Genomic DNA, 72089 nt, shown 5'->3' on the forward strand with positions numbered 1-72089 from the left:
AGGTGGGTGATTGTTGTACCAAGTACCATAGATGGCATAGCAGTGAGCCAGCTGTTTGGGGCTAACTGCTACAACTGTGGCCAGTCAGGTCACATGGCTCGGGATTATCACGCACCAAAGTGGGGTACGCCTTCTTCTAGTCAGAATCGGGGAGTAATCAGGTATCTCGGGGAACCCACCAGGCGAATACAGTCCATTGTCTGAAGGGGGGATTAAATTTCCATTTGTGACAACATTCCATGTCTTCCAGTCCATTGTCTAAAGGTAAATTCTCATTCGTTGCTTCCAAAAGGTGTAATTTAATCCACAAAAAATGGGTGGCCTGGTTGAGAATTGACCCTCACCAAAGGGAGCTACTCCTATTTGTACCATTTTGATTTTTATATAGCTACTTGTTAGGTTTTGCTATAACCGGTCTCTGATACTAATTGAAACCTAAGGTGTAGTCCTAAGAGGGAGGTGAATTGGGTTTATTTTAAAATTTCTTTGATCCTTCTTGAGAGCTCTTGCCTCTTTTTACAATCTCTTAAAGTTTTCTTGTATTTTTGTTAATTAGGCAATCCACACGATCTCCTATTTCCTCTAATCAATCCACAATCAACAAACACAATCAATTAATTTACTATTCAAACACAACAACAACACAACAAGAAATCAATTTGGAATATTTAGAGGCCCTATATATGAATGTACAATTCCTGTTGTTGGCTTTTGAATTTGAATATTACAACGACATCCAAATACTTTTTCAATATCAAAATTTAATTAGACCTTCAGCTAATAGGTTTTGGGTGTTAACCAATCAACGTACTTCCTTTCGGTTTCCGCAAAAGATCGATTAACCAACGTACACCCTTTCGATTTTCTCAAGCCCAAGAACAAATTAGGCTTCGGGTTTACTTAATTTCCAATACGCGTTTTCTTTATGATAAAAAGTATTAAAACATCCACGCAGGTTATATTGTTGCTGAAATTAAAAGAGAGTAAGGAAAAGAGAGTGACACCACCACTTTTACGAGGTTCGGCTTATACTCAGCCTACGTCCTCGCCTTAGGTCAACCACCTAAGGAATTTACTATATCTTGTTCCTTCTGGGTGGAACAAAAACCTTACACAATTTACCCTCTTTTTAGGAAGAGAAACTTCTCCAAACACCGACCTGTACTTGGTCCAATTATCCAACAAACCTTTGAACCATTCAAAGTACAAGAAGATAGAAGTAGATCCGCGTACAAAAAATACTCTCAAAATTCAGAGCAAGTTGTACATGTAGTGACTCGAAGAATAATATTATTTTAATAATAAAGAGGGAGGAAAATGGAAACAGGAACAGAAGGAGGTAGTACGTCGACGACATTGCATTTTGGAGATAATAATAATTTCAAGGAATTGCCAAGAAATTCGTCGACGAATACTTGTATTTGTCCACGAGTGCATAAGGGAATTCGTCGACGAATACAAGGTTTCGTCGACGAGAAAATACCGAGCATAGGATTTGGGCTGCTCTGAATTTTGTTGACAAATACAGGGTTTCGTCGACGAATTTAATGAAGGACTCGTCGAAGAAGTGACATGTCTCGTCGATGAATCTGGTCTTATAAATAGAGCAAACTCAGATTTTTATTCAAATTTCAGTCTCCTCTCTCTCTCTTTCTCTTTTCTCTCTCTCCTACGAACTCTCTCCCTTCTCTCTTTGATTCTGGCCCCGTTAGTCGCCAGATTGACGATCCGAAGCCACCGCAACGCTCCTTGCGAAATTCTCTGTAAGTCTGCCGGAGCGGATCATTGGTGAAACAAAGTTGGATTTCTTCCCAAATTTAGGGTAAGGCATTTTAATCCATTTTTGGTCTTATGATAGTTATAGGAAATGATGTAAGCAAAAAAATACTGATATTTTGTTCTGGCGAACGTTGTTTTCAGGGTGTTGTGTAGGAGGCCCTGCGGGTGTTAGACTAGTAAACCATAGGGGTTTTTCAGTAGTCGGGTAAGGGAAATATGCTATGCTAGGTATTTTAAAAATATTATGCAGTTTATTTAATTATGAAAATTATGTATTAAAGTATGGTGTGGCTTGAGCATATGAATATAGTACGGAGATATGTTTTACAAATTTCAGTATCATGATTTTACGGATTTCAGTACCATGATTTTATGAATTACAGTACCATGATTATACGAATCTCAGTACCATGATTATATGAATTTCAGTATTATGATTATGCAGTTTCAGTGTTATGATTATACAGTTCTTAGTATTATGACGTATGAATTAAAATTACAGTTTATGCAGCATCATGGTTATTACAGTTATTTTAGAATCATGGAAAATCAGATAGTGCTATATAGAGATATATTATATAATATCAGACCCTGTTGGACTATGCAGTTATAGAGCACGGTATCGTTGCTACAGATATTACGTTATGTTATAAGTGCAACCACCTATTTAGATAATTCGTGGTAGTAAGTTGATCACCTAGGCCCTTGACGTGGATAGGCTCCCCATCAAATATGGGTTGAGGTGGGCAGATCAGACCGATGGAGTATAGTGATTTATTCCTGGTTGACCAGCCAGGGTAAATCCCAACTATGGGCCACACAACCCTGTCATGAGGGGTTAAATTATAACACACAGTTATCCACAGGGAAAGTTTTCAATTACTATTACATATGTACAAATTTACAGAAACAAGGAACATACTTATGTACACTAGAAGTATTTTAAATAGTAACCTACAATACTGTTATGTTAAGTAACATGGAAATGGTGGTGTATTTTATTACTTGTACTATACTTACGTATCCAGTTATACATGATTATATGAAAACAGATTTTCATAATACCATAGGTCATTTGCCACACACTAGTGATAGCATATTTTGTCTTACTGAGCGTTGGCTCATTCCAGTGTTGAATCATTTTTCAGGTGATCCAGGTAGGCGAGCGGACCAGGCTCGTAGATAGAAGGGCTTCAGTAGTGCCCTGTCAGTAGAGAGTGAGTATATTTTGGGAATGTTTTTGTATAGCCCTCACCAATTGAGAATATTTTATGAACAGTGATATATGTAAAATATGGGAAACCCATTAGCACTCTGGTATTTCATATAGTTGTATATGGATATGTTTATTTGATTTATGTTTCTCGCTGCTTAGGTTAATGATTGAGTTTACTCTTAGAATGGTATCAGAGCATGTTATATGTCATGTAAAAAAAATAATAATAACATGGAAATTAAGCAGGTCGTTACAGTACAAATTAAGTTCTAAATTGTACTTCAAAAAACCAAAGCTATATAGAACACGTGAAGTTTTAAAGTTTTAGAAGTCACCAATGGTTCTAAAAAAAATTGAATGCAACTCGAAACTAAGCTTTTGATTTTTCAATCCACTAAAATCGTAGAATTTTTCTCGAGCAAAATGATGTGAGCAAAGAGAACTTAAGGAGAATTTCAACGCAGGGATAATTTCAGCGTATTGGCTGTTTGATTTTTTTTGGCTTGTCTTGCTTGTGTATTCTCTCTTTTTTTCATTGCCCAAAGGAGGTATTTATAGATTTTTCAAAAGAACAATTTCCTCATTTAATTAGGTAGCATTAAATTATTTAATTAATTTGAAATTCAAAATTTTTCCAAAGAACAATTTTCTCATTTAATTAGGTAGTATTAAATTATTGAATTAATTTTGAAATTCAAAATTTTTCCAAAGAACAATTTCCTCATTTAATTAGGTAGCGTTAAATTATTGAATTAAATTTGAAATTCAAAATTTTTCCAAAGAACAATTTCCTCATTTAATTAGGTAGCGTTAAATTATTGAATTAATTTTGAAATTCAAAATTTTTTCAAAGAACAATTTCCTCATTTAATTAGGTAGCGTTAAATTATTGAACTAATTTTGAAATTCAAAATATTTCCAAAGAATAATTTCCTCATTTAATTAGGTAGAGTTAAATTATCGAATTAATTTTGAAATTCAAAATTTTTCCAAAGAACAATTTCCTTTTTACTTCGAAAACTTTCTTCTTTTGAGACCTTTTATCAAAAATATATTTTAAGGTCTTTCAAAATATGTGTTTCTTAGTTTTTTTATTTATTTATAAGAGCTTCACATATCTAGATAGTTTTTAGCTTTGAAATACTTACAACAATCCTTCTAATTATGGTCTCCTTAATTACTAAGTCCTTCAACCTCCTTTAGCCTCTCGAGGTTCACTTTTGACTTTAAGATATGCTTTGCCTTTAACCTCTTCATTTGTCCTTCATTGACTTCAATATTCCGAGGAGCTTTCACTAGATTGACATTGAACTTCAGCTTATCAATCGTGCATGTCCTTTTACCTAACTCAAATCACTCAACATCATATGTTAAAGCATCATTCACTTTGTTATCATCAAAAGAAGATTGAAAAACCCAGTTTGGCCAACAAGATTTTCTGTAGCTACACCATCTGGGAATGTATCTTTCTATAGGAGGATGTTAGAAGATTGCCCGGTGGTAATTTAAGGGAAGTTACTGCTGGCGAATCTTGTAGTATACGACATGTCATGGTTTGATGTTATATTAGGAATGGATTGGTTATTTTCTAGTTATGTGTGATCGACTGTCGTAGGAAGGTGGTAGTGTTCAGACCTCCTAGGGTGTAGGAGTACGAGTTTATGGGATCGTGTGTGCGTTCGATGCCACAAATTCTATCAGCATTGTAGGTAAGGAGATTACTCTTGGACGGATGTCAGGGGTACTTGGCTTGTGTGAGGGAACCACCACGGGATGAGTTGAGGCTCGAGGATATTCGGGTAGTCAGCGAGTTCCCGGATGTGTTTCCAGATAATTTACCCAGTTTACCTTCAGATCGTGAGGTGGAGTTCGCGATAAAGTTGCTGCCTGGTAAGGCACCGATCTTTAAAGCTCCGTATCAGATGGCTCCAGAAGAACTTCAAGAGTTGAAGGAGCAGTCGCAGGAATTACTGGACAGGGGTTTTATTCGACCTAGTGTTTTACCGTGGGGAGCTCTAGTACTGTTTGTGAAGAAGAAGGACGGGTCGATGCACATGTGCATTGATTACTGTAAGATCAACAAGGTGACTGTGAAGAACTGTTACCCGTTACCTCGTATCGATGATCTCTTTGACTAGCTACAAGGGACTCGGGTCTTTTCAAAGATCGACCTATGGTCAAGCCGTCAGGGTATCATCAGGTGAGGGTTAGATCTGAGGATATAGTGAAAACTGCTTTCCGTACCAGATACGGCCACTACGAGTTTCTAGTCATGTTGTTTGGGTTGACGAATGCTCCAACAGTATTCATGGATCTTATGAACAGGGTTTTCCATGAGTATTTGGACCGGTTTGTGGTGGTGTTTATTGATGATATTCTGGTATACTCGAGGAGTACGGAAGGGCATAAGAACTATCTGAGGTTAGTATTACAAATTCTGCGAGACAAGAAGTTGTATGCTAAACTGAAGAAGTGTGAATTATGGTTGAATCAGGTGGCATTCTTAGGCCATGTAGTGTCTGGTGATGGTATATCAGTTGATCCTAGTAAGATCGAAGTTGTGGTCGACTGGGTAAGGCCGATGAGTGTGCAGGAGGTTCGGAGTTTTCTAGGACTGGCTGGTTATTATCATCGGTTCGTGGAAGGGTTGTCAAAGTTGTTTGGGCCTCTGAATCGATTGACCAGGAAGGGGGTAAAGTTTGAATGGACCAGTGATTGTGAGCAGTGTTTTCAAGAGTTGAAGCATCGACTGATTACTGCTCCAGTGTTAACTATTCCTTCTAAGGATATGGTGATTTTGTGATTTATAGCGACGCGTCTCTAAAAGGTTGGGTTGTGTGCTTATGTAGCAGGGTAAGGTAATAACTTATGCTTCTCAGCAACTGAAGGATTATAAGAAGAATTACCCTACGCATGATTTGGAGTTGGCTGTTATTGCATATGCACTGAAGATCTGGCGACACTATTTGTATGGTATGCAATGCAAGATTTTCACTGATCACAAAAGCCTCAAGTATTTTTTCACGTAGAAGGAGTTGAATATGAGGTAGAGACGGTGACTTGAGTTGTAACGACCCGGCCCTTTACACGGACTCAGGTGTCACTCACATACATCAAATACCTATACCTGTTCAAGATATGGAAACAACCCGCCCTAAACAGGGACATACGGGTGTAAAACATACATAATCATGATGTAAATGTCTTGGAAAAACATAAACATCCATTGAGATTACTACTAGCCTTATACCAGAGTTTCCTAATACATCCATAATTTACATACATTCGGACTTAGAGTAATCGTCATATTACAACCCTCCAAAAAGGACTTTCATCAAGTTTAGTACAAAAATTTAGATGCTTACGTAAGCTAACCAAAATAAACTCCCTAGTCCTTTTATCTACTAGGACCGACGCACGGATGGACCTGAAAACAAAGGTTGTAAGATAGGGTGAGACACCTCTCAGTAAGGAAGAAGGAGTTACAACAGTGTGTGACTGCATACATGCATATTTTCATTCAACATCTGGAATATAAATCAAATATTTTCAATACAGTAATGCATCAGGTATATCATTATTCATATTACAAAATTCCCACATCTGTCTTTCGACCATTTAATGATTTATCAGATGACCAACAGCAAAATATCCCTATAACCAGTTTTACCCCGTGGCTCGGGTTGTGCACTGGTACTCGTCCAATGCCCTGTTCGTGCAGACACTGTCGAGTACCTACATACGATCCGACTGCCTCCATTGGCCCAATATCAGCCAATGGTTTCACCCTGCTAGCCGACCATCTTGGTACCCACATCGTTTAGTACGTGTGGTTGCACGTGTACATCTAGCTACGATATCGTGCCGTATCATATAACAGTAGTTTATTTCAACTCTGCAAAGAAAGTATTTTTCAACCCTCCCGGGACTCTCAAGCTGTGGTTCCGTGTATCATAAATTCAATTTATACAAATATGATAAGATTTTATTTCCCATAATCTATATCAATAGTATAGAAATAATTCCAGCGGGTTCAAACCGGCATCTTTCCACCTGGTTTACCCCTCTTTGTTTACTGATGCGGCTCGGTTTATCACCAGCCTCTGTTTATCACATTGTCAGTATAACAAATTGGAATTTCATTCCCATATTCTATATCAGTAGTATAGAAAATACATTCATTTCCATTTCAACATATATCACACAAGTTTAATACAAAAACCCGCTAAATGATAGAAATTCAATATACATAGTTTAACTAAATAAATAAAGGAATCGAGTCTCTCCTACTATAGTATAAACACAAATAAAGATGTTTGTAAAATTTGGAGATCATACGTCGAAATCCTCGTTTTTACCAAAAATCGTAAAATCGTCAAACCGGCATTTCTATTCGGTAGAATTTCACAAATAAGCAGTTAAATCATACATAATAACGTAAACTAGCTTTTTAGCGGTTTAGTTTTCCAAAATAACTGTTGTAATCAAATTCCCCTTACCTTATATTCGAAATAAACTTCGTACGAAAACGGTCCAAAACGACAACTCGAGATCCTGAAAACCTAAAACCACAGAACATAACCTTACTATGTTTTCTACTGCTATCCAAATATCTAATCAAAATTAGGATCAGATTCCTACCTCGATTCTTGGGAAAACCCGAAACTCTCCGAAACGACAATCCGATCCACTAAAAGTGTAGAGTTTCCTCTTCTGATCCACGCAGTACCCTCCGTTTTTGGAAACGGATGATGAACGGCGAAGGATCTTAGAGAGAGAGAGAGAAAAAATGAGAGAGAGAGAGAGAGAGAGAGAGAGAGAGAGAGAGAATGAAAGAGAATAAGAGAATTTATAGAATAAATCCTTGAGAGAGGGAGAGAGAGAGAGAGAGAGAGAGAGAGAGAGAATGAGAGAATGAGAGAATGAGAGAGGATAAGAGAATTTATAGAATAAATCTTTACTTAGCCCTTAAGTAATCTAAATAAATATCTCCTCCAAGATATTTATATATAAATATCTCAAAATATCTTCTCCAAAATATCTTCTTCTTTTTTTTTTATTTTTTTTTTATTTTTATTTTTTTTTGTCGGGTTACTACATGAGTTGATTAAGGACTACGATTGCACCATTAATTATTACCCTAGAAAAGCTAATGTGGTAGTCGATGCGTTGAGTCGGAAGTCGAATCACGTGGCAGTATCTGCAGTTGTAGCTCAGCATCACATTAGACAAGATCTGAAGAGCTCAGGTATAGAGTTAGTGCGTGGTGATCATCAGGCTTTCTTTTCTAGTTTGGTGGTTCATCCGACTTTGTTTGAGTGTATAAAAGTCGCGCAGGCTAGTGATGCAAAGTTGACAGAGGTTGTGGAAAAGGTACATCAGGAATTGGCTTTAGAGTTCAACATCTCAGAGGGAGGTGTGTTGAGGTTGGGGACCAGGTTATCTATTCCGAACGACGATGAGATCAGAAGGACAATTCTGGAGGAAGCGCATCGTTCTTTATATATGGTACATCTGGGTAATACAAAGATGTATCGGAACTTGCGCGAGACCTTCTGGTGGAGTGGTATGAAGAGGCAGATTGCTCAGTTCATGGAGCAGTGTCTGACGTGTCGGTAGGTGAAAGCTGAACATCAGAAGTCGGCAGGGCCGTTACAGCCTTTAGCTATTCCAATATGGAAATAGGAGCATATTTCCATGGACTTTGTGACCGGATTGCCGCTAGTACTTTACGGGCAGAATGCTATTTGAGTGATTGTGGATTGGTTAACAAAATCTGCTCACTTTTTATCGATGAAGGTTAGCTACCCTTTGAGTAGGCTAGTAGACATATATGTGCATGAGATAGTTAGAATGCACGGGGTACCGGTGTTTATTGTATCAGATCGAAACCCGAGGTTTACTTCTCAATTCTGGACGAACTTGTAGGAAGCATTAGGAATGAAGCTTACTTTCAGTACAACGTTCCACCCCCAGACTGATGGACAGTCGGAGAGGACGATACAGATCTTGGAGGATATGTCGCAGGCCTGTGCGTTAGATTTCGGTGGTAGCTGGATATAGTTTATGCCACTAGTAGAGTTCGCTTATAACAACAGCTTCTAGCCTAGTATTGGGATGGCACTGTTTGAGGCTTTGTATGGTCGGAGGTGTCGATCTCCTCTGTATTGGAGTGAGGTTGGTGAACATCGGGTGTTAGGACCTGAACTTGTGCAGTAGACATTTGAGAAGGTAGGTTTGATCTGAGAAAGGATTAAATCACCTCAAAGTTGGTAGAAGAGTTACGGAGATGTTCACTGCTATGAGTTGGAGTTCGAGGTGGGGGGGGGGGGGTAAGGTATTTGTGAGGATCGCTCCGATGAAAGGGGTGATGAGATTTGGAAAGAAGGGCAAGCTAAGCCCGAGGTACATCGGACCATTCAAGATTCTTGAGCGAGTGGGTCTGGTAGCCTACAGGATTGCACTATCCCCAACACTCTCAAGGATCCACGATGTGTTTCACGTATCCATATTAAGGAGGTACATGTTGGATCCAGCGCATATTGTTAGTTACGAAGACTTGGAAATTGGGGATACTCTAGCATACGAGGAGGTACCTATTCAGATTCTGGACCGTAAAGTTCAGAAGTTATGTACCAAGGACATATCTTTGGTGAAGGTATTTTGGCGAAATCACGAGGTTAAGGAAGCTTCTTGGGAATTGGAAGTAGAAATACGTCGGAAGTATCCACAATTGTTCTGAGTTATGTACATTACCCTACTTTGTATTGGAATAAGTGGTTGGTCTTGAGGAGTGTGTGTATTTGTGAACTCCTGAGACGATTTATGTTTGTAACCGCGGTATTCCTCCGCCATAAGTGAGGGTATGTATATGTTGTGACAGGGCTGCATTATAGTAGTCGCTGGTTTTCTTCCTAAAGTTGGGTATGTGTTTGACTATATGAATGAGTTTATGAGTGAGAGATTGCAAATTTTGAGGACAAATTTTTTGTAAGGAGAGGAGGTTGTAAGGACCCGAATCATGATAGAAGGAATTAATTAATTAAGAGAGGGGTAAATTGGTAATTAAGCAAGCTTCGTCGACGAAGTTAGAGTTCGTCGATGAAGACGAAGCTAGAGTTCGTCGATGAAGACAAAGCTAGAGTTCATCGATGAAGTCTTTGTAGTTCTCGGCAACAAAGTGCAGAGTCTTGTTGATAAGGAGTGGCTAGGTCAAAGGGTTATAAATAGATATTTTCATTACTTCTCAGCTAAGAAAACTCAAATTCTCTCTCTATCTCTCTAGAAACTCAACCTAATCTCTATCTTGCTAGATTTTTTCGCCATATGTAGCGGATATCGTAGATCCGAAGTTACCATGAGGATCGGGGAAGGATTCTCTACAAGTTCTACAAATTTTATTTTTGTTTCAGACATTCTGGGGTTTTGGCCCAAAATAGAGGTAAGACTCCATTTCAGTTCTGAATCAAGAGTCTTGTAGGTAATAGAGTTGTGAGCGAGTTTTGTGTTGTGGGTTATAGGTTTTGGAACTTGGTTCGCTGTTTAGGGGCCTTAGAGTTTGGGATTTGTCATTCGGGAAAAGGTAAGGGGATTCAGTTTATGTCGGTTATTTTTGAAATCAGACTCGGTAGAACTATGGTTCACAGTCCTGCGTGCTTTTTGGTTACTCATTTGGGGAAATCTAACGGGTAAAATTGTGAGTTTTTAGTGTAACAGTTTTTGAGAAAAATGGGGTACTAGGCTGCATTCCCTGGTTTTGTTGGAAAAATTTTGGTATACTGTGTTATGTATTGTGTTGGGGATGGTTGTGCCTTATTAAACTGTGTACGTTTGGAAAATCATGATTTATAGATTACTAAGTGGGTGTGGATTGTTTGGTTATATAAGCATGCATGGTTGTGTTTTTGATGAAATGCAATAGGAACTGGGTTCCAAGTTATTTTAGGTATTGAAAGAGTGTCTGGCTCTATATTCGAGGGCGTGAGCCTTACCAGTTGATCACCGAAGGGTGTGGATCCACTAGTTTGTATCGGTATGATGGCATGGGAGCCTGGGGTTCGCCATGTGCCGGGGACGTCGTGTATAGTGAGCCGACTATGGGCCGATGCCAGGTATCGCGAGCTGGCTTTGGGCCGAAGGGTGTGACGACACCGAGTTACTTGATCATGTGTGTATGCATGTATCCATTGTTTTGAAATTGTTTTTGGGAGTACACGAAATTGCATTTAATTGTGTATGTTTTGCTATCATTATAACACTCAAATGCCACACACCGATATAACCTGTATCCGCCCTTACTGAGAGGTGTCTCATCCCTGTTTTACGTACATATTTTTCAGGTCTTTCGAGTAACCGAAACTAGCATCCTAGTGTTAGGAGCATAGTGGTCGATGTACAACGAGAGGTATTTTGGTAAGTACTAGGACTGTATCGGGTTGACTTTTGTGGTTATAGTTGTCACCCGGGTTGTGTTGTATTTTTGTGAAGTTTTGACTCTGGTATGGTACAGATTGTGTATAGAAAGTTCCGCTATGTTTCTATTGTGTATGTGAATGTGTATAGGGTGCCTAAGAATCCCACGGGGTTGGACCCTCATTCATTATACTGTATCTTGATTTTGGTGATACAGGGACCGGTTATGTTACTTTTTCACCCTCGGGTCCAATTATTGGGTTCGGGGTGACAGATTACTTATTCTTCTCGTCAACTTAAAGAATACAAGGAGAACTACTCGACACATGATATGGAATTAGCAGCGGTAGTGTTTTGCATTAAAAATCTAGTGGCACTACTTGTACGGTGAAAGGTGCGAGATTTTTACTAACCATAAAAGTCGTAAGTACATTTTCACCCGGAAGGAGCTGAACATAAGGAAATGTAGATGGTTAGAGTTGATAAAGGACTACGACTATAGCATTAGCTATCATCCAGGAAAAGCAAATGTGGTAGCTGATGCTCTGAGTCGAAAGTCAGTTGATGCGTCAGTCTCGACAGTGGGAGTTCAACATCGGATCAGTATGGACCTGGAAAGGTTAGGCTTGGAAGTAGTGGAAGGAAATCACCACGTTGTTCTTGCTAGCTTGGTGGTACAGCCGACCTTACATGAGAGGATCAGAACAGCTCAGAAGGAGGACGAAGAGCTGGTAGAGGTTGTAGAAGGGGTACATAGTGGTTCAAAATCGGATTTCAATATCTTTGATGATGGGATATTGAGATTTCACAACAAGATTTTTGTATCGAATGACGCCAACATTAAACAGGTCTATTGACTTTTTGAATCCGATCTCCGTTTTGATACTAACAAACACAAGCGGTTCTTATGTGTGCTTTTAAGTGCGTGAACAGGCATAATTTAGGTCACACAAGATCAAGAGAATATGGAAGCCATGACACGACTCAAAGCTTATATCTGGGGTATTTCATAGAGTTAAAGAGTAAAGAGGAAAGAAGAAGACATTTGTGTTTTATTTGTATTGCATTTATTTTCATATCTTTGGTCTGTAATAATGCATGCATCTTCATAATATGGATTATATGCTCTAATGGCTGTAGTTTGGCCGTAGTTTGACCATAGGGAACCGAATGACCTTAGGGCTCCCTTCGGTCGACCTTCGGTGGACCAACGTCAAATTTTTAGGATTTTTTCTAAAAGGCCTTAGACTGACCTTAGGTCTTTAAATATTTCATAGAAATATGCCCTATAGGCTTAACATTAATCATCATATGAATAGGGTAAATTTTATAAGAGAAAAATGACCGAAAATGCCCAAATTGGCATGTTTGGTTGACCAAACTCAGTTATACCGAGCTCCTCGGTCGACCGAACTCCCACTAGATCAATAGGTTGACCTCTCGGTCGACCGATCAGATATATACAAGCAGTGTTGGTCGACCGAACCTCCTCTAGTCAATAAGTTGACCTCTCGATCGACCAACCAAATTTATATGGGCAATGCCCTAGTCGACCAAACCCCCACGTGGGAATTTCCAACCGCCCAATCGACCAAACTTTATAGTTCAAAATCACCTGGTCGACTGAACAACGCGGAAATGAAAAATCGCCTTTGGGACCCTTAGTCTGGTTAACCGAACTTTCAACTCAAATTTCGCCCAGTCGACCGAACTTGGCTCCACGATCGATCAAACCACAAAAGTGATCAACCGAAGCTCTTAGGTTGGAATTTTTTAAATGCATTGAAACGTCATTAAAATTTAATTAATCTTTTCCAAAATACCGAGTGTGTTCCCAACGGTCAAAATTTTCAGAAAATCTATAAATACCCCCTCATAACTCCACATTAGTAACTTTGATTAGCCTAATTTTTCTCTCAAATATTTTTACTAATCAAAGTTCCCCCACATACTCTTTTACTTGAAAAATCATTTTGGGGTCAAATCTTTTCATACTCTCCAAACTCTCTTTGACTCTTTTGTTGAAAACATTTTTTTTAAAAGAGTATTTTTATTGGGCTGATTATTTTTAAAAGTGTGGTTATTGCAAAAAGGTTTTAAGCATAAATCTTATCTTCTCCAAACAATATTATTGCAAATCTTCATTGGAGAAAATATTTGTTTTACATTCGATCTTTGAAGCTTTTATTGCATATTTCATATAATATCAAAGATCTTATATATTAGTTTTTGCAAAAATATTTTTAGAACAAACCCTTGATTCTTTGGTGCATTTGAAATATATTTTTAGGAGAATATTTTATCAGGGTTCAAATCTTTAAAGCATTTTATCGTATACATATTTCTTCAAAGATTAGAATATTTATTTAGAAAACTACCATTACTCTACTAAGCATAAATCATATCATAAAAGAGTGCATATATTTAGAGCTTTATTGTGTACATCTCTGTTTGTATTTTAGAAGCATGTTTTATGTACAAAAATGTGTACAAAAATGTTTTATTGTAATGGTTGGGTTCATCCCATTAATTGAATTGGGGAGTCTCAGCCCCGTAAGTGAGACCGGTTCGGTTTAGCCCGAAAATTGAATTGGGGAGTCTCAGCCTTGTAAATGAGACTAGTTCGGCTCAGCTCGGCTCAGCCTAGTAATTGAGTTGGGGTTTTCCTCGCCCTATAAGGAGAGGATGTAAAAGGCTTCTGCTCTGCCCGGTTAAGTGAGCAGGCATAGTAGAATCCTTAGGGGGTATGCCCAAGGCGGGGACATAGGCAGTATTGGCCGAACCTCGTTAACAAATCTGTGTGTTATTCTCTCTCTATCTTATTTAAATTCCTACACTTAAATTTCAGTATGTGTATGCTTGTTCATGTTTTGTTATAACCATCTTGCATGCACACAAAACTAATTTAAATTAGATATGCAGCACATGTATATGTATGCACACACTGATAACTTAATCGTTGTATGTACATGTTTTCAATATTGAATGGGATATGAACTGTAGTGAATCGGCGTAATTTTTTAATTAGTGAAAAATGTTTTAAAACCCAATTCACCCCCCACCCTCTTGGGATCACACCAATTCCAACAATTGGTATCAAAGCCTCGTTGCAAAAGGCTTAACTGCTTATGCTAAAGATCGCAACGGCTCATTGTCGGCGTATCCCTGTTTTGAGGGTAAGCCCTTTACAAATCCTCCACTATTTTCATTATGTAGATTTTACTGTATGAATATTGAAAATGCTTTTGTAAAATCAATCGATTGGAGGTTTTGGAAAAGGTTTCAGCAAAATTTTTCGTATCCCATTGGAAAATGATTTTAAAATGCATAGTTTTTCCCATATCTAAAAATATTTTGAAAAAGCATGACATTGCCTTGATGCATATCATTCTAGTGCCATGCATGTTTTTTTTTACTCTGCCTTAGTTACTAATGCTCTTATAAAGTTTATTCTTTTGAGTGCTAAGGTCCTTTGGGAAACCTAAGAGGTATAAGAAACTGAGAGAGAGATGAATACCACTCCGAGCTTAAATGATTAAGAAGGAGTAAAATGGAAAGGTATATATCTTCCTCCTTCTACTTTATTTGATGTTTGATTCACATGTTGTATGCTTCGTGTTTATTTTTATCATGTGAATTTTATGATAATTGCATACCATCTTATGAGGTGTATTTTAAAAGAATCTTTTTAATGCTCATAAGACTTTTGTAATTATTTCAAATGGGGTTATAACACTTTAAAAGCTTTAATAGTGTTTTGTGCTTAAAATTTAAAATTTTAATATACGCTATTATCACGTTGAGAACCCTAAGAAAATCTAGCCAAAATGTGAGCTTTAATGATCTTATCCAATCTAAGCTTAATATATGTACATATAATTATGATTGGTTAATATATGCTGATATTGGCTATTGCATGCTTATGTCATTATCATTTCTTAAATTAAACCTTATGAGCATGTTTAAATAAATCTCATTCAAATGGACAATATTCTTTTAATAATGCTATATATGCTTTAGTATGAATGTCTCATATATAGCATATCTTTGTCTTTCACATTGTATTGAGTTTTTAGGAAGATTTTATGCTATGTAATGTATAATCCTAAACTCATAATTAAGCTCAAACGATGAATCATTTTCAAATGATAAATTAAATTCAAGGAATTCATAAGCTTATCCTCATATTTGAAAAAAAAAACATTATTGTGCCAAATACAATTAGTTGAACATATAATTCTTTGGCTGCATAAATGAGGGGGAACGACAAAATTTAGAAAATTCATCTAATATATATTGTGCTTATACTTTTTGGATGATTTGTTGTTGAACTAAATGGAAATATCCATTTGTACTAAATGAATATATTTTCTGATGGATGGATATTTTTTAAAACTTGATCTGCTTTGAGCTGAATGCCACTGTTCATCACTTATATCTTCGTATGGATAGTTTATATTTTATTTGATATATTGATTGAATTTCCTGATTGCATGCTTAGTCTAGAATGCCTCCTGCATGGCGGATGTAGTTAATGAGAATTGCATGCTAGTAGTGGATATAGGTTCTCGTATGCTTAAACTAGATTATTATGAATTGTCTGCATGAATCTATTAGGTTTTTGGTACATAAAAATTGGGAAAATGTTAAATTTACATACGAAATGCTGCCAAAATTTTGATAGAATTTTTTCCATAGATGAAACCATGTATTAGGATAGATAATTCAATGCATGCTAAAATATTTTTGAAAGGATGAGTGAATTATAAAAGAATTTTATTTTTCATCCTTGGTCATAGGTGTATGCTAAACTGTCTATTGGTGCATGTTGAATGTTTAAATGTTATATGCTAAATTGAAGAACACGCACTGTAACGACCTGCTAATTTTTTTTTTTATAATATATATATATATACTGAAATTCACACTGCTCTGATACCTTCTAATTTAAATCTAACAACCAACCTAAGCAGCAGGAAGCTGATTATATAAAAACATATCCACACATATATTACAATACCAGAGTGTCAGAGAATTCCTCAAACTGTACATACGCAACTGTTCTACAAAAATACTCCCTACTGGATCTAGGGATATACAAAATAACTTCCCATAACACTCACCCTCAGAAAGGGTAGTACTGTAGCCCGCCTAGCTGGATCACCTAAAAAATATTAAATCACTAGGATGAGACGACGCTCAGTAAGACGAAATATGCTATTACTAGTGTGTGGCAAATGAGCTACATTTCTGTTAAAATTTGATTATAATATTGTGAATAACTGAATCTAAGAATACAGGTATAAATAAAATATAGCATAGCTTCTATCTACGTTGCTTAATATATCTGTCTTTATAAGTTTTCTATTCATATTATTTCTAATATACATAGGTACATCCTTTGTTTCTGTAAATTTGTATATACATATAATAACTAAGAAAACTTTCCTGGATGGATAACTATATGTCATGATTTAACCCCTCATGATTGGGTTTGCAGCCCATATGCGGGACCTAACTTGGCTGGCCGACCAGGGTAAGTCAGCTGAACTCCGACAGTCAGATCGGCCCCCTCAACCCTTATCTAAAGGGAAGCCTGTCCATAACATAGACACGATTGACTTCTGAATACCACATACTATCTGAGTAATGTGGTTGCACTATGAATTGAATATAACTACGGTACTGAGCTCTACAATCTGAATCTGGTCCATTAGGGTCTGATACTATATAAATGATTGATATTTCTAAATTACTATTTTACCATGATTTGAAATAACCATAACCCCGTAAAACTTATCTGAAAATTTGAATAATTGACTGAATATTTAGTTTCTGTATAACTGAAAAGCTGTCTAAATATCTAAGTATTTGGGTGTTATGGTTCTGAAATCATGATGTTTTGAAATTGCTAAAAATATATGTTTCTAAGTATACTATGTACTGAAAATTCATTATTCTATAAATATGTAAATATCATGATATTTTTGCTAAAAAAAACTGTAAACATGGTATTTGTAAATTGTATAAATATTGTACTGTTCTATTACCAACTCATGCCACACAAATAAATATTAAGGTTATCAGACTCTGGAAACTATATTTATGGTCCGAGTAATAATTTGATAAAAACATATAATTTGTACTAAAATCATACTAAGATTTCCTAATATAGCATATTTCCCTTACATGATTCCTGCTAAGATCCTTTACTGTGACTGGTCATACACCCGTAGAGTTCCCCACTCAACACCCTGAAAACAATATATCCCAGAATAAGATATCATTATTTCTTCGACTACTACATTTCCTACAACTGTTGGAAAGCCAAATTTTGAATAAAAGACCTTACCCTAAATCTGGGATGAAATTCAACTTAGTCCCACCAACGATCCGCTTAGGCAGATTTGGAGAGTACTTTTCCAGGAGCGTCATGGTGGCCTCAAATCGTTGATCCGGTGAGAAACTGGGCCGAAATTGAAGAGAGAAGAAGGAGAAATCGTAGAGGAGAGAGAGGGAAACTATTTTGCTGTTAATTTTGCGCAAAATCTGAGATTTGTATAATTTATACTCTGACCTTCGTTGACGAGCCACGTCACTTCGTCGACGATGTCAAGAAGGAGGTTCGTCAACGAATGCCTTCTCCTCGTGGACGAAATTCAGAATCTTGGAAAAACAACCTCTTGGTATCTTCTTATCGACGAAACGTGTCCTCGTCGACGAGATACTCATGTACCCTCATCGATGAATTCCCTGTATTCATCGACGAGGCCCTGATAAAATTTCTTTGGTTATTACATTCTCCCATTCTTATAAAATTTCATCCTCGAAATTACTATTCATATGATCTATCCTCCTTTAAAATAAACGGTCTACTTATTTTATTACTTGCCCTCACTTATGGTGGAGGAATACTGTGATTACATAAGTAGTTCTGGGAGATTACAATTATAAAAGAAAATTTTCCCCAAGACCAAAATACTACTTATCATATACTCTACATTACAATTACACTGAACTAAACAAAATAAAATTATTATCTTAACGTATACATCACTGCTGTAATTCACTAAATAAGTGGGGTATTTTTGTCTGATTTCATCTTCAAGCTCCAAAGAAGCTTCTTTTATCGCGTGATTCCTCCACAGGATTTTCACTAGTGGTATCTTTTTACTGCACACTTCTTGTTCTTTTCTATCTAAGATTTGCACTAAAGCTTCTTCATATGCAAGGACATCAATGAGTTCTAATTCTGCATAGCTGATAATATGGGAAGGATTTGGGATGTATTTTCTTAACATAGAAACATGAAATACATCATGAATTCTGAATAGAAATGGCAGTAAAGCTAATCGATAGGCAATTGACCCAATCTTCTCAAGTATCTCAAATGGACCAATAAACCTAGGGCTTAATTTACCCTTCTTCCCAAATCTCATGATTCTCTTTAGTGGTGCTATTTTCAGAAATACATGATCACCCACTTCAAATTTCAATTCCTGGCGACGAGTATCCGCATAACTTTTTTGCCGATTCTATGCTGTACTTATTCTATCTCGAATAAGTCAGACTTTATCATATGCCTGCTGTACTATTTGTGGCCCCAAAACTCGCCTCTCACCTAGCTCACTCCAATATAAAGGAGAACGACACCTCCTACCATAAAGTGCTTCATAATGAGCCATGCCTATGCTAGCTTGATAGTCATTATTGTAGGCAAATTCCACCAATGGCAAATATTGGGTCCAACTACCCCTAAAATCCAACACACACGCTCACAGCATATCCTCAAGTACCTGAATCGTTATCTCTGTCTAACCATTTATCTGAGGATGGAAAGCAGTGCTGAATGCTAACTGAGACCCCAGAACTTCCTGCAAACTCTTCCAAAACCGTGATGTGAAGCGTGGATCATGGTATGAGACTATAGATACTAGCACTCCATAGGGTCGAACAATCTTCTGAATGTAAATCTCTATTAATTTGTTCATAGGGTAGCTAACTTTAATAGGTAAAAAATGAGCTGTTTTCATCAACCTGTTAACAACCACCCAAATGACATTCTGACCATGTGGTGCCGGCAGTAGCCCATTAACAAAATCAATGGATATGTGGTCCCACTTCCACTCCGAAATGAAAAGTGGCTGCAATTGTCTTACCGGCCTCTAGTGCTCAGCCTTAACCTGCTGGCATGTCAAGCACTACTGCACAAATTCTGCAATCTCTCTCTTCATGCCGCTCCACGATAAATACTCTCGTAGATCCCTATACATTTTCGTAGTGCCAGGATGAACAGTGTATAGAGACCTGTGAGCCTCCTCTAGAATTGTTCTTCTAATGCTATCATCCGCAAGAACGCACAATCTAGTGCGAAATCTCAAAGTTCCGTCATCTAAAATGTTGAATTCCTCTCATTGACCATCCTGTATTTTGGCCATTACTTCCGCTAATTCTAGATCATCCCCCTAAGCGGCTTTAATCCTTTCATATAGTGTAGGCTGTACAACCAGGCTGGCAATAAACGCCCGATGATCATCTTCCACGAACTCCACACCAAGCCTTTCCAAGTCCATCTGAATTGGGTGCTGAATTTCTACTGCTAACTACGTTGTATCCTCTGATTTACGGCTTAGTGCATCAGCCATCACATTTACTTTACCTGGGTAGTAACTGATGGTGCAATCGTAATCCTTGATGAGTTCTAACCATCTTCTTTGCAGCATACTCAATTCTTTTTATATGAAGAAATACTTTAGACTCTTATAATTAGAAAATATTTCACATCTCTCACCGTATAAGTAATGCCTCCAAATCTTTAGTGCGTGCACCACTGCAGCCAATTCTAGATCGTGAGTAGGGTAGTTCTTTTCATATTCTTTCAACTACCTAGAAGCATACGCTATCACCCTACCATGCTGCAACAACACACAACCGAGCCCTTTCAAGATGCGTCATGGTAAATTACATAACCATCACCTCTTGATGGAATTGTCACTACTGGTGCAGTGACGAGCCGTTGCTTTAATTCCTGAAAACTCTACTCGCATTCTTCATCCCACAAAAATCTGGCATTTTTCCTGGTCAAACGTGTGAGAGATCCTAATAAGGCTGAAAACCCCTAAACAAATCGACGATAATAACCCGCCAGTCCCAAGAAACTTCCGACTTCCTATACATTCTTCGGCTTGGCCCAATTCACCACCACATCAATCTTGCTGGGATCCACTGAAATACCATCTATTTGAGATCACATGGCCCAAAAACACAACCTTCTCAAACCAGAACTCACACTTTCTAAACTTGGCATAGAACTTTTTCTCCCTGAGCGTCTGCAGTACCTGTCTCAAATGCACCTCATGATCTTCAAAACTACTCAAGTAAACCAGTATATCATCAATAAAAACTACTACAAATTGATCTAGATACTGGTGAAAGACTCTATTCATCAAGTCCATGAACACAGCTGGGGCATTCGTCAGACCAAATGGCATAATGAGGAATTCATAGTACCATACCTAGTCCTGAAGGTTGTCTTCGTAATGTCCCCTGCTTTTACCCTCACTTGATGATAACCTGATCTGAGGTCGATCTTGGAATACACTCGTGTATCTTGGAGCTGATCAAATAGATCGTCTATACGGGGTAGAGGATATCTGTTCTTAATAGTGACCTTGTTTATCTCCCTGTAATCAATACACATCCTCATAGACCCGTCTTTCTTCTTTACGAAAAGAAATAGAGCTCCCTACGGTGATACATTAGGTCGTATGAATCCTTTATCAAACAAGTCTTGCAACTAATCCTTTAATTCTCCTAATTCAACTAGAGCCATACGGTAAGGAATCTTAGAGATCGACGCTGTCCCTGGAGGTAAATCTATAGCAAAATCTACCTCGTGTTTGAAGGCAACCCACGTAGCTCCTCTAGAAAAACATCTAGAAATTCTCGTACTACTGGTGTACTATCAAGCTTCGATTCATTTTCTGACACTTTCTTTACAAAAGCCACAAACCCCTAACTTCCGTCCAGAAGCAATCTACTGGCCTGCATGGCCGACACTAGCTACGATGGAGCACATAAACGTGTACTAACGAACCTGAATTCCTACTCACCTGGGAGTCTGAAAATCATTTCTTTCTGATGACAATCAATACTGGCATGATTAACTGCCAACCAATCCATACCCAGTATTACATCAAACCCACACATATCTAATATGATCAGGTCAACTGATAGCACTCTCCCCTGAATTTCTATTGGATAACCTCTGAGTACCCTTTGACACCTTATCATCGACCCTAATGGTGTAGCTACTAACAATTATATATCTAATAAATGGGTCTCACTTCCAGATAATTTGACATAAGATGCAGATACAAAGGGATGAGTAGCACCTAAATCAAATAAAATAATAATTGGATATGATAGAATAGTAAAAGTACCTGTCACCACATCCGCAGTAGCCTCGACATCACCCGGCATCAAAGCATAAACCCTCACTGGAGCTACATTCCTATGCTAGCCTCCACGAGGCGCCTGATATCCTTCCTGATAGGGTCTGGGATCTAGAACCTGGTCTGACGGTCCTGGGCATGCACGTGCCATGTGGCCGGGTCTCTCACAACGATAGCAAACATCTCTCCCTACTCAACACTCCCCCAAATGTCATCTCCCGAACGTCTGACATACTGGGAAGGTTTGTGTAACGTCCTGCTTAACTTATCACATAATTAACATAAATAATAATAACATTAACCCGAACCTGTAGGTAGCGGGGATAGCCTGACATAAAACAGCGGAAACCTAAGCAGCAGTAAAAATAAATTTCATCCATCAAACCATTAATTACATAATACCAGAGTCTACTACATTCCCAAAATACAGTATTTGAATACAATCTCCAAAACATCAAAATAGACCTAGGATTTTACAACAAAAATCTCCTGATCCTAGATCAAAGCTTACCTTTCTAGTAAGGAAGCTCAACTCACTCAACGACGGCCACGACCCGTTGGTCTCTTAGGGTCTCCTGAAAAATTAATTAAGTTTGGGGTGAGACACATCTCAGTAAGGGAAAATAAACTAAATACAGCTGTGTTGCAACATGAACATTTAATACAATTATACATATACAGTACATTTCATATATTTGTAAACATTCATCATATCATACTGAATAATTATATATTTTCATATTTTCTAATAAATCATATCGTTCATAAAACGTTTGTTATAACTGATAATACTGAAAACATACCCAGGATGAATAGCTAACTGATGTCATGTATTACCCCCCATGACGGGTTGTGTAGCCCGAAGGCAAGACCCAACAATGGCTGACCGACTACTGCTGAGTCAAAAATGTCTGTAAGTACGATGGACCCGCCACACCCTGGTCCAGACTGTCAGGTGGACGTCTACAACTCTACACTGAAAGCCACATCGACTATCCATCTCCACCCCCTCGTGGGGTGGTTAGCACAAGTTTGAACATAGATATCTGATCTATATAGCTACAATATCGTGCTCCTGAACTGAACTAAACTAACATTTGGGTTTTGATAACATATAATACATGATAATGTAGCATCTTTCATAATTTCATAAATATGGTCTCGCGCCAAAATCATTTCATAAATACGGCTTTGTGCCGAACATTTCATAAATACGGTCTCGCGCCGAAATCATTTCATAAATACAGCCTCGTGTCGAACATTTCATAAATATGGCCTCGCGCCGAAATCATTTCAGGTACATATATTCTAAAAATAAATCAATTATCATGTATTTGTTCATAACATACTGTATCTTTTCATAATACTTGAAAACATGATTTACTCGTAAAATCTTCCATATCATAATACTTTTCATGAAAAATAACATTCATGCCACACAAAGCTGGATAAATCATACATTTCATTCTAAAATCATAATTCCCATACAATAGCAGTATTTTCCCAAATATGCATTTATTCCATAATATTCAAATATCGTACATATTTTTCAAAAAATCAATTTGCTCATAATAATAGTAATTTGCGTGAAAAATAACTATTTTAGTTTATTCCCTTACTTGACTACTGAAAAAAAACCCCTAAAAATCTTGGTCTAACACCCATAGGGTTTCCTGATCAATGCCCTAAAAACGACAACCCCAAGAATTAAACATCAGTATTTTTTCGTAAATATCATTTCCTACAACTATAGTAAGACCAAATTCGGCATAAAAAGTCTTACCTCAACTTAGGGATGATTTCCAACGGAGTTCCACCGACGATCCGCTCCAGCAGATTTGGAGAGAACTTCCCCAAGAGTGTCGTGGTGGCTTCAGATTGTCGAACAGGCGTAAATCTGGCTCGAAATCGAAGAAAGAAGGAAAGGGAACTGAAGGGAGGAGAGAGAGGGAGTTCCTGCACTAAATTTCATCAAAAATATGAGTTTTTCACTATTTATAGGGCTGAATTCGTCAACGAGCCACGTCATCTCGTCGATGAGTCCTTTAATAATTTTGTCGACTAAACTCACTCCTTGTCGACGAAATTCAGACTGCCCAAAACCTTTCTCGGTACTTCCTCATCGGTGAATCCCCTGTGTTCGTTGACAAGGCCATGATAATTTCTCTCGATTATTCCTTCCAAAGTGTAATGTCACTTTCGTTGACGAAGTCGACTTCCTCCTTCTGTTACTGTTTCCATTTCCCTTCCTCTTTATTATTTAAATCCCATTATTATTCGGGTTGTCACATTCAGTATGTCATTTCACCCGTATAAGGATGGACAGTCTAAGAGGACTATTGGATATGATATCTACCGTTTGTAGAATTTACGTATAATAACAACTACCAGGCTAGTATAGAGATGGCACTATATGAGGCATTGTATGGTCATCGGTGTCGATCTCCGTTGTATTGGGATCAAGTGGGCGAGTGGCAGATACTTGGACCGGAATTGAGTCAACAGGCCTCTACAAAGGTCGAGCTGATCAGAGAGAGAATTAGGGCAACTCAAAGTCAGTAGAAGAGTTATGTAGATACTCGCCGACAAGGGCTAAAGTTTGAGACATAAGATATGGTATTCTTGAATATTGCTTCGATGAAAGGAGTAATGAGGTTTAGGAAGAAGGGGAAATTAAGCCCTCGGTACATTGGGCCATTCGAGATCCTAGAAAGGGTAGGTCTGGTTGCTTATCGAGTGGCATTACCCCCAACACTATCCAGAGTTCACGACGTGTTTCACGTATCAGTGTTGAGGAAGTATGTGCTTGATCTTTCACATGCGTTGAGTTACGAACCTTTAGAGATCTGTGATGCATTAACATACGAGGAGGTTCTAGTATAGATATTAGATTAGAAGGTGCAGCAATAACGGACTAAGGAGATACTGTTAGTGAAGATATTATGGCGTAATCACACTGTGGTGGAAGCTTCATGGGAACTAAAGTTAGAGATACACCAGAAGTACCCTCAGTTATTCAGAGATAGTAAGAGTTATACATGTCAGTAAAATAAGTGGTTCAGATTATTTTAGATATGGTTTTCAAGAGAGTTTTGTATGTGTATTGTAAACTCTCGAAGTATCACATTGTAACCATGATATTCCTCCACCATATGTGAGGATATGTAATAAACTTGGGCCGGAGCCGCTATGTGGGTGGTTGTCGACTCTTCTGTAGAACTAAGTAATGAGGAGAGTTTATATTTAGAAATAGTTAATAAATTTTGAGGACGAAATTTTTATAAGGAGGGGAGATTGTAGAGACCCGAACTCGTAAAATAGGAAAAAGGGTAAAAAGGTAATTTTAGCAAGCTTCGTCGACGAAGCCAAGGTTCTCGTTGATGAAGGCCCTTATGAGGTTTGTCGCCGAAATTTAGAGCCTCAGTGACGAAGAGATCCCTACCGACAGAAAAAATATCGGGCAAGGGTTTGTCGACGAGGGAAGAGGTTCGTTGACGAAGGCACCATTTGTTGACGAGTTTGACCGGGTCAAGGGGTTTATAAATATCATTTTTGGTTGCTTAAGGGTAAAGAAACTCAAAACTCTCTCTCTCTCTCTCTCTCTTCTATTCCTTCGTTGTTCGTCACCCGAATCCACGATCCGACGTTACTACACGAATCAAGGGGAAAATCTCTATGATTATAGCGGATTGGATCTTCATTTTGAAGATTTTTGGGTTTATCCTGAAATCGAGGTAAGGGTCCGATTTAGTTTTTGATTCAGTAGATCTGTTGTAAATATAATTATGTTGAAGTGTTGTTTTATGGTTTTTAGGTTTTGAGAACTCAGTTCATTGTTTTGGAGCCTAGTAGTTCGTGTTTCTATATTCGGTAAAAAGGTAAGGGCATTTGTTTACATCAATATTTTTAAAAAACTAAATTGCTAAAAAGTTAGCTTATGTTTATATGCACGTATGGACTGCTTATTTGCAAAGTTTCACTGGGTAAAAATGTTGATTTTTACAATTTTACGGTTTTGGTAAAAATGAGAGTTTTGATGTATAATCTCCAAACTTTTCAAAACTTCTTTATTTGTTTTATTTTTAACGTAGGAGATGCTTGAACCCCTTATTTTCTATTTAAATGATATTTATCAAGTTATATGCTATATAACGGATTTTAACCAAACGAGTGTGACATATGATATGAAATGGAATATGTGAACCTGTTTAAATATGTATATGAACTATGGGAACTAGAGTTCCATTTTGCTATCTAAAAATGTGAAAAATAGGTGCTGGTTATATACCGAGCTTTATATGTGAAAATGGTTAAACAGAGAGGTTGTGTGTCGGTTTATACCATAGTATGATTGTTTGAGTTTGTGAAAATATTGAAACTGTAATTTGAAACAAGTTAATTTGGTTTTATTATAAATTGTATCTATGATATTTGAAACCACAGCTTGTTACTATCAGAGCCTTAAAAAGCTCACTGTTATATCAGAGCCTTAAAAAGCTCACCGTAATATGAGAGCCCTCAAAAGCTCATTGTTATAAGAGAGCCTTAAAAAGCTCAATGTTATATAAAGCCTTAAAAAGCTAAAGCGTAGTTTCTTTGCTTTATATTATGGATACAGTGCAACCATATGCATGATTTTCAGTGTGGGTATCGAGATAGTTGCTGGATTTGGAGTGTGTCACTGGTGAATAAATGGACCAGGTGGTACGAATCGAACTATAGTAAATCGCACAACCCGAAGCCAAGGGGCAGTGTTGGCATTTGTTATTATTGTTTCTAAGCTGGACAATGTTCTAAATATGCATATAATTGATTTAAAAACTAAAATTGGCAAAGTCACAGTATCCACTCCTTGTTTAGAGTTATGCGGTAAGAACATGCTGAGTCAAGTATCCAAGAGTCCGTAAGGTTATTCGACCCCGTTGAAACTGAAATAACATCACTATCACTACAAACTAAATCTCCTTTTTGAACCACATTCATTGATTTCAAAATCCCCTCATGCTTTTCAACATTCCCTTTCTTCCAATCCGAACACTCCAATTTAACATGCCCCTTTTTACCACATTTATAACACCGGATTTCCTTTTTCTTCTTGGATTGAGTGTGAGATTACTAACTTGACCCACTTTTGAACTTTCCTTTGCCACGCTCATTGTTACCTTTTACCACAAGTCCTTCTCCTTCATTTTATATTTTCAGCCTTTGATGAAAATTTGGTAAGGCACTTGTTACTTCTTCTAAATCAAGAGTTTCTTTTCCCCATGTAAGAGTGGTAACTAGATTTTTGTAGGTACAAGTCAATGGCAAGGAGTTTAGTAACATCAAAGTCTTATCATTTTCATCGAACTTAATATCAACTCTCATCAAATCACTTATGATTTGATTAAAGGCATTGATATGTTGATCTAAGTTTGATCCTTCAACCATCTTAAGTCAATAAAGACGTTGCTTAAGAAAAAGTTTGTTATTGAGTGATTTGAAAATATACCGACTTTCTAACTTTTGCCATATAGCCGCTAGAGAATCCTCCTCCATAACATGATAGAGCATTTCGTCGGCCAAACACAAGCATATTGTAGAAGCGGCCTTTGCTTGCAATTCTCTCCATGTTGCCTCATCCATTTCATCTGGTTGAACACCAAGTAAAGTCTTTCCCATTATTTGTTGCACAAGTACATCCTTAACTCTCCTCTGCCATAGACTGAAATTTCTAGTTCCATCGAATTTGACAATGTCAAATCTTGCAAAAGATGATCCTGATGCCATGACAACAATCGCTCTGATACCAATTCGTTGTACAATGATCGGATATAGGATGCACAGCGGAATAAGTAAATCAATAACAAGCAAATGAAACACAACCAGTAAATGAGAAACAACAAGAACAACAACACAAGAATTAACGTGGCTCGACAAAGCCTACATCCATGGAAGCAATTGACACAAGAATTTCACTAAGAAATGTCAAAGTACACAATACACTTCACAATGATCTTTCTCTTTTGTCAATACACGCCTAGAAGAACATAAATAAGACTCCCTCAGAGGTTTCCCTCTAAATTCCCAACCACCCCAACGTTCCAATTCAAAATTCAAATTATATCTCACAACCCAGATGAACTCGTCGATGAGAACAGGGCACTTGTCGACAAGTCAGAGAAGGCAACTCGTCGAATAGTATGACGATCACTAGTCGACGACTCCATTTTTCTACTCTCGGTATCTCAGAAACTCTAAACTTTTGGGCCTCTTGGTATCTACTCGTCGACGAGGACAGAACACTCGTTGACGAGTCCTTGTTATGCAGTATCCTTATGTTTTTCTTTCTCTATTTATGAAACCTCAAGTATAAGAGTCACACCATAAACAACACCAGATGCATAATGTCACAAGATCACATCGGGTTGTGTAGTAAAGGAATATGGGGTATATATATAAGGATACTTTAAGCTTCAACTCTTTTAAAAGTATATAGCTTTTTTATAGGATAAAAATATGAGGTCCGATGAGGAAAAAGAGCAATCTCTCGTTAAAATTGGGCTTACAATGTGACACTATTGACACATATAATGGGAACACTATCAATATGTAAGGTTAACAGAGATCAATCGCCATTCCATTAGACTTGATGAAAAGACATGAACTTTTTTGAGGTTATGAGAATTTCACTAATCTCCTTTGAAATTTGACAAAAGACATAAACTCACTATTCATTTGGATTGAAGATTATGTTTGAGAAAAGAGAAAAAAAAAAAGAAGGAAATTTATTTTTACTCTATTTTCCCTAAACATCAAATCCTACTAATTTTTTTTAATATGATAATTTTTCACAAAATTAATAATGTGTAAAATCAAATTTTTATTCATTCATTGAGTGTACTTTTTTTTTTTTTTTTTTATACTTTCCTTGATAACCAAACAACAAAAGATAAATTTGTTCAATAAAATTTTCATTTACTTTTTCTAATATTTTCCAATTCTAGATGTATATTTTTAAACTCAGTGAATGTAAATAATTTTTGTCCCAAATAATAATAAAGATCTTCAATTCAATAATATCGGACCAATCCCAAGACAGGATGGGGACACTGTGAAGACTCGGAGAAGAGGTTTCAAGTCCTCTCGATTACTTAGGGCATTTGTTGACGTTTATTGTGTTCGATCTATTTATCTTTGGAGAATTCTTGTCTGGGTAATTGAATAAGGATTATGATCCGATCCCTATGGGAGCCTTGTGTAGGTGTATCTTTAAAAAAATATTAGTTAAAATAATTACTTTTTTAATTTTGAGTATTAAGCTTTAATCAAAGGCATGTCAACATTCTTCCAAAGGAAGAATGATGCAGACAGTGCAGTCTCCGAGAGGCTAGAAAAAGAAAGAATAGGAAAGATTTGCCGGCCGCTAATGTAGGGAAGTTGAAACTGTACTTGTTTACCTTAAGCCACCACCTCAAAAGGGTTGCTATGAAAGAGACAATTAAAGAGACTAAAGAAAGAAAGAGCAAAGTTCCACTGTTTCAGTCAAAATTCTTCTTGTTTAATTTTCTTTTTGTCTGAATTAATTGAGATTTGAGAACCCTTTTTTGCTTTCTCTGTAATTGAATTTATGAAAGAATTAAAGTATGAAAGAAAATAAAAAATATACTAAATTAATCAATAAAAATATGTTTTTACATGTCATTTATATTTGATTTTTCTTAACTTTTAACCATGTTAAAATAAAATGAATTTTTTTCCTATTTTTCTTTCTTTTTCTTTTCTCAATCAAAATCCTTGATCTAAACGGGTCCTAACATTGATCCGGAATCACTTGTCGGGAAGAATTTAGTTGGTCCTTGTTAATTATGTCGTGATAATTTCGAACTATTTTTATTTCAAGACACTGCATGTGGGTTTAATCTTTAACCTTTAACTAAAATATAAAACAATTGTGGGAAAAAAATGTATGTTTTTGAACAGGAGTGGTTCTAACTACCAATTGTTTTTTCAGTTTGTTAGAGGTTTACATTGGGCCTAAGTTTCTAAGCAAAGAGATAATCCATCTCCCATCCTACATACATACATATATACATACATACATACATACATTGTGACTGGTGACAAACAAAGAAATTCCCCCTAGAGATTCGCTAAAAAGACACTTACCCTTGAGATTTCAAAAATCCTAGAAATCTTCCCTAACATTTTAATAATTTCACAAACCTAACTTGAAGTTCGTCAAAAACATATTTTTAACCTTCCCTTATATATATATATATATAAAACAAGAGTTTTGAGGGGTGTGCATATCTCAAAAATCAAATGTTAAGGGAGATTTATGAGAGTTTTGAAAACATCAAAAGAGGTCCATGAGATTTTTTAAATTTCATGAGAAGTCAATATTTTTTACACTAAAATATTATACCATAAGCACCCTCTAACACACATCTATTAGATTTGTATGCAAAAAAATATGTTTTAGGGTTAAAGTGAAAACTTCCCACTTAAAACAAAATTTTAAATGGACAAACTGTTTACAAATTCAAACACATTTTTCCACAAATGCAAACACAAAACTTGCAACATGTAGGTTTTAAATTTTAATCATTAATTTTTTTTATATGATCAAGACCACTGGGTTTGAAAATTTCCTATTGAAATTTACACCTATATAAAATGATATATAATATTATATGAGACATGGTTAGATTTTGAAATCTTTTATATGAAACACGTATCTTTCTTTAATTCTAACTTATATTAAAAGCTGAGTTAGTGTTTTCTATTTTTAAAAGGAAGAGAGACATGTCACTAAATGCACTTCTTTTAATGTTTGTGCTCCCACCTAATTCCCATCCTACACAAATTAAAGCTATACCCAATAGTATATGGACTATGTATTGTGCTTGTTAATGTATAAATTATGTAACATGGTTATTACTTTGATTTGAAATATACGATAATATAAAAGCTTAACTATTCTCTTTTATATAAATATTTAGCATTATAATTATTAAAATGAAAATAAAAAATTAATAATGAGTTAGTAGTTGAACCGAATAATGAACATACTGATGACTTTATTAGTTGGTCGATAATTTATTTTTCAGAATATTATTTTGTAATAATATAATTAAAAAACTTTCCAACGGAAAAAAACATATATTGAAAGACCAAATATAAAGTATTTTATTTATTTAAAGTAAATAATTTTGAAATTATAAAGCTGCCTGCTCACCACAACCCAAAAGAAAAAAAAAAAAAAAAAAACCACCACCAAAGGGCCTTCAACCCCCACCTAGGACTTGTGCAATTTATAGGAGACATGAAAAGAAAGGGTAGATTGGACTGGGCCTTCAAACCCGGAAAAGACCATAAGCGAAACGGTTGGTGAGGCCCAAGAGGGGGCCCAGCCCAGTGTGCGGACTGGGGCAGACGTCCTCCGCAGAAGCACGGCGCCACCGCTCCCTGTTTAAATGCACTCACCACTCACCAGCAGAAAAAAATTAAATTCGCCACTTGGATGGATTTATGTTTTTATCAACCAACAACTGCCACGTGTCCTTTTGTATCCCAAAGCCCCAAAAGCGAATTTCTTTTATATGACGAATTATTAAATATACTTATGGTTCTATTTTAAATAACGAAATCATATGCTTTAATTGGTCTTAAATAATTTTAAAACAATTTAACTTAACCATTATTAATTAAAAGTCGAGATTAGTCATTTAAAATGTATCATTGTTAAATGATTAAATCTAATAATTTATTTTTTAATATCCCTGAATTGAATTAATGAGATTATTTGATTTTATGTTAAATATTAGATAATTTTGTTAAATTTTTAAAAATTAAAAGTGTAAAATAATAGTAATCACATTAGCTAATTTTTTATACCTCACATTATTTTTATTTTAAAAAATTTATATATTAAGTATGTATAAACCAAATTGTCTTACAATCATAACTTAATGATTTAATTAAATGCTTAAAATAGAATTTAAATTAACAAATTCAACTTGATGATTTTTATAATTATGATTGATAATGTACTTTGATATTGCTATTACAAATAATTAAAGATTTAAGATTGTTATTTTTTTAGAAATCACAATTAAACAATTAAAATTTTAATTTCATTAAAAATTAATTTTAAAAATTGTATTAATTATGATAATTGAAAAAATCAGACTGTCATTAAATACTTAAAAAATTACAATTTAACGTTATTAATAATTAAAGATTATTAAATACCAGATAGTTGATAGAATAAAGCAATAATTACAAATTTACAACTGAAGCCGCTAAAACCAAAGGAACGGGCAGAAACCTCTTGAAGCCGCGCACAAAAAACCAGAGGACTTAATTACAGTACAGAGAGGAAGGTGATGTCAGGTTCATCTAACACGTGCGAAGCGCGTGAGAGGCATGGGTGGCTTGATGAGGAAGACGATCGATGAGCGTTAATGGGGGGGTCTGAGTTTTCTTGGTGGGGTCTTCTCGATGCTACAGCTATGGCCGGTACTGCTTTTTGACCCCACACACTTAAGAACCTCTCTCTCTCTCTCCCTCAAACACATTCATGGCGCTTGAACAAACAGACAGACACCCTGTCTCTCTCTCTCTCTCTCTGCTATGTCTTCCTTTTACCTCACATCCCCACCGGTTCTCTGATTCCCAAGCCTGATATTTCTTGACCAATTTTTATCCTTTTGTGTTTTTGCAAATTTTGATCTTGTTCTTCAGGCGGTTCTCTCTTTGGGAGTCAAAGAAGTGCAGGCATGAGAGAAGGGGGGGTGTCTTGTAGTCTCAATCTCACTGTTCGCGTTGTGGTTTTATTGCTTCACTGTGAGTAGCGGATGCTTCTTAGTTCACTGCTTACTGGGTGTATTCTATTTTGCTTGATCTGTGGGTTCATCAGTTGGATTGTCGTAAACTTGATTTGTTTGTATATGAAGTGACTGGGTTTGATTGATTTTGTGCTGTATTGTGGTTTCGGTGAAATGAGTTTGTCGAATTGGGCGATTGGCATGGTGTACTGGCTTGAGCTTTTCGTCCCCTTTTTGGGAGTGGGGGAAGGGTGATGGGATTTGATTTTGATTATGTGTTGTTTGTATTGGTGCATCGGCTATGTGTTCTATTGAACTTCCTTCCTCATGCATCATTGACCTGTTTTGATAAATTTCAGAATTGTTGCATTATTTTTTCTAGTTTCTTAGGTTTTATTTAGCTGGATTGTTTATGTTCGGCATAATGGGGCACAGCTCTGATTTAGGCCAGTGTTGAGGTTTTCAGTCTTCATTACAGTGTGTTCCCAGTCTTCTCGCACAGATTGGTGATAAAGGGCTTTTGATTGTGGTCAAATGGCAAGATCTTGTTTATATGCTTTTGATCCAAGTATACTATATTTGCACTTTGTATATGCTTTAATATCAATAACTGACATATTGGTTTTGGTCCAGATTCTGAATAATGGGGAAATGATAATGCAAGCCTCTCTTTGGAAAAATATCTCTTCTACAATGCTAATAGGCAACATGTAAATATGGTTTTTAATTTGTTAGAAAGGATCACCTAAGCCCTAGGATAAGGGGAAGACTGAGAAGTGTATCAGTTGAGGCAGCAAGACGACACTTGTTGATGTGTTATTTGAGAGAACTATGGCCCTAAATTGAGCACAATGTGGAAGAATATGGTGATAGTTTAAGCAACAGACCAAAAAACGCATTATACTACGCTATGTAGTCTGTGGGAAATCTAGCTTCAGCTTTATCCTGTAAAAAGCAATTTGGGTTGATATATGGTGGTGATGTATAGAGCTGGTCCCCTTGAACAACACACTTCAAATTTCAAGAAAACCGTAATGCATTTGTTTCTATGCATATTTGTCTCCTTCTTGATTTGTTTTGACTACAGTCAGCGAGATTCAATAGCATGCAGTTCCATAGGATACAGGCGAGCCTTGACCTGACAGTAATGGTGTTACACTCAAACCAAAAGAGATGTTTTAGGTTACAGAAACAGCTTCTCCAAAAGTGGAGGTAAGGCTGTATATATAATGCCCTCCGTAGACCCCCAATATGGCCTGAAAGCGTTGTGCACTGGGTGTTATGTGTATTTTTAATTGGTGTGTTGAGGAATATCTCCATTTTATATAATGTTCAGAGAAAATTTTAAAATATATTTCTTTTGGTGGTATATATTGTTATACTTTTGAATTCTAAAGAATTTGAGGAAATATTTTTGAATGTCACTTTTGTTGAACTGCCAGCCACAAGATTATGTTTAAGCGCTTCCCAAAGAGAAGAAACACGCGTATATGAACTTGCCCTGAACTACTGGCTATACTTTTGTATGGCACTTGACTGATATTTATTATTTCACTAGAAAAGTGGGTTTGGGCTTTGGCTAGAATGAAAATAAGAAATATGCAGGTGAAGAGTAAAGGAAAATGGATGAAAATGCTATAGGTGATGGCAAGGTAGCTTTATTGTGTACCTTTTTCCCCCTCACGTATTAGAGACATTTCTTATTGACCACATTTATGTGGATTGAAAGGGTCAAGCAAAACAAGTGATTTTGCAAATGTTTTCAAACATGTGCTTGTTGTTGTGGGCAAGGGGGATTTTATATTCCTGTACTATGGTAGGTGGTGTGATACTAGCTCTTTGAAGGACCAATTTCTGGATCTTTTTGATTTAGTTAAGGGCAAGGATGCTTTTCTTTAGTTCATTTTTATTCCCTATTAATGGGGATGTGGCATGGGATGTGGCTATTGCATGGTGTGCTCAAGATTAGGAACTATAGATCTTCCCTTATATCTTTCGAGTTGTATAATATGGCAATATATTTGCAGTGGGAGGAAATTGCTAGATAAAATCTGACCAAAGGAGTGTGTTTTGATGTTAGATCCTATTAGTATGCTAGCTGCTATTGTCAGGGATGATATTTTAGAGGGGATACTTCATTTGGAAGGAAATTTGGAAGACTTGGTGCTCAAAGCCTCCAATCAAGTATCACCGGTTGGCTGAGTGAGTTGTGGCCTTGGGGGAAGTTTCTTCCAAGACATACGAAAAAGTGATTGCTTTGATTCCTCTCACTGATTTTTGGGTTGTGTGGAGGGAAAGAAATAGGAGAGATGCATCTTTTGTGTGTCTTTGACATAAATGTCAAATTTATTTATTTGGTAAATAGTTTTCTAATTGATATCAAGTGTGCCTTGTCATATTCCTCTTTCTATTTCACTTGGTTGGTTAATAGGAAAATCTGCCAATCACGGCGCTGAGCCTCAGAATTTACCGTCTCTCCAAGGTGTTTGTTCCTATCTGTTCATCCATTTTCATCATATAAAATACTTCCTGACTTTTCTTTATAAGAACTTGCCCTTTTTCCCTTTTTCTTAATTATAGCCATCTGCCCTATTTAAGTTGACTGGTCATGTTTAGTTGCTAAGTCATTCACTCTTTTATTGCTTAAATCATTAGAATTGATTGAAGGGTGTTTTGAGTTGTAACTTTCATTGCAAAAAACTAGAATATAAGATTGCTTTCTTTTGATTCTGAAAGGTTCACTAAAAAGAATATTTTTATATTTTAATTTTTAAGTCTCTCATTCCTTTGACTTGTTACCAGATGAAAAATAAAAAAACTGTGGCACTGTTGAGTACAAGCTAGCTGTGCATATTATTTTATGAGTTGTAAAGGTGTTTCAAGCAGAATTAGCTTGAGCATTAATTATTGTTCCAGTGTATGTAATAATTTAGTTTTTTTTTTCTAAAAACATTTGACATCCTTTCATATTCACTAGCCCAAGTAAGCTTGAAAACACTGACCTTTTTCTGTGTAAAGCATTGCTGGGACATGTACATGTTGGATTTTCTTACAAGAAGTATACAAGTTCATAATCCATAAGACAATTGTTATTCTCAGGTCTTCATGAATGCTCTTGCAAATCAATGCATTATCTGAAAGGTTCTATAACAGTGAATATTGAGTCGGATGCCACTCTTCCTGAGATTTCCCCAAGTGGGGCTCCTCAGCCTTTTCTTCCTCTTCTTGCCCCTTCACCACTGACACCATTCACAAATAACAGTGTCCCAAAATTATCAGGTTCTTTCTCAACCTGAGCTTTGTTAGATTTTTAAAGGCATTTGGGTTGAAAGTGCAGTGACAATTTACTTGATGCGTATTTCTATGTTTCAGGACTCTGCACTTTAAACTTCACTGCAGCTGAAAGTATGATGAGCATGACATCAATTGATTGCTGGTCAGCATTTGCTCCATATCTGGCCAATGTATTGTGTTGTCCACAGTTGGAAGCCATTCTTGTTATTCTCATTGGTCAACACAGTAAAACTTCTAACTTACTTGCTTTGAATGGAACCCTTGCAAAGCCCTGCCTTTCAGATGTTGAGCAAATTCTATTGGGTCAGGGTGCCAGTAGTAATCTTCAGCAAATTTGCTCAATTCATGCATCAAACCTCACTGAAGCTACATGTCCAGTGAAAGATGTTAATGAGTTTGAGGGCATGGTTGACTCTTCTAAGCTTCTTTCTGCCTGTGAAAAGATTGATCCTGTGAAAGAATGTTGTGACCAAATTTGTCAGAGTGCCATATTAGAAGCTTCTAGAAAAATTGCATTGAAACCATATGATCTTTTGAGTGTGGATGGCTCCCATGTCTTGCCTGATCGCTCAGCTATGATTGATGATTGCAGAAGTATTGTACTACGATGGCTGGCAAGTAGACTCAGTCCTTCTCGTGCAAAGGAAGTTCTCAGGGGACTATCTAATTGCAATGTTAATAAAGGTAAACTTGGAGTAACACAAGTTCTTTTAAGTAAAATAAAAAAAAAAGCCTCTTAGTTTTCTTGTAATTAAAAAGCTATTGCTTGATAAGTGAGGATTTATTACTGCTGTGAGTTATATGATCCTTTAGATTTGATTTATGTGGTTAATAAAAAAAAAAATGGAAAAGGACATGATTGACCATTTGACAGAAAGTGTGTAAGAATTTATTGACAAGTCATGTGTATGCATGATTTGTGTGGAACTTATGGATGGTTTCAAAGAATATGATACATGCATTGAATATGGCTAGCTTTGTATATTTTGTTTTTGAAAGCTAGATTATCTAGGTCCTTAACTAGACTTACTCAATGTGGCTTATTACCTTGTGCATGAACATCATTTTTATGATGGCAATTGGCATTTGTCAAGTCTAGCTGATTTTCGTCCATTAGTCCTCCATTTATTTGTTTTTCAATTTTGGTATGCATGCTTATTATTTTAAATGAAATTTAGCCATCAGTGTGCCAGCCCTGTCAGCTGTTCTCATGGGTTTTTTCCCTTTTTGATTTTACTCCTCATTTCCTTCAGCTTGTCCTCTGCTTTTTCCCAATATTAGCCATGTCACAGTGGGATGTGGGAATGGGATAAGTAATCAGACAGCATGCTGTAATGCCATGGACAGCTATATGTCTTATTTGCAAAGACAGAGCTTCATAACCAACTTGCAAGCTTTGAATTGTGCTGCATCTCTTAGAATGAAGTTACAGAAAGAAAACATCACCAAAAATGTGTATAGCCTCTGTCACATAAGTCTCAAGGATTTCTCAGTTCAAGGCAAGTTTTCTTTCTCATGCTCCTTTAATGGGAAAAATAGGAGTGATTTTTCAATCTCATTTTGAAGCTGATGCTAATAATTTATTCCTTGGTCTTATTGCTTGCTATGTTGATTTGATATCCTGGATCCACGATTTGACCACACAGCTGCAACTGAAGGTAACATTGTTTCCCTGGAGGTTTTATTGAGCTAAAATTTTATATTTTTTCACCATCAGTGTATATATATATACATTCTTAATTGGAGAAGCTGAGTTTTATTTTATTTTATTTCCTGTTGGGGTTCGGTTTTGTTATTTTTGAACTGTATTTCACTCTTCTTGCCTGATTACAGCCTGGATGCTGCAGCGATGCACTTCTCCCTCTCTCTCTCTCTCTCTCTCTCTCCCTCTCTCTCTCTCTCTCATAGGAGGGGGGAGGTTTGTGGGATGGATTTTTCTGTCTGGATTATTTTCTTTATGATCTATATCATGTCATTGATATGCTATTTTTTTTTAATTGCATGGTACTCTTTTAATAGGAATTTATTAATTTGCACTGTTCCAGCTACTTCCGGACTAGAATCTGGATGCCTTTTGCCAAGTTTGCCTTCAGATGCGATACTTGACAAATCTTTAGGTGTCAGCTTCCTTTGCGATTTGAATGACAACATTCCAGCTCCTTGGCCCACCACATCTCAATTACCTGCTTCGACATGCAAAAAAAGTATGCAAAAATATTACTTCTATTCATTTTAATTGGTATCTCTTTTGGAAAACCTGAATAATTCATTCTTCTACTTTGAAAGTAATCTCTGAAAAATTTCATTTTCCTCATTAATAATTATGCGTCAATTTGTTTGAACTGCAGCTGTCAAAATTCCTGCGCTTCCTGCAGTAGCATCTGCTCAGAGTGGTAAGAATGTCAATTCTTTTTATGCAAACTTTATCGTTGCTTATTATGCTGTTTTTCTCTGCATCAATGCTAAAGAAAATTTGGTTTGAGTATTATTGCATTAAAGCATTTAATTACAAAATTCCTATTTGCTGTTTGTAAGAGTGTTGGGGGAATGATCAATGAATATTGTTGTGGTTGATGTCATTTAGAGATGTTAAATGTACATATGTAAAAGTAAGAAGCTGATTTGGTGATTTATTTTGTAACTGGTTTAGTGTTTGAGTAGTGCATGTTTTTTTATTAAGAATGAAAAGGTATAAATTGTAAAAAATCAAAATAAAAAAAGCCGTCCCCGGGCCATAAGGCTCCTTGCTTTGCGAGGGCAAGGGGAGGGTCATCACAGTGTACACTGCCTTACCCCTACTTTTATGTAGAGAGCACAAAAAAAAAAAAAAAAACAATTAATCGAAAATTGGAAGCACTAGATTTTAATGTTAATATAATAGAGATGGGAACCCTTGAAAAGGAAGGATGGACATAAGGATGAGTGAGGTATAACTAGCAAGCTGTGCTTGGCTGCAGGGTGGAGAATGGATTTCATTCGTACCAAAAAAAGTAGAAACACGAATACACCTTTCAGAGAATTCCAAAACTATCATATAATTAATTTTTTCCTATTAATTTTTCACCAACAGATGCAATTGGAAGAGCAAAAAGGACATATATAACAAGAATCTGCTAGTCCGCACAATGTTTTCACCATCCATCTTCAAGTAACAAAATATATCTCAAAACAATTAAACCCCAAAAAAAAAACTAGTATATTAAGGTTTTTCATTGAATTAAATATGGCGCCATTCACCATCATCTTTATCATATATGCAAATTCATGCAGTGAAAACAGCAGAAAATGAAAAATAAGAAGTTTAGTCATAAGAATTCAAAATTGAGAACCTTTATGTGTGAAAATGCAGAAGCACAAAGGCCAATGTAAAATTCCCAATAGGAACATAGCAACTTCAAATATTTCTAGAAAAGTGAGTAAATGGAAGTTCTAGCTGTCAAAGAATTTCATTTCATCATAATGCATGGCATTATAGTTTCATTGGAGGACAAGACACTGCTGAGTTCTAAACTAAGTAGATCTGCCTTACTGTTTGTGGTTATGGATGATAATTAGTTCAATTCATTAAAAATTTAAAATCCTCGCTCTGAAGGTTCCGAATGAAAAATGTCTAATTGTTTCCTTTTCCTTTATTTTCTCAGCATCCAAACAGAGCTAATAATTACTTAGGGTTCCTTGACCTGATGAAGATCAAATGTATGTGGGACTAAAGATTGAGAGAGAGAGAGAGATGTAAGAAACAAAAATTCACCTCTAGCTTCCTCAAATCAACAAAGGCAGGGAGTGGGAGAAACAATTAGAAGGTAGAGAGTGGGAATTTTCAATCTAGAACAGATCTCATGCCTTCATCTTCCATCACTGCTACCAACCAAAAGTCGGTCTGCAAAATCCCTTACTGTTTGTGGTTATGGATGATAATTAGTTCAATTCATTAAAAGTTTAAAATCCTCGCTCTGAAGGTTCCGAATGAAAAATGTCTAATTGTTTCCTTTTCCTTTATTTTCTCAGCGTCCAAACAGAGCTAATAATTACTTAGGGTTCCTTGACCCGATGAAGATCAAATATATGTGGGACTAAAGAATGAGAGAGAGATGTAAGAAACAAAAATTCACCTCTAGCTTCCTCAAATCAAGAAAGGCAGGGAGTGGGAGAAACAATTGGAAGGCAGAGAGTGGGAATTTTCAATCTAGAACAGATCTCATGCCTTCATCTTTCATCACTGCTGTAGCACAGAGTCGGGGGTTGTTTCACCCCATGTCCTCTGCTTTAAGTTGAGGGAGTTGGTGACAAGAGAGATGGAGCGAGAATTTTTTTTTTTTTTTGGGGGGGGGGGGGGGGGGAATATGAAGTGCGTACTCAGAAAGACCCATGAAATGAAAATGGCCAAACTGCTCCGAGATTCACTCTCCAACCAGGTGTGAGACTTAGTCATCAACACAACAGATGACATACTAATGTGCACTTTAACCCACTCTCATAGACATTTATGGATGCTTGAGTCAACTACTTTTGAGGTTGGCCGTTACTCATATAGCCCAAAGATATGCTTGGGCAGTCAAATCACTGACCATTTCTCTTTCTACACCAGACCTACTGATCTGAATGAAGCAGAACCCTCATAGTTTCTGCAATAGAAGGAAACAGCCAATGAACCAATCACTCTAGGACATGGGGCTTCATGGGTGGCAATATGGAACTGTTCCACATCTAGTTATGGAGTGCTTCCTGCTAAAGATTTTATTTTAAATTGGCATTCCAAGTGATATATGGGACTTCGTGAGATGTTGTAAGGCTTTAAGTTAAGAAATTCGACATAATGGAGTCTTGCCATTATATGAAGAGGGATAAGGTAAACCTCAGTTTTTGGCAAGTTTGACCAAACAGAATATGAAAATAACAATGAAAAATGATTCTCAAATTCAACTCCTGTTGCAGCAAAGTGCAACACTCTTCCAATAGATCTGTGACTGAACAACCCATTTGGGAATATATTAGTGCAACATGCACATTTCAGGCACAAAGGTAAAAACCCTAAAATCCATTCTTGAACTTTGTCGAAATTCCAAAATTCATCCCAACATGAACACAAGGCAACATAAATAGCATTACATTAAACTACTTTTCAAAAGTTAAAATAATTATGCTTTCCTAAAATAAATTATTGAAAATAAAATTTTAAAAATTAAAATTTCTTTAATCTCTTTAACGATGCTTGTAGAGCTTCCTGACTGGGCTGTTTCTCCATGAGTAATTACTGCTGTGATCATCCTCATTGACACGAAAAGGTTAAGCTTCAAACATGGATTTAACAAAAGAAGGACTTGGCAAACAGGAATAACACAAACTGGCATGCAAACCAATCTTTGGCATCCGAACTGAGGACTGAGATTGTAACTTGTAGCGTTAGTAAACCAACATTGACAGTCATGACCATCATAGATCATGTGGTGTTGAGATTGCCATAGTCTCCACAAACATATTACGAGCATGCAAGCCAATAACATAGCTATGGAGTTGGAACATAGTTCCAATAAGCATGGCTGCAGCTCATGAAGAAATACCATCTTAGTGAAATGAACCAACCTTGATGCTCATTGGATTCTAACGACGATCATAGATCATGTGGTATTGAAATTGCCATGGCCTCCACAAGAACACATCACAAAAGCATGCAAATCACTAACATAGCTATGGAGTAGGAACATAATCCCCTAAGCAGTAAGCACTGAGTCCATGACAAAGCCTGAATCCATGACAAAGCCTGAAGAAACACTGTTCTGAAACCCAGTGTAGGCCCAAAATGGCTGTGTTCCAAGCTGGCTAACAACATGATGAGAGGTTACACTTATTCAACTTCATTGCCCGCAAAATTATGCACTGATTTCTGAACTCTCATAAATTGTTGACCTAGCATGATAGAAGAGCTCATATAGTTTAGGAGATGTCTTGGGCAAATCTTCCTTGAAACCAAATGGATAAGATTTGATCCTGTTTGGTTAAGAATTCAAAAACGAGTTTCTGTATTGTTGTTTCTGAAAATGAAAACAAGGGATTGTATTGTGTATTTTTGTATGCTCAAGAATATGTATGGTTCGTTGTTTTTTGAACTGTTCTCGAAAATGAAAACAATGGAACTGCATTTGGTTAAGGTTGACCTACATGACAATTTGTTAATAAAATAATAATAATACAAATTATCACTATCATTATTATTATTGAAAAATGGGTAATACCCAATACTCATGCCTTCATTCCATTCGAGAAGCTGTATCCAAAACATGGGAAACACCTTAAAATCATTTCCTAAAACCTCAAGTGTTTTCTTAGATAAGTTTTTGAAAAGGGTGTTCTGAAAACAACACCAAATGCAAAGTTTGTGCATTCTTTGTATACAGCATTTCCGGATACAAAAAAAACTGTATCCAAAACCTTAACAAAACAGGCCCTAAACTCTGCAAACTTGGACCATGAGTTCTTTTTGTTATTTGATTCCTTCTTACTTCTATCTAGCTTCAGTGGCTCATAGATGTAGCCACCTTTTTTCTGCTCAAGTTCCTCTCACATTTAGATGCTTCTTATTATGATGTTGGCATAAGAATGGCCTTTCTTGCCACATTCATAACACACTAACCATTGCTTATCAAGTTATAAGTCTTCTTTGCCTCAACTGGCTTAGTCTAAACATGAGTAGTCACTGGTTTGGGAACAACATGCTCCGTTCTTTTCTCCCAACTGTCCATGTAGGCTCCTCCTTATTGTTGCCGTAACATGCAGCTTGGTCAACAGAATCAAAATTCTGACTCTTTAGCTTTGTCTGGATCACGTATCTTAGCCCATGAATACAATAGATAACTTCTTGTTGACGTGCACTCTCAAGTGACATCTAAGAGTTCATGAGACTTGCATGTATGTCTCCACAAATATGTCCTTCCCTCATTAAATGGGGGAGTGATGTAGGACAAGAAGCAAGACCTTGATCCTTGTTGCAGAATAATTAAGAAGAATTGGGTCAGGGGATTGTTTGGTTTAGTTAGTAGTTAATTGTGTGTTAAGTTTAATGAGTGTAGGATTATGTGTATTTGGGGGCTTGTTTGTAATATTTGTGTATTTTAGAAGTATATTTGTAATTTAATGTAGGTTTAGGGGTATATGTGTAAGTTCATGTGTTAGAGGCTTTCTTATAAATAGTGTGTGAAAGCCATGTTTTAGGTGGCGATTGATGGATTCAAATTGAATTGAACATGTGATTTCCCCCCTTGTATCTCCTCCATCTCTTTCCTCGTCTTTTTCTTCACTTCTTCCTCCCCCATCATTGTTCTATTCTGTCTTCCCTTTCCCCACTTATCTTTATCTTTCTCTATTCTGCCATTCTGTCTGTTCCTAATCCCCTGCTGCCCAGCTGCCTCTGTCTTCTTCTTCTTCTTCTTCATCTTCTTCTTCGTTTTCTTCTTCTTCTATTCTGCTTCCTCTTCTCTTCTCTTCTCTTCACCTGTTCTTCTAATTCCCTCCCATAATTCTCCAAAATTTATCTCTGATTTCTGAATTCCAGTCACCACCCTACATTAAAATCAATAAAAATCCCAGAAAGCAGAGGCACTGTTCATATGTAACTTCTCAAAAAATTACAGCCATGCCCTTTGGTTTCAAACATCACTTTCCAAACACCATCCTACAACACCACTCATCCCATTAAAAACAAAACCCCTGGAAACCCTTCCCCTGGAATTTCATCACCATCCAACCATGTGCGGTCCCACGCGCCACCACTAGGTTACCCGGCCATTGACCCCTTCAAAACCTAGCATTGTGGATTTATTTTGACACTCAGCAAGCTCCACCAGGCTTACCAGCCGCGGATCTGCTAGCAGCCGGAGTTTCATTGCTGGAGATGCCTTGAGGTGGTGCACACGCCCATGCACTGGCGAGTGGAGAATTGCAAGAATCTTGAGAAATTGCTCCAGCCACGATATTTTTGGTTTCTTATGTGATATATTGATCTGGCAGCATGATATTTTGCATGTGGGCTTGATATTTTATAAGCAATTGCAATAATTTGCTTAGAAAAGCGAAAAATTTTGCTGCCAACATAAAAAATCAGCTTTTATTGCTGCAATTTGTCAATTTTCTAAGTGAATTTTGTTTCATTGCTATGTGATACTCAAGATTAAAGTTGACTTGAAGATAGTTCTTGAAAATTGAGAGCCAAACTTGTGGTTTTACATGAATAGATTGTGAATTGTGACCAAATTGTGTTAAGTAATTTTGGTGATATATTGTTGCAATTATATATGTATAAAACCAACAATATGGTGACAAATTATTGGAAAAAGGAATGACATTTATCATACCTTGGGTACAATTTCAAGTTCTTTCACACCTTTCTCAATGTGGAGAGAATGTTTGAAAAATCATCATTGATGGAAGATGTCCCATGAATGTGGTTTCCATAAATGGGGTCACTTGTGTCCAACTTCATCCGGAACCTCACCCAGAGCCTTACGAGATATCTTGGGTTGAAAGCTCTAGTTTACATGTTTGTGAAAGATGTTTGGTTCCTATCCAAATGGGTGAATATTTTGCTTATGTTTGGTGTGATATCAATATATTATACCCATGAATATTGGACATGCAACTCCTTGGTCCACCTTGGTTAGATGATTTGGGTGTGACTCAAGGATTTGAGAACACATATGTCTTCCACTATAATTGTAAGAAGATTATTTTGAAGCCCACTCAACCAACCAATCAAGAAAAAGAATCTGCCAGAACTACTCAACTTGAAGACACTGCAAGCAAGGAAATAAATGTGTTTGAAGATGTACAAAGTCTTTTTTAGTTCTTCTATTGTTGAGTTTGTAATTCCTGATGTGTTTACTGATCCTAAGTCTCAATTCAAGTCTATGATGCTGCCAAAGGATCATTGTTTCTTTTATCACTCAAGTGCTAGCTTTTGAAGAGTCCAAGTTTGCTTCTTATTTCTAACCCTCCAACATTTCGAAACTTGAGGCCAAATTTTTGCTCTAACTGGGGGAGATTTGATGTAGGACAAGAAGCAAGACCTTAGGAAAGATCCTTGTTGGAGAATAATTAAGAAGAATTGGGTGAAGGGATTGTTGGGTTTAATTTGTAGTTAATTTTTATGCTCAGTTTAATTAGGATGGGTTCTGCGTATTTGAGGCTTGTTTGTAATATTTGCGTATATTAGGGGTATGTTTGTAATTTGTAGTTTTAGGGGTATATGTGTAATTTCATGTGTTAGAGGCTTCCTTATAAATAGTGTGTAAAAGCCATGTTGTAGGTGCTTGTTGACGAATTAGACAAATTGAATGTGTGATTTTCCCCCTTGGATCTCCTCTCTCCTCTCTTGCTTCTTCTTTCCTTCTTTTCTCCTACATTCTCTTAGGCTGTAGATCCTTGCTGTTATCCTACATCATGGAGCATAGTCTAGAACACTCTTGTGCATATTTAACAAGCACAAACTTGTTATTCATCACTTCTTTCATCGTATTCCTACCTATTATTAGTCCCTCCAAATAGTTCCTTTGTTCGGACCTTGACATTGTTCTATAAATTGCCGCTGGCATATACTTAAGACAGGTGATAACTAGATTTATCTTGCCTTCAACACCAACAACCTAAAACCCATATGGATAGAAATTTTTCTCTTGTTGGTTGAGCCAATGATACAACCCAATCAATTCCCCTTCCCAAGTAAATTCAAGAAAAGCCATCCTTCTGTTGTAATTTGGTCCATAGGCATGCTGGATATTACTTGAAAGGTCTAGAGTGAGCTCATTAATGACAATGCAGAACAAGCAGTAGTACATGTGCATCTGTGATGACAATCCTATTTCCTTCACCAACATATCTCAGAGGGACATGACATTGTTCAATTGTTTGCTAAGATGTGCTATTGCCCTCCCACTCTTGCCCCTTGCTAAATTTCTCCATCGTGGCATGTGTCATAGTGCCTTAGTTCACAACACACAAACTTGACACTGTGTGGCACCAAGTGACACTTGGTTAAGCCAATGTTACACACAAACAATGGTCAGTTAATTCGCGCAAGTGTATAGAAATTCAATTAAACACATAGGGCAACAAGTATTACAGGAGCAGCACCTCCCAACATTTCTTTTATTCAAAGACAAGGATATACATTCTAACATGTGCAGGAAAACACACACAACTCGTCCATCCCATGCCCCCTGCAACCCACATGTTAATTTAATACACGGTATACACCTCCAAGGCTCCAACTACCTAGGGTTTGTAGTTGACAAACCCAACTGCCTAGATTGTGCTTTATGCTTACACGTAAATGGATAAGAACATGCCTAGATGCCCACCACAAATTTACCCACTAACCAAGCTTGTTTGCTAGCCATGAAAGGATAAATTGCCAGTTTGGTCAACATGTCTACTTTGAGAACAATTGACATTGACATTGTACACTCCCCATGAGTCAACTTTGGTGTCCAGCATGGTTTCTTCTTAACCATGACTTGTCTATGTCCCATCTGCAACAAAATGTCACAGAGACACTTGATTTAACCATGTTAACTCATCCAACCATGTTAACCGAAACTTGCCACTGTAAGCAACGTTGTCAAGGACAATGGCTCTAACCATGTCTATCCCTGACCATGTCAAGTAGGTAACTTCTCTATTCTGTGCTCCCCCTACAGCAATATAGTTTAACCAACCAACAATTGTCAAGACAACACATGATTTGCCATCTCAAGTTGTTGCCTTGGCATATGGTTTGCCCCTCCCCTGTGCTTGGCAATGTCAACCTACTTAAGGGTCTAAAAAACCATCCCATGATTTGTTTCTCAAATAGCCACAGAGTTGTGTCCTGTTCTCATGTAGCTTCAGCTTTTGATAAACCTTTCCACTTTATCAGATAATGGGTTCTCTGATTCTTCTTACTTTGTCCCTCAGTTCTATGATCAAGGCATGGTTTTAGCTAACAGCTGTGATTGTTACGTATCGCCATTACGTGATGGTTTTTGGGGTTCCCAATACCGTTACACACTGCAAAATTGATGGGAAGAAAAATCATAATTGTAGCATCTGTTGCGGATTGTAACCGTTACGTAAACGCCACAACTGCTTAGTAAGCCTTAGCATCTTCCTAGATCCCCATTTCCACCAATTTCCTACCACATTCCATTCCACAAACCAAACATCACATAATTTTATCAATCACCCCATTAAATATCTCCTTTTGAGTCTTGGTTAATATGCCAATAAGCCTAGTATCTTCCTAGATCCCGACAAACAACAACAACAAACCAAGCTTTTAGTCCTACTAGGTGGGATCGGCTACATGAATCCTTTTTCTCCAATTTATGTGATAATAGACAATTTCTTTTGACAAATTCTGGGTTGTTAAATCCTTACTATCTCACTCCAAGTTAATTTAGGTCTACCCTTACCCCTTCTATAGCCCCTCATAGTAACTAATTTATTCTTTTTCATTGGAGCACTATGTGACCTACATTGCAAGTGCCCAAGCCATTTAAGTCATCCCTCCCTTATCTTACCTTCTATAGGAGCTATGCCTAACTTACTGCGAATGTGTTCATTGTTTAATTTATCTTTTGACGTTATACCACGTATCCATCTTAGCATTTTCATCGCGGCAACTTTTACTTTTTAAATATGTCGTTTCCTAGTGGCCCAGCATTCTGATCCATATAGCATAGTTAGTCTTACAATCGTAAATTGCCCTTTTAATTTTAAGGTATTGTTTGGGAGTATGAATTTCATACCGTGACTTTGGATTTAGGTGGATTTGGATAAATTTCAATATAATTTTATACTACATTTTATCCCAATCCAATACAACTCCAAATCTAAAGTTTCTCTAAACATAGGGGTAAGGATATTTTACGATCATACAACACAATTGAAGTACTTCTCCATTTTACCCAACTTGCTTTAACTCTATGCATAACGTCTTCTTCAATTTCTCCTTTAGCTTGCATAATAGATCCAAAGTATCGATCTACTGGTGCTATTGATTTCTTCATCATTAAGTTTAACTTTACCTCCTATATTCCTCTTACTTTGACTGAAATTGCATTTCATATATTCTGTCTTATTTATACTTATTTTAAAGCTTCTAGATTCTAAAACTTCTCTCCATAATGCTAACTTAGATTCTACTCCACTCCTTTATTTCATCAATCAAGACAATAGTATTTGCAAACAACATACACCATGGAACCTCATTTTGGGTGCTTTTAATTAGTTCATCTATCACTAAAGCAAAAAGATAAGGGCTCAAAGTGGATTCTTGATGTATACTTATTGTGATTGGAAATTTTCTAGTCTCTTCACCTATAGTCCTAACATTAGTCATTACTCCATCATACATATCTTTAATGACATTTGTATACCTACTATGTGCACCCTTTTCTATAACTCACCATAGAACTTCCCTAGGTACCCTATCATAGAACGATAATGGCATGTGAGCACTAAATGGGTAAGCTGATTTGCCAAAATTTTCCTTCAGTTAGATTGAATCCTTCATTAGCTCTTTCCTGATATTGTGACAGGCCTTTGAATCTGGTTTCAGAATGTAAGGGTGTACTCGATTTTGATTGGTTCGACCTTGGCTAAAACACCGAACTGAAATTTGTGGTTCATAATTATTACAAATCGATACCGAACCGGAAACTGTTGATTCAGCTATTAGACGAACTGTATTTTAAGGTTTAATAACCAAATTTTACAATATATAACTTCTTTTTTTTAAGACTCCATTGCTCACTGAACAGTTTTTTTTTTGGGGGCGGGGTGCTGCTGGGATTTTATAAGGGAGAGGATTCCACCGTCTTTCATGCTGCTGATGTGGGACATTCTCAACTCACAGAATGGACAGCACGCTTGCTCACTGCCTGTTAGTGCTGTAGCTGTTCCTACTGTCCCACTTCGTTTAGAGAAGTGGATGTTCCAATCTTCCTTCTTTACAGAAGGAGGCTTTCATCACCATTCAAAGAGCACGTTCAGCCAGAAAGGGGCTGTTGTTCTCAATTCCCTGTCATTCTAATTTGTCATAAGCCTTGTCCATGCCCAAAGCAGCCCATCTTTCCTTTCCCGTTTTATTTTTCTTAAAAAGATGAGTCGTTTCATACTCTAATAAAATGTTATTTGAAATCATCCCCACTTTAAAAAAGCACCGTTATTCTCATAAATAATGTCATTCGAAATTATGCTTATACCTGTTTGCCAGAGCTTTTGATGCAATCTTATATATGACATTACACGGGCTAATCAGTAAGATAATTAAATTCCTTGGACACTTCTTTTTCGAATTAAGGTGTTTCAGCATCTATTAGTATATTTTGGTGCTTCTATGCCCCTGATCTAAAATGTAGCTTCCTTGAGTATAAATCTAATATATTAATATGAGACTTTATGAATCCTAAATATTATGTAGAGATGCCGTATATTTTAAGTTATTTTATCAATTAAAATGTGTGTAAATAAAATTAAAAAAAAAACTGGATTTTTAAATATTAAAAAAAAAAAAAAAATGTAAGATGACTTTGTGGGTCTTTGAGCTAATCAGCGTGCCAATGTAAAAGGGCATCATTTTTTGTGGGTTCACAACTTCAACTTGTACTGGTAACCTTTATTGCTATAAATGATCAACTTGGGAACCTCGAAATTAAAAATCAAACTAGCCTCTGAAAGTAAGCCTATGCTAGCTTAGCTATAGTAGCTACCTAGCTACCCACACACACACACACACACACATATATATATATATAAAGCTAAGAATGAAGACTTTAAATTAAATTCTGACCCTAACTATTATCTTTTGTTGAAAGATAATTGGGCCGGGGGCAAGGGATTATTTTTTTTGAAAACATGAATACAGCAAAATTAACTATAATCTTTTGTCCAGTCATGGCTTTGATTTCTATACGTTCTAAACATGGTTTTGGTTAGCGGGTGATTATATGTACTCACTGAATTGATCCTCCTCTAGGCAAGGGATCCCATTGCTGAAAATAGAAGGGCATACCCCAATGCCTTGTGAGGTCTGCAAACTTGCGCCTCCTTTTTCAAGATTTTATTGCCTTCGGTGGAATGAAGGCTAGTTACGAATTGTAATGCATATAATAGTAATAACTGATAATATCCATATTTGACAATACATTCTCATGTTTTGCAGGTCTTTATAATGGGGACATGTTGTTTTCAGTGCTCTTCACTTCCTCGACAGCACTCCTAATGCTCCTGTAGTACTGCTAATTTAAACCACTATTGCTCCTTCAGTTTTGGAAAGATGCTTCTCTACACATGGATGATCATAAGTCCTAGTAGAATAGGATATTTCGATGATCGAGGATTATACGAAGAAGGATTAATCATATCCTCAAGATCACATCAGTGGAGATGGCTTTGTGCTGGGAAAATCTGAGGCGGGTTCATGCTTTTGTTCTGGATGATATTAATTCACGATTCTTGAAGATGATTCTTCCACCCTTGTGCAATAAAGTTTTGTAAAGAGAAACTTTTAGAAAAATGAGCTCGTGTTGTAATTATTACCGTGTAGTTTGTTATGTAAATTTGGAGTGCAGAGCAGACTGGTTTGTGTAAACCTTCTTCTTCTTCTCATCTTAATGACTTTCACATATTTTCCCCAATGTTTCCAACTTGTACAAGCACTCAAAGACTAATTATATATGTCAACTTCTGAGATAAATGCTTCCTCTAAACGTTAGTTGTATTGATGGTTTATGGTTATGTTCTTGATCTGATACCCTGCATGCCCATACTTTTGAATGGTACAATGATATTCAAACATTAATCAAGCAAAGAATTTTTGTCTATTCATTTTATTAATTTACCTTTCCTTTAAATATTGTTCGAACTTATGATCATTGGGTATCCAATCACAATCACAAGACTTCTCTCACCTTGAGAATCTTAAGATGAACATTATCATGCCTTTTTCGGGTTCCATTGCTGAATTAATTATTTAGGATTTGTTTTTTGTCTTTCATTCAATTCAAGTTGCTCACAATTAAGAACCTCAAAACTATATCAAAGAGCCACTTAAACATGCTAATTGTCAACATATTCAAAGTTTAAGCCTATAGGGGCACATATGCACAAATAATCCAAGTCATACACTAACCATCATTCAATGGAAGACCAAATAACACTACAAGAGAACCCTTAATTCAATCAAAAACTTAGAAGAACTCAACAGAGCCATATGTACAAAAGGGGAAACCTACTTGATTTTTGATCCCATCTTTTCTTATTTTTTTAGAACATTTTGAAAAGTCAAATCTATGATAAAATACTAATAAATTACTAATAAATTTCAAATAAAAGGTCGGGAAAAACCTTGAAATTTTTGGAATTTTATTTGCCTTTTGGCCTTTGTTGGATTTTTTCTTGAATTAATAGCAAATAAAAATAAGCCATACATTGGAATTGACTTTAATATATCCACTAATAAAGTTATGGAATATTAAGGCCATAGCTCGAAGTTCTTGGACTTGGAAACAAGTTATGAAAGCTAGGCCTTTAATATATCCACTTATAAATCATAAAATTGGAAATGGAAGGTCCTTCATTTCTAAATTCAATTAATAATGAATGTAATTTTTTACATGGAAAATTGAGCAAACCTAAGAACATCAATCATTCTTTTCAATAAAATATATTTTTGCTTCTTTCAATTCACACATGCACACTATATTAAATTTAATTTTATTGACTAATATTGACAATTTTGTTATGAAAACCATAAGGGGTTAATGGCGGTCACCCCTTCATTTTCCCACTACCATAAATTCCTTCCCATCCTTCCCCTCCCTCATTTGAATATACATATATATAGCATGCTTGTATATACATATTGCATGCTTGAACTGAGGAGCATATACAAAGGATTAGAGAAGAGGAGAGATGAATAGAAGAGAGAGATACTTTGTACAAAATCGGCTTCAAATCATCTTATAATTCTTCCCAGAATTGTGAAATTTTTTATCCCTTTTACCCGTGGAGTAGATATAGTCGAATGTCACGGTCCGACTATTTTTTCATTCATTTATGAAGGCCGTGCGGTGCTAGCTAAAACACTCTTGCTTAACTAGCCAGCCTATCGTTTACCAACGTTCATTCACGAAACACTTTCATTAGCATTCATTCAAATAGTAGCGGAAATAGTAATCAATTCACGAAAGTCGTGGCAAGCAAGTAGTAAACATTGACGCAAACGTAATTCATTAACATCACCTCCATTAACATTGTGTGCAGGGCTGGCTCTGCCTTTAGGCAGTTGAGGCCCCCGCCTAAGGCCCCAAAAGTTTTGGGGCCCCCAAATTTTTTTTCAATATAATAATATAGTTTTTGGGCCCCAAAATTTTTTTTAATTAAATAATGTTAACATTATTTATTATGCTCTATTCCCATAATTGACTTTCCAACTAACAAATAAATGAAATTATATTCTAAAATGTAAAATAAATACAATTTAATTCTTTTTTTTTTTCAAGTCTTATTGACTTCCCAACTAACAACTTTATTATATTTCTTATTATCTATTACTCTCATCTCTCTTTCTTAGTCTCTCTAAAAATTTTTTTTCATCTCTCACATTCTCTCACTCTCATCTCTTAGTCTCTCTATAATTTTTGCTACAACTTTTGTGTTCATCATTTTCGGGCCTCCGATTCTCTGTAATTTTCATCAACTCTAATTTTGATTTCAATGTTTGTGTATTATTTTTCTATTATTTTCACTTTGAATTTTTATTTTATTTTATTTTTTCTTAGATTTTGGAAGCTTTGAGGTTAGAGCGTTGAATCCGGCAATAATTCGATATCTCTAAAGTCTCGCTCGCTGATCGATTTGCAATAATAATAATAATTAGGTTATATTATTTCAATCTATTATATTTATAGATTTATTAAATTTATTTTTATTTCTTTACATAATTTGTCAATTTATAGTTAGTGTTAATTTTGAAATTTAATTATGTCAACAAGAAAATATAAATCTGGATATGAAAAAAGAAGAAAGAAAAAAAAAAAAAAAATAGAAGAATTAGTGTCATCTCAAATCATTCGCCGAGGGCCCCATATTGTGAAGAACTGGCCCTGATTGTGTGCTTAGCGAGGGAGGCAAGTAGGCTAAACACGTTGACAATAGCTAGTGAGTTTTACAATGACTGATGAACATTCACCCTCCCCTAAAGAGGTTTTTATGTAATTATCATCTTGACACAAGGAAATATCAAAGTGACTGAGGAGTGATACTGCCTTATTTGGCATACGAAGACACTACTAGCAGAAAATAACCTTACACAAGTATTTACATGATGAAAACCCGTCCCAAGCACACGAGACAAGTGGTCATAGGCAAGCATAATGCCCTGAACAAGTTTAGCTCATGACACCGAACCATCACGTATATATTTAATCTCTATAAGAAATATTAAATATTTACCTCCTAAAGAGGGTATAGTTTTAATCTCTCAAAGAGATGTTCAAATCAACCTCCTGAAGAGGTGAACCGTTTATCTTTCAAATGAGGCAGTATATTTAACCTCCAAAAGAAGTGGTGAATTATTACCCAATTTAATATTGTAAATTGGAATCATACTCTTGAAGAGTACAAATTGAGAAAAATAAATAATATTCCTTTATAAAAATATATTTAAGTACCCCCAAAAGGGTGAAAATGATATTATATTATTATCGCAATTTTATTTCAACTTTTACATTTTGTTTTTACAAATTGCCTTATTGTTAATTTATTTATATGTCAAACATAAGTAAAATTAAATTTGTTCTATTTGACATCAAAAGACAAGAATTGTATATCGTGTATTCTTGATGTCAAAATCCATCTAAATAAAATGAATTTAAAAAAAAAAAAGTATTTTAGATGGAAATATCACATCCCTATAAGATTGCGTAAAAGCCATTATCTTTCTCAAGCATTTATGTATGATGGTGTGTGGAAGGTGCATGGAGTGGACAATTTATTAAGAAAATATTATATATTATTATATATATAATCATGCATGGGTTCAAACATATTTGCCGATTTTATTTTATATTCAGCTCATCATCTAATTAATAATTCTTCTCTCTCATAGTTGTTATCTCTTTAATTAGAGGAAAAATTAAAGATTGAATATCTCACTGTTAAAGATCCACTTATTATACGGAAAATTTTAAAAGGATATATTGAGGATCATATTTTACATGAATAGTTGCACATGAAGTCATAAGATTTTAAAACAATCAGTAAATATAATTCAGTTCTACATAAAATTAACTCGAAGTTAAAACTATGTGGTGAAAATATTATTTACGAAGACATGCTTAAAAAGGCTTTTACTACTTTTCATCCCACTAATATGCTCCTGCAACAATAATACAGGGATATGAAATTTAGTAAATTTTTTGAATTCATATCATGTCTTCTTGTTGCTTAGCAAAATAACAAGCTTTTAATAAAATATTATCAAACTCGTCCAACTGGTTTGACCCTATTCCCCGAAGTGAATATGAACACATTTTGTGATCCAGGACAAGGTTGTATGTATGGTCGTGGGCATAGTTGTGGCCTTAATTGAAAATTATCACTGGCATCAAGACGTGAGGATACGATCCCGAATAACCCCAGAAGAGGGATGACCCCTAAAAGTGGGATAATCAATAATACACATCATGAAAATGAATGCTATAGATGCGGAGTAAATGGTCATTGATTGCGTACCTATTGTACGTCTAAGCACTTGATAGATCTATACCAAGCCTCTATAAATAAAAAGGACAATAGTAAAGAAGTAGAAATAAATTTTACTGATTTTCTAGAAAATCAAATAATGATGCAAAGGAAGCAATATTATATATGGATTTATCATTACTTTGATTGATTCTGAAATGTCTATGGAAAAATTTGTTTAGCTAATAGTGCTATAACACACAATTATTCAAGATAGAAAATATTTTCATTACTTGAATATATTTTCAATAAGTGCCAATACAATATTTGTTTCTAGAAATTTGATTAAAGACTCCGGAAGAGCTAATATAAAGTTACTTAATGATACTTTATAACAAATCAATGAAATTACATATTGCAGCAGATCTAGAAGAAATCTGTTAAACTTTTAAAATTTAAAACTCAATGAATATCACATTGAAACTACAAATGAAGGTAGTAAAGAATTTCTTTATATTACTTCTATTGTTTTTGGAAGAAACAAATTTTAGAAAAATTGTTAATTTTATATTTTGGATTGTATCATACAAAGATTGAAGCAGTAGAATCATATAATGTCTTACAATAAACCCAAAGTTATTCACACTTTTGCCTAATTGTCTTGGACATCCTGGAGATATAACGATGCGAAGAATTATTGAAAACTCACATGGTCATCTACTAAAGAATCAGAAGATTCTTTTATCAACTGATTTCATGTGTACTGCTTGTTCTTAATGGAAATTAATTGTCACTTTAATGAAGCAGTATTCCCTACATTAGGGGGAGAAAAATCAGTGCCTGAAACACAACATGAAATCACATGGAATGCCATGGGTTTATCTCATTTAGATTCTCACACAAATCAAAGTGATCTTGAAGTTCAAAAGATTATGCATTTGCAAAGGATTGTAAATCAGTTACCAGATTCTTTTGCAAATACCAAAACCATACTAAAATCTCATATACTTGTTGCAAATATTCTAGCACGTATCAATGTCCCTAAAGGATAACAATTGGCTAATGAACCTAAACCACAAGTTAATCATGGAAGGCCTGTTGGTGCAATAGATAAAACTCCCAAAATGAGAAAATTGAAATCAATAAACACTCCAGAAGAGGTTATAGAGGTGGATAATCCATTCGACATTCACAAATCCATTTCTCCTGAAAATGAAATTCTTATTAAGAAACCTCTTAAAGAGAAAGCTCCTCCTGAAGAGGAATCTCTTGAAGAGAAAACTCCTTTTGAAGAGAAATCTCCTAAAGAAAAAACTTTTGAAGAGACATCTCTTGAAAAGGGACAGGTACTTGGAAATAATAATAAGATCTCAATTCATTACATAGGAGAAATGTGGGATAAAAATAAAGTTGTTGTCAACAACACATTTGCATATGTAGTAGCTAATAACATTACTAGAAGTAATGATGACATTACTAGAAGTAATGAGGATCTTGAACCTAAATATGTCAATGAATGTCGATATAGAAGTGATTGATTAAAATGGAAAGAGACTATCACATCAGAATTAAACTCTCTATCAAAACGAGAAGTTTTTGGACTTGTAGTCCAAACGCCAGAAATGTCAAACCCGTTGGATACAAATGGGTATTTATGATAAACGTAATACAATAATGAAATTACTCGATATAAAGCAACGTTTCTTGAAGAAATCTAAAATTGATTATAAGGAGACATATTCTCCTATAATGGATGAAATCACTTTCAGATTCCTAATTGGGCTAGCAGTTGCTGAACGACTAAGCATGCGTCTTATGGTTGTAGTAACATCATACCTATATGGATCGTTAGATAATGAAATTTATATGAAAATCCCTGAAGGTTTTAAATTTCCTGAAGCAAAACCTTGAAATTTATATTCAATGAAACTCCAACGTTCTTTATATGGATTAAAGTAATCTGAACACATGCGGTACGATCGATTGAGTACCTTGTGAAAAAAAGGATTCATAAAAGATCCAATTTGTTCATACGTTTTTATTAGAACCTAGATTTGCTATAATCGCTATTTATGTTGATAATTTGAAATTAGTTAGGACTCCTGAAGAGCTCACTAAAATTACTAATGGCATAATTTGAGATGAAAAATTTGGGAAAGATAAAATATTGTCTTGGCCTACAGATTAAACATATAAATGAGAGAATTCTTGATCTAAATATACCAAAAAGGTATTAAGGAAATTTTATATGGATAAAATTCATCCTTTGGGATCTCCAATGATGGTGTGATTATGTTAAAAAATATCAATTTTGGTCTTATGATGAGGGGGAGAAATTACTTGATCTTGAAGTACCATATTTAAGTGTTTTCGGCTCTTTGATGTATCTGGAAAAGTGTACAAGACCCGACATTACATTTTCTGTAAATCTACTAGTAAGATATAACTCTGCTCTACTCAGCGACACTGGAATGAAATTAAACACATTCAATGCTATTTGGCAGTAAAGAAGACGATTACAGCAACATCTTCCAATCATTCTGAAATACTAGCTATCCATGAAACTGGTAGAGATGTGTGTGGATTAGATCAATGATATCTTATATCCAAGAAAGTTGTGATCTTCAATCAATCAAGGATATTCCAACAGTTTTGTATGAAGACGAACGCTGCATGTATAGTTCAACTAAAAGGAGGATACATAAAGGGTGATAGAACAAATCATATCTCTCCAAAATTCTTCTATACACATGAACTCCACAAGAATGGTGTATGAAGACAATGCCGTATGTATAGCTTAACTGAGAGGAGGATACATAAAGGGTGACAAAAAAAAGCATCTCTCTCTAAAATTTTTCTATACACATGAACTCCACAAGAATGGTGATATAGATGTTCAGCAGATGCGATCAAGTGATAATTTTGCAGATTTTTTCACCAAAACTTTACTTACTACAACATTCAGGAAATTGGTTCATCTTATCGGAATTAGACATCTTAAAGATCTTAACAGGATGGGCTAATATATGGGTGACATCTAAGGGAGAGAGTTATGAAAATCATAAGGGGTTAATGACTGTCGCCCCTTCGTTTTCCCACAACCATAAATTCCTTCCCATTTTCCCCCTCCCTTATTTGAATATACATATATATAGCATGCTTATATATACATATTGCATGCTTGAAGTGAGGAGCATATACAAAGGATTAGAGAAGATGAGAGATAAAGAGAAGAGAGAGATACTTTGAACAAAGCCGACTCCAAATCATCTTGTAATTCTTCTCGAGATAGTGAAGTTTTTTATCCCTTCCACTCATGAAGTAGGCATAGCCAAACCACGTAAATTTTTATCTCGTTTCTATTTATTTTTTTGCTCATCTTTATTTATTTTATTATTAATTTCTGCATCATTTTATAACCAACTTATTATTAAATTTTATTATGCTGATATTTTGTGGTTGGGATTTGATCTCTCTTCTAATAAATTAAATAAAAAATATTAACTATTATCTAGTTATGATAGTGAAGAAACTAACTCAGTGAAGTGATAAGCCCGATTTGTTCAACCAAACTAGTAATAAAATTGAATAGTGCTACTGCTAATAATGGTTTACAAATAATTTAACAGTAACCAGGTATCAATCATACAAATACCGTATAATAATAAGAAAAATATTTAATTCAATTAAAAATTTATTTCATGATCAACAAGTTAATGGTTTGTTAAAACATGCAAAATGGGTAGTCTATGTGCATCTCTAAATAATAATTTTAAATTCTTAAGTAGGTATAATCGTATCCTACTTCTTTACTATAAGATTTTTTTTAAAAAAAAAATTTGGGGGTGGTAGGAAGGGCTTATATATTATTCTATTTAATTGGTAATTTAGCATTTATTTTTTGTTGAAGGGGTTTGCTCAACCCTGCTCATCTACTAAGGCAAGTTGAGTTGCTTGATTTTGATGGGATTGATCCCGATCGAATAAGTTGGTTAAGTCAGTTTTAGATTCTTAGGGTTTGATTTTGTTTTCCCCAAGTCTTAAGTTGGAACCATGGTATTCCTCCGTCATAAGTGAAGGGTTTGCTAATAAAGATAGGAGATGTCACCCTCTTTTTTCAAAAAAAAAAAAAAAGAAGAAGATTTGATTTTATGTACACTCAAATTAGTAAATTGTGCTATTTTGATCCCGTTGGATACAATTGGTCAATCCAATCCACATTTTAAAACTATGCCAATTACGTTAATTAAATTTTGCCTAATTAATCACATTCTTGAACCATAAGTAATTTTGAAATGTTTAGTGGCTATTGTTGGGTCCAGCCCACAAAAGGAATAAAAAAAAAAAGGGGGAGCCCATGTGCCAAAAAGCCCATAGGCAGCTTGTGTTCTCCTTTGGGTGCTGTGCCACAACGAAAAAAAGAAAAGAGAAAAAAGGGGCAGCATCAGTTGTTGCTGTGTGTGGGAAAAACACTCATGGCCATCTTCATCAATTCGACAAACGTCCTTCTACGGTTTGTCGACGAAGGTCCCATTTCATCGACGAATTGTGTTGGGTCAAAGGGGTTATAAATAAAGTTTTGTTTGCTTCTTCATTAAGAAAACATAATTTCTCTCTTTCTTTCTCTCTCTCTCTCTCTCTCTCTCTCTCTCTCTCTCTCTCTCTCTCTCTCTCTCTCTAACCCATGAGCCCTTACTCCTTCTCTCTTCGATTTGTCGCTGTTCGTCGTCCAAATCGACGATTGGAAGCCGCCATAAGGATCTAGGGGTGTTTCTCTACAAGTACAGTGAAACAAATTTCTGGTCTGGGCTTTCTAGGCACCACTCCAAAATCAGGGTAAGTAGGGTATTTTAGGGTTTTATGGTTAATTTGGAGTATATGAGGCCTAGGAAATGCTTATTAGGAAATATGATGTGAGTTGAGTTGATTAATTTAGAGAAAATGTAATTTAAGGGTTTTGATCTTCGAACGCCGCAAGGCATGGATTTAGGGTTCATAGTAAGTAACGTAAGAGGATTATAATATGTCAGTTAATTTTTAAATATAGACCGATTAAATTGCATATATGATTTTCTGAACGAATTGAGTATATAAAAGGGTGGTTTTGTGTAAGAACTCGACCCAGGATAGGTGTATTAAATAAATAAGGAAAGAGAAGGAAAATTAAAAAGGGTAAAATCAGCAGGGCTTGTCGACGGGGCTTCTCTTCTCGTCGATGAAGTCCCTTGTGCAGATCGTCGACAAGGATCGGTAGTTCGTCGATGAGGAGATGCCGAGAGATTTTGGGAAATCCTAAAATCTCAGGCTCGTTGATGAGTCCACCTTAACGTTGACAAAGTCCCTTGTCCAGCTTAGCGATGAGTCTCAGTAGTTCGTCTACGAGGAAATGCCGATGGATTTTGGGGAATACTGAAATCTCAGGCTCGTCGACGAGTTCACCATGATATCGATGAACTTCCTTCTGCGGCCTGTCGACGAGGAAGCCGTCTTGTCGATGAGTCTATCTGGGTCAATTTGCTTATAAATATCTTTTAGCTTTACTTAATGACGAAGAAACCAAAAACCTCTCTCTCTCTCTCTCTCTAGGATTTCGGGCAATCGGTTGTCGGAATCAATGATCCGACGTTGCTATGTGGATCAGGAGAAGAATCTCTACATTTATAGAGGATTGAAATTTTGTTTCGAGGATTTTTGGGTTTTGACCCGAAATCGAGGTAAGGCTCTAAATTTGTTTTTGTTTCGATAGTTCTGTAGAGAATAGTATTGTAAGGAAGTATTGTTCTTCATTGTTTAGGTTTTGCGAACTCGGTTCGTAGTTTTGGAGCCATAGAGTTTGTATTTTGGTTTTCGGGTTAAGTTAAGGGGATTCTGTTTATATCAATTATATTTTGAAATCAAAATTGGTAAACATGTAGTTTACGATTGTATGTATGTTTTGACTACTTATTTGGAAAATCTGTCAGGGAAAAATACGGGATTTTTGGGTTACAGTTTTGGAAAAAATTGGGGGTTACGGGTATCATCTCTATTTTTGTTGAAAAATCGTATGTTGTATAAACCTGTAGTATTGAGATGACCGTAACTGTATTTGTATTAAACTGTATTCTCGAATTGAAAATGATGTCATTTGTTGTATACTCAAATAAGTGTGGAATGAACTATTGTATGTAAAATGTTCCAGGTTTTATAAAACAACTGTGACGGCTAATTACTGTAAGCTGAGGGGTATAGGAACATGAGTTTCAAAATTGTTCCAGGTTTCGTGAAATTTGCCACGTCTTGGCTAATTACTATTGGAAAACACCATGTCTCGGCTAAATACCATGGGTAAGAGTGTCCGGCTCTATATCCAAAGGTGTGAAATATCGCTTGTTTGTTCCAGTTGGTCATCGATGGATGTGAGTGGACACCGTATTAGTAACGATATCGCTGTGGGGCTTCGGTTATTGCAGGGTATTGGGTGCTTGAGTGTGACAACACTGACCGTATGTTTGGTATCGTATGTATTGGAACTAGATTGCGAAAATAATGGAACTCTATCATGTTATGTTTTATGTTGAAACAACACTTGTATGCCACACACTGATATAACCTATTTTCTTCCTTACTGAGAGGTGTCTCATCCCAATTATACAAATGTTTTTCAGGTCCTTCGTGTAGTGACCCGAAGAATAATAGCATTTTAATAATAAAGAGGGAGAAAAATGGAAACAGAAATAGAAGAAGGCCGTAGACTTTGTCGACGACATTACATTTTGGAGAATATAATAATTTCAAGAAAATTGCCAAGTTTCGTTGACGAACACAGGGTTTCGTTGATGAAGGTCTAAAGGATTTCGTCAACAAATACAGGGCTTCGTCGATGAGAAAATTCTGAGAGAAGGTTTGGGCTACTCTGAATTTCGTCGACAAATACAGGGTTTCGTCAACGAATTTACTGAAGGATTTGTCGACAAAGTGACATGTCTCGTCGACGAATCTGACCCTATAAATAGCTAAAAACCGGATTTTTATTCACTTTTAACGCTCCTCTCTCTCCTACGACAGTCTCTCCCTTCTCTCTTCGATATCGGTCCCTCTAGTCGTTGGATCAATGATCTGAAGCAGCTACGACACTCCTGGCGAAGTTCTCTACAAGATTGCCGGAGTGGATCGTTGGGGAAACGAAGTAGGATTTCATCCCAAATTTAGGGTAAGGTCTTTTAGACTATTTTTGGCCTTATGATAGTTATAAGAAACGATGTGGGCGATGAAATACTGATATTATGTTCTGAAAAATATTGTTTTCAGGGTGTTTTGTAGGAGGCCTTGCGGGTGTTAGGCTAGTATTCCATAGAGGCTTCCCAATAGTCAGGTAAGGGAAATATGCTATGTTAGGTATTTTTAAAGTATTATACAGTTTATTAAATGATGAAAAGTATGTATTAAAGTATCGTGTGGCTTGTGAATATGAATGTAGTACGAAAATATGTTTTATGATATTTCAGTATGTTGATTTTACGATATTTCAGTACCATGATTTTATGAATCTCAGTACCATGATTATACGAATATTAGTATTATGATTATGCAGTTTCAGTGATATGATTATACAGTTCTCAGTATTACGATGTATGAATTACAGTACAGTTTATGCAGCATCATGGTTATTACGATTATTTCAGAATCATGGTAAATCAGATAGTTGTATATAGAAATACTTTATATAGTATCAGACCCTGTTGGACTATGCAGCGACAGAGCACGGTACTGTTACTATAGATATTATGTTACTTTATGAGTGCAACCACCTATTTAGATATACGTGGTAAGGTCAATCACCTAGGCTCTTGAAGAGGTTAGGCTCCCCATCCAGATATGGGTTGAGGTGGGCAGATTGACAAATGGAGTATAGTGATTTATTCCTAGTTGGCTAGTCAGGGTAAATCCCGCCTATGGGCCGCACAACCCTGTCATGAGGGGGTAAGTCATGACACACAAATAGCCACAGGGAACATTTTCAGTTATTATTATTATTATTATTATTATTATTATTATTATTACGTATTTACAGTTTTACAAAAACAAGGAATATACTTATGTATAATAGAAGTATTTTGAATAGTAACCTACAATACTATTATGTTAAGCAACATGGAAAAAGGGGGGGTGAATTTTATTACTTATACTGTACTTACATATTCATTTATACATGTTTATTTGAAAACAGATTTTCATGGTATAGTAGCTCATTTGCCATACCCTAGTAATAGCATATTTCTTCTTACTGAACGTTGACTCATCCTAGTGTTGAAACATTTTTCAGGTGATCCAGGTAGGCGAGTAGACCAGGCTCGCAGATAGAGGGGCTTCAGTAGTGCCCTGTTAGTGAAGTGAGTATTATGAAGGATTTTTGTATACCCTAGCTAGTTGAGGGTGTTTTTGGGAACAGTGATATGTGTATATTTTGGGGGAAACATGTAGTACTCTGGTATTGTATTGTATGGTATGATATTGTATATGTTTACATATGGTCATATTTATGTGATTTCTGCTTCTTGCTGCTTAGGTTTATGGTTGGGTTTACCCCAGTGTGGTATCAGAGCATGTAGATTATCATAGTATATATATATATATAAAACCAGTTGATTAAGCAGGCAGGTCGTTACACTTCGAGTAGCCAAAACTAGCGTCTTAGCATTCGGGAGCGTGATTTTTGGTTAGCTGCCTACAATACTTGTGTGAGTACTGATTTTGTAACTGGGTTATCATGGTTGGGTTTTGTAGACACCTGGGGTACGTTATGTATTTTGGAGTGTAGACTCTAGTTATGTATAGACTCTGGTATGGTACATTGTATGTATTAGAAAGAATATTTCTGCTGCGTATGTGATGTGTATGTATGTGTATGTGAATGTGTATAGGGTATAGGTGTACCCCACGGGGTCGGATCCTCATTCAGTGTAGTATCATATATGTTTTAATTGATACAGAGGCATGTTAGGTTACTAAATTCACAACTCGGGCCCATCTGCGGGTTTGGGGCTTGACATTTTGACTGTTATATGTTTTGGGAAAAATTTACGTAATTAGTTTGAAATCTCCTATTTTCTATAAAATAAATAGTTTAATTGTGTCGCATGAGAATAATTTCTAAATGGTATATATGGGTAGAATGTTTTTACTGATAATACGAGATATGATATGACGGTCGGGGGCCGAGGGTTAATAAATGACAGATTTTATATGAAATGAGAAATAAGCAGTTTTTATTATGTAAATTGCCATATATGATTCTAGAGCCCTGTGGATATGAAATGTGATGTTATGAGCACAGTACCGTAGCTATATGTTGGTAGGGAGTGCAATCACACTGGGATGATAGTGTGAAGATGGATAGACGATTTGGTGACCTGGGCCACAGTACTACTCCGAGGTTTTTACCGGGGGGTCCCATTCGAGGCAGTTTTCGGATGACCATAGGTAGACGCAATCGTACTTACTACCTTTACTAACTTAGCTATGGTTGGCCAACCATATGTTGAGTCCAGCCTTCGAGCCACACAACCCGTCATGGGTGGAAGCATATCGTATAAGTATATGATCGCGTGACGACACTAATATAGCAGTCCGGGTTCTATCTTTTATACGTATATAGGAAAATTTACTATAAAAGGGCTATATCGAGCCGATAGTTTATTATTCAGAAAATGTATTTTCAGATATACAGTGTAGTACAATTTTAAATGAAATTTCATGCTAAAACTCTCCTAAAGCTCATTCTTGCTCACACCTTTGTTGGAGGGATACGATTTGAGATTTAACTTGTATAACTTGCTCTGTGTTTGAGAGTGTTTTTGTATGCAGATATCCATTCCTTTCTACTAGATATTTTAATGGTTTAAGGTATTGTTGAATCATTGGACTAAGCATAGGTTGTTGCTTGGAGAGGTTTCACTTCCTAAAAAAGAGGTTTGTTATTGTAAAGGTTTTTGTTCCACCCGAAAGGAACAAGGTATAGTGAAATCCTTAGATGGTTGACCTAAGGCGAGGACATAGGCCGGGGTAAGTCGAACCTCGTAAAAACAGTGGTGTCACTCTCTTTCCCTTATTCTCTTTAAATTCCAGCAAAAAATATAAGCTGCATGGATATTGTAATTCTTTCAATTATAAAAACAACGCATATTGGAAGTTAAATAAATCAAAGCCTAATTTATTCTTGGGCTTGCAAAAACCGAAAGGGAGTACATTGGTTAATCAATTTTGTGCGGAAATCATAAGGGACTACGTTGATTAGTTAACAACCCAGAACCTATTAGCTGAAGGTTTATTTAAATTCTGATATTGAAAAAAGTGTTTGGATGTTATTTTAATCTTCAGTTCAAAAGCCAACTACAGGAATTGCACATTCATATACAGTGTAATAACCTAGGAAATTAATTAGGGTCTCATCGACGAACACAGGAGATTTGTTGATGAGAACACATGAAAATCTTGTCGACGAGGACACGTAGCATTGACGAGAAGATACCGAGAGGGGGTTTTTGGCAATTTGAAATTTATCGACGAAGGGTTCAGCTTCGTCGATGAACTTCCTTCAGGGACTTGTCGGCGAGATGATGTGTCTCGTCGACGAATCCGAGGCTATAAGTATTCTTAAAATCGGATTTTTGCAGAATTTTGGTGCAGGAGTTTCCCCTTTCTCTCTCTAAACATCTCTCTCCCTTTCTCTCTTCAATTCCGATCATCGAATCGAAGATTTGAGGCCACCACGATGCTCCTGGTAAAGTTCTCTGCAAACCTATTGGAGTGGATCGTTGGTGGAAGTGATTTGAATTCTATTCCAATTTCAGGGTAAGACTTTTATTCAGAATGTTGCTTTACCATAGTTATAAGAAATGTAGTACATGGAGAAATATTGAAGTTTTATTCTAAGGAATGTTGTTTTCAGGGTGTTTAACAGGGAAATCTGCGGATATAGTACCAATTGTAATAAGGGCTTTCCAATGATCGGGTAAGGGAAATATGCTATGCTAGTTAAAGTTGAGATTATTACCAGTAAAATATAGTATATGTTCGTGAGTATTTAGAGCATGAATTTACAAGGTTTTACAATTATGTTTAATGAGTTTTAGTCGTGTGGCATGAGAATATTGATATAGTATAGAGTTTACACAGTTTTTTTTTACAGAATTATGTTTATATAGTTTCTACAGTATCGTGATATACAATTTATACAGTTTTTAGAATACCATGATTTACAATATACGTACAGAAACCTATACTTTACATCATTTTTAGAATACCCTGATATGCAGATCTCATAACCATTACATTCAGTTATTTCAATTAATAAGACATTTCAATTATTTATATAATTCAGTTATTTAGTTATCTCAGATATTCAGTTATTACAGTTTATTCAATTCAGTTTATACAATGTTATGGTTATTTCAGTTGTATCAGAATCATGGTAAAACAGTAAGATAATCGTATATATAAGTATTATATAGTATCAGACCCTGATGGACCATTACAGATTAGTTTATTGCTATATTCAGTTTAGAGTGCAACCATATTACTTAGATAGTATGCGGTATTCAGTAGTCGATTGTGCCTACGTTGTGGACAGGCTCCCCTTCAGATAAGGATTAAGGAGGCCGCTCTGACTGTCGGAGTTCAGTTGACTTACCTTGGTCAGCCAGCCAGGATAGGTCCCGCCTATGGGCCGCACAACCTTGTCATGAGGGGTTAAATCATGACATACATGTATCCATCTAGGGAAGTTTTCTCAATTATTATACATATACTCAAATTTACAGAAATAATAGATGTAATTATGAATATTAGAAGTATTATGAATAGAAAATTTATAAGAATAGTTATGTTAAGTAACATGGGTACAATTTATATTGTACATTATTTATACATGCTTTCTTAGATTCAGTTATCGATGGTATTTCTAAATCAGATTCTATAAATATATAACTCATTTGCCACACACTAGAGATAGCATAATTCGTCTTATTGAGCGTTGTCTCATCCCAATGATTTAACATTTTTCAGGTGATCCAATTAGGTGAGCAGATCAGGCTTGTAGATAGAGGGGGCTACTGTACTGCCCCATCAGTAGGATGAGTATTTTTGGGAGGTTATTTTGTATAACCCTGGTTTCAATTTATGGTATTTTTGGGAACAGTTGTGTATATATGTTTTGGAAATTGTTTAGACACTCTGCTATTGTAATGTATTTATATGGTTATGGTTTTATGAATTCAGCTTCTTGCTGTTTAGGTTGTTGTTGTAGCACAGTATTCATAAGTCCTATCTGGAGCGAAATATCGGTTGACTTATAATAATAGGTTTCGAAGCAATGGAATTTCCTAGTATATATGTAAAAAAAATCTTTATTAAATCAGGTCGCTACAGTTTGGTACCAGAGCCTAGGTTATTAGGTTCTGTAGATTCTAGAGTGCAGTGGAAGCAATACCACAATATAGGAAATGATTGAGGTTTTGTTTTGTGATCTGGGTACAGGATCTCCGTAGTGGTTTCTATGTCTTTCCTGGCCTGGGGTGACGATTTCAGGAAAGCCATAGTAAACTAATGTCAGGTCGTGTGTCTAAAATGCAGAATTGGATTTTGAATTAAGGTCAGGGAAGGTAGTTAACTGTGGATATAGTATTTTAGTTGAATGAAATAGAATGGGTTTTGCTCGGGAGATAGGTCTTTAAAGTGTGTTCTTTGTTTTCAGGATGGACTTGGGAAGTAGTGGTTCGAACGCTGGGGGAGATGGACCAGGACCATCCAACATGGGTGGTGCAAATACTGATGCAGTATTGCGCAATATTACCCAGCAGATCGTAGTTGCATGATCGAGCAGTTTACGCGAATGAAGCCCCCATCTTTTGTAGGAGAAGCTGACCTGATTATGGTTGAAAATTGGGTCTAGGACATTGAGGAGACGCTGACAGTGCTTCCATGTACGGACGAATAGAAGGTGGTATTTGCGGCGTTTAAACTGATAGGAGAGGCGAAGCGCTAGTGGAGATTAGCACGATTGATTGAAGAGCAGAAGCTGGATCTAGTGCCGGTGACGTGGGATTGATTTAAGGAGCTATTCTTCGAGCGATATTTCCCTGCTATCGTTCGGAGCACAAAGGCCATAGAGTTTATGTACCTAGTTCAGGGGCAGATGACAATATCTCAGTACGCAACTCGATTTATTGAGTTGTCACAATTTGCCCCATATTTGGAACTAGAAGAAGAGAAAAGGTAAGGAAGTTTGAAGAAGGGTCGAGGCAGAACTTGTTTGAGCAGGCGATTGGTTTTCGGGCTCAGACATTTGCGGAGGTCGTAGATAAGGCTGCGATTATTGAGAGTGGCATATAGAGGGGTACTGCAGCTCAGAGTCAGAGAAAGAGGTCCACACCTTCGAGTTTTCAGGCAGAGTCCAGTCGGGGGCCATGGAGAGGAGGCCGTGATAGGGGAGATCAGAGGCAGGCGGCAGGACCTCTTAAGAATCAGGGTATGGAGACCTTCCCAGTATGTCAGTCGTACGAGAGACGACATTTGGAGGAGTGCCAGGTAGGGAGAGATGTTTGCTATCGTTGTGGGGGACCCGACCACATGGCACGAGCATGCCCAGGACAGCCAACCCAGGTCCCAGCTCCTAGACCCTATCAAGGAGGTTATCAGGAGCCACGTGGTGGCCAGCAGAGGAATGTAGCCTTGGCGAGGGTTTGTGCTTTGACACCGGGTGATGCTGAGACTGCCCCAAATATAGTGACAGGTACTTTTACTGTTCTATCATATCAAGTTATTGTTTTGTTTGATTCAAGTGCTACTCATTCCTTTATCTCTGCTACCTATGTCAAATTTTCTAGAAATGAGACCCAGTATTTAGATGTGGAATTGTCAGTTGCTACACTATCAGGGTCAGTGGTGCATTGTCAAAGAGTGCTCAGGGGTTATCTAATAGAAATTCAGGGGAGAGTGTTATCAGCTGACCTGATCGTATTAGATATGTGTGGGTTCGATGTAATACTGGGTATGGATTGGTTAGCAGATAATCACGCTAGTATTGATTTTCAGAAAAAAGAAGTAATTTTTAGACCCCCTGGCGAGCAAGAATTCAGATTTGTGGGATCATGTGTACGTGCTTCATCGCAGTTAGTGTCAGCCATGCAGGCGAGCAGACTTCTCCTTGACGGAAGTCAGGAGTTTATGGCTTTTATAAAGGAGGTGTCAGGAAATGAATCAAAACTTGATAGTTCACTAGTGGTAAAGGAATTTTCAGATATTTTTCTAGAAGAGCTACCTGGGTTGCCTCCTGATCGCGAGGTAGATTTTGCTATAAATTTACCTCCAGGGATAGCGTCGATCTCTAAGGTTCCTTACCGTATGGCTCAAACTGAATTGAGAGAATTAAATGATCAATTGCAATACTTGCTGGATAGGGGATTTATACAACCCAGTGTATTGCCGTAGGGAGCTCATGTGTTGCTCGTAAAGAAGAAAGACGGGTTTATGGGGATGTGTATTGATTACAGGGAGATAAATAAGGTTACTATTAAGAACAGATATCCTCTACCCCATATAAACGATTTTTTTATCAGCTCTAGGGTACACGAGTGTATTCTAAGATCGACCTCAGATGAGGTTATCATCAAGTGAGGGTAAAAGCAGGGGACGTTTCGAAGATAACCTTCAGGACTAGGTATAGGCACTATGAATTTATCGTTATGCCATTTGGTTTGACAAATGCCCCAGCTATGTTCATGAACTTGATGAATAGAGTTTTTCACCAGTATTTAGACCAGTTTGTAGTGGTTTATATTGATGATATACTGGTTTACTCGAGGAATTTTGAGGATCATGAGGTGCATTTGAGGCAGGTACTGCAGACACTTAGGGAGAAGAAGTTGTATGCCAAGTTTAGTAAATGTGAATTTTGGCTAGAGAAAGTATCGTTTCTGGGTCACGTGATCTCAGGGGATGGTATTTTTGTGAATCCCAGTAAAATTGACTCGGTGGTGAATTGGGCTAGGCCGAAGAACATTCAAGAAGTCGGAAGTTTCTTGGGATTGGCAGGCTATTACTGTAGATTCGTTGAGGGGTTTTTAGCTTTATCAAGGCCTCTCACGCGGTTGACCAGGAAAAATGCCAGATTTGCATGGAACAATGAATGCGAGCAAAGTTTTCAGGAATTAAAGTAGCGGCTCGTCACTGCACTAGTACTGATGATTCCATCTGGAGGTGATGGCTATGTAATTTACAGTGACGCATCTTTGAAAGGGCTTGGTTGTGTGTTGATGTAGCATGATAGGGTTGTAGCCTCCGTCAGTTGAAAGAATATGAAAAGAACTACCCTACTCACGACCTAGAACTGGCTGCAATGGTACACACACTAAAGATTTGGAGACATTACTTGTATGGTGAGAGATGTGAAATATTTTCTGATCATAAAAGTTTAAAGTATTTTTTCACACAAAAAGAGTTGAATATGTGGCAAAGGAGATGGTTAGAACTCATTAAGGATTACAATTGCACCATCAGCTACCACCCAGGTAAAGCAAATGTGGTGGCTGATGCACTGAGTCGTAAATCAGGAGATACAACGTAGTTAGCAGTAGCAATTCAGCACCCAATTCAGATGGACTTGGAGAGGCTCGACGTGGAATTAGTGGAGGATGATTCTCAGGTATTTATTGCCAGTCTTGTAATTCAGCCTACGCTATATGAAAGGATTAAAACTGCTTAGGGAAATGATCCAGAATTAGCAGAGGTAATAACCCGAGTACAGGATAGTCAGCGAGAGGAATTCAGCATTTTTGACGACGAGGCTATGAGATTTCGCACCAGATTGTGCTTGCCTATGAATGATGATATTAGGAGAATGATTCTAGAGGAGGCTCACAGATCGCTATACACAGTTCATCCCTGTAGTACGAAAATGTATAGGGATCTGCGAGAGTATTTCTGGTAGAGTGGTATGAAGAGAGAGATTATAGAATTTGTGCAGTAGTGCTTGATATTCCAGCAGGTTAAGGCTGAGCACCAGAGGCCAGCAGGATAGCTGCAACCATTCTACATCCTTGAGTGGTGGGACCACATATCCATGGATTTTGTTACTGGGTTATCGCTGACACCACATGGTCATAATGCCATTTGGGTAGTTATGGATAGGCTGATGAAAATAGCTCATTTTCTACCCATTAAAGTCAGCTACCCTATGCACAGATTAGTAGAAATTTATATTCAGGAGATTGTTCGACCCCATGGAGTACCGGTATCTATAGTTTCAGACCGTGATCCACGCTTTACATCACGATTCTAGAAGAGCTTGCAGGAAGCTTTGGGGTCTCAGTTAGAATTCAGCATCGCTTTCCATCCTTAGACAGATGGTCAGATAGAGAGAACAATTCAGATACTTGAGGATATGTTTTGAGCGTGTGTATTGGATTTTGGGGGTAGCTGGACACAGTAGTTGCCATTAGTGGAGTTTGCCTACAACAACAGCTAGCATAGGCATGACACCATATGAAGCGCTATATGGTAAGAGATGCTGTTCTCCTTTATACTGGAGTGAACTTGGTGAGAGACGAGTTTTGGGACCATAAATTGTGCAGCAAGCGTATGATAAATTCTGACTTATTCAAGATAGAATCAGAGCAGCATAGAGTCGGCAGAAGAGCTACACGGATACTCGCCGCCGAGAATTGAAATTTGAAGTGGGGGACCATGTGTTCTTGAAAATAACACTAATGAAGGGAATCATGAGGTTTGGAAAGAAGGGTAAATTGAGCCCTAGGTTTATTGGTCTATTTGAGATACTTGAGAAAATTGGGTCAGTTGCCTATCGGCTAACTTTACCACCAGCTCTATCCAAAATTCATAACGTATTTCATGTTTTTATATTAAGGAAATACGTCCCATATCCTTCCCATATTATTAATTATGCGGAATTAGAATTCAGTGATGCTCTTATATATGAGGAAGCTCTAGTGCAGATCTTAGATAGAAAAGAGGAGGAATTGCGCAGTAAAAAGATACCACTAGTAAAAGTCCTGTGGAGGAATCATGCTGTTGAAGAAGCTTTTTGGGAACTTGAAAATGAAATCAGACAGAAATACCCCCACCTGTTTAGTAGGTTACAGTAGTGATGTGTAAGTTAAAGTAATGATAATTTTATTTTGTTTAGTATAGTGTAATTATAATATAGAGTATAGGATATGTAGTATTTTGGTTTTGGGGGAATTTTCTTTTATAGTTGTAATCTCCTAGAACTTTGAATGTAACCACGATATTCCTCCACCATAAGTGAGGGTAAGTAATAAAATAAATAGATTGTTTGTCTCTATGGGATGATGTTCATCAAAGATAGTAAATTTCAAGGACAAAATTTTATAAGGAGGGGAGAATGTA

At 36.4% G+C, this 72089-nt stretch overlaps 1 protein-coding gene across 1 annotated transcript; it reads left to right on the plus strand.

Annotated features, from left to right (window-relative positions):
* The first annotated feature begins 32143 nt into the window (after positions 1-32143).
* On the plus strand, positions 32144-50707 carry LOC131153604 (uncharacterized GPI-anchored protein At1g61900). Its single transcript, XM_058106021.1, has 9 exons — positions 32144-32364; positions 32590-32691; positions 35772-35951; positions 36045-36650; positions 37220-37465; positions 37613-37624; positions 38012-38170; positions 38315-38359; positions 50161-50707. The coding sequence occupies exons 1-9, from the start codon at positions 32310-32312 to the stop codon at positions 50229-50231; spliced, it is 1476 nt and encodes a 491-aa protein (XP_057962004.1). The 5' UTR covers positions 32144-32309; the 3' UTR covers positions 50232-50707.
* The last annotated feature ends 21382 nt before the right edge of the window (positions 50708-72089 follow it).

The sequence above is a fragment of the Malania oleifera genome, chromosome 4, assembly GCF_029873635.1.
Source record: "Malania oleifera isolate guangnan ecotype guangnan chromosome 4, ASM2987363v1, whole genome shotgun sequence".
In the NCBI taxonomy this organism is placed as follows: Eukaryota; Viridiplantae; Streptophyta; class Magnoliopsida; order Santalales; family Ximeniaceae; genus Malania; species Malania oleifera.

Bases quoted from the DNA above. Each gene is read 5' to 3' on its own strand.
- LOC131153604 (XM_058106021.1), top strand. From the start codon at position 32,310: ATGGGGGGGTCTGAGTTTTCTTGGTGGGGTCTTCTCGATGCTACAGCT. The intron at 35,952-36,044 runs GTTCTTTCTCAA...TCTATGTTTCAG, and splicing joins CAGTGTCCCAAAATTATCAG to GACTCTGCACTTTAAACTTC. The intron at 38,360-50,160 runs GTAAGAATGTCA...CATGTTTTGCAG, and splicing joins AGTAGCATCTGCTCAGAGTG to GTCTTTATAATGGGGACATG.